This window comes from Zingiber officinale, chromosome 9B (assembly GCF_018446385.1).
Source record: "Zingiber officinale cultivar Zhangliang chromosome 9B, Zo_v1.1, whole genome shotgun sequence".
NCBI lineage: Eukaryota > Viridiplantae > Streptophyta > Magnoliopsida > Zingiberales > Zingiberaceae > Zingiber > Zingiber officinale.
The window spans coordinates 6,597,323-6,669,411 of record NC_056003.1 but is presented as its reverse complement, the minus strand read 5'-3'; the positions used below and the strand labels follow the sequence as shown (position 1 = coordinate 6,669,411).

General features: G+C 38.2%; 5 protein-coding genes and 1 long non-coding RNA gene across 6 annotated transcripts in view; 4 read left to right on the top strand and 2 right to left on the bottom strand.

Moving 5' to 3' along the window:
- Positions 1-3,125: 3,125 nt before the first annotated feature.
- On the bottom strand, positions 3,126-3,779 carry LOC122022782 (RING-H2 finger protein ATL74-like). The gene has a single exon (XM_042580901.1). It carries the CDS (start codon positions 3,777-3,779, stop codon positions 3,126-3,128), a length of 654 nt encoding a protein of 217 aa, XP_042436835.1.
- Positions 3,780-28,052: 24,273 nt separating this feature from the next.
- LOC122024743 lies at positions 28,053-30,053 on the top strand. Its single transcript, XR_006123502.1, has 3 exons — positions 28,053-28,581; positions 29,277-29,355; positions 29,880-30,053. It is a non-coding gene; the product is annotated as an uncharacterized LOC122024743 (long non-coding RNA).
- A 3,966-nt stretch (positions 30,054-34,019) lies between these two features.
- LOC122025520 (integrin-linked protein kinase 1-like) lies at positions 34,020-43,000 on the top strand. The gene is made up of 11 exons (XM_042584331.1): positions 34,020-34,443; positions 37,273-37,347; positions 38,979-39,095; positions 40,039-40,133; positions 40,481-40,601; positions 40,674-40,753; positions 41,295-41,354; positions 41,431-41,552; positions 41,630-41,715; positions 41,799-41,914; positions 42,209-43,000. The coding sequence occupies exons 1-11, from the start codon at positions 34,120-34,122 to the stop codon at positions 42,333-42,335; spliced, it is 1,323 nt and encodes a 440-aa protein (XP_042440265.1). The 5' UTR covers positions 34,020-34,119; the 3' UTR covers positions 42,336-43,000.
- A 137-nt stretch (positions 43,001-43,137) lies between these two features.
- On the bottom strand, positions 43,138-51,104 carry LOC122025521 (ribulose-phosphate 3-epimerase, chloroplastic-like). The gene is made up of 10 exons (XM_042584332.1): positions 50,933-51,104; positions 50,487-50,601; positions 46,338-46,478; positions 46,064-46,177; positions 45,574-45,652; positions 44,706-44,815; positions 44,564-44,620; positions 43,938-44,007; positions 43,681-43,768; positions 43,138-43,423 (listed from the first exon to the last, which is right to left on the bottom strand). Exons 1-9 carry the CDS (start codon positions 51,034-51,036, stop codon positions 43,719-43,721), a joined length of 840 nt encoding a protein of 279 aa, XP_042440266.1. The 5' UTR covers positions 51,037-51,104; the 3' UTR covers positions 43,138-43,423; positions 43,681-43,718.
- A 1,972-nt stretch (positions 51,105-53,076) lies between these two features.
- LOC122025522 (expansin-A10-like) lies at positions 53,077-54,449 on the top strand. The gene is made up of 3 exons (XM_042584333.1): positions 53,077-53,296; positions 53,379-53,691; positions 53,775-54,449. Exons 1-3 carry the CDS (start codon positions 53,158-53,160, stop codon positions 54,079-54,081), a joined length of 759 nt encoding a protein of 252 aa, XP_042440267.1. The 5' UTR covers positions 53,077-53,157; the 3' UTR covers positions 54,082-54,449.
- Positions 54,450-71,315: 16,866 nt separating this feature from the next.
- Positions 71,316-72,089, top strand: part of LOC122025736 (transcription factor MYB105-like) — an 820-nt gene continuing 46 nt past the window's right edge. Inside the window, exons 1-2 of the mRNA XM_042584603.1 lie at positions 71,316-71,529; positions 71,623-72,089. The exon at positions 71,623-72,089 is cut by the window's right edge and continues 46 nt beyond it. Of these exons, the coding sequence (XP_042440537.1) occupies positions 71,361-71,529; positions 71,623-72,020 (567 nt within the window). The 5' untranslated portion in view covers positions 71,316-71,360 and the 3' untranslated portion in view covers positions 72,021-72,089. The remainder of the gene's footprint in view (positions 71,530-71,622) is intronic.

Here is a 72,089-nt window from a genome sequence, read left to right as displayed (position 1 = left end):
AAACACATAAATAAAGTCCAATTCAATTGAAAGCTTACCACATATACACAACTATGCAAGTGTCTGTGATTGACTTCAATTCACAAAAGGGAAATATGTCATCGCAATTAACAAAGCATGTAATAAATATGAAATCTAGCTTCATATGGAGACGATCAATCCTAAGGCCTCCCGTTCAACTAAAATCAAATTCATCGTACCGCATCAGCACATATTTTAGCACCTAGTCCAAACCCATCCACTTCATTGTGCGCACACAGAAGTTTTCGTAACATGTCACTTCGTAAAAAAGAAGGCAGATCTCTTTGAAGCATATCATCAAACAGTTCATTCGCACAAAACTGCAAAGCGATCCTTGAACGAACAGGACAAATTGAGGAAGCCATGGAACTCGAGGAATTCCCTTCCAAACAACAACCTAACAGAAACCCATTTATTCACTCATGAAAATTGCGCTAGTCTCCCTCGTAAGCACCCAAGAACGAATTGAGATGGAACAGGGAAGAGCAGTACCTGGCAGAACAAGAGGTAGAAAAATATGCTTCTCAGCGACTACGTCTGTTGCCAAGCGCTGGAAGAGATCAGACAAAGTCAGCTGACGACTCGTCTTCTTCGCCGGCACTCGAAGAGATCCACCGGACGAAGCACCGGAGCGATGATGGTTGGGAAGAGAGCGGATTTTTCCAGATGAGAATGGACGGAAGAATCGCGATGGCGGATTGGTGGGTGGTGGAGGAGTTCACGGGAGGCCGAGGGGGAGGGATCGAGGTCGGAGAGGGCGGCGCGTGGCCGTGGAAGTTCGCCCTGTGAAGGCGGCACTTGAAGGAACCGGCGTGCGTAGTCGGAGCACACACGCACTTGGGGATCGCCGTCACGGCGCCGCAAGCAGAGGAGGAGTTGGTCGACAAAGTTCGCCTTGCGCCCCGCGGCAACGACCCTTGTTGATGGTGCCTGTAGTGGTGGTGGTGGTGCTCCTCCTCCTTCAAATCGTCGCCATTGGCGATGAAATTGGACGACCATCTCTCTTTTTGATTCTTTCAAATCGTCGCCATTGGCGATGAAATTGGACGCCATCTCTCTTTTAGATCCTAAAGTCAAAAATTACACACACAAACAACAAACAATAACAGTAGTTGGAAAAACTACTGGAATGCAAAGAAGGCTTCCTCTTCTCAACCAAAGAGAGGAGTTGGAGAAGATGCGGTGTGGTTGGACGGAGAAGCAAGGGCGTCGTGTCTTGATCCTGATCGGGAGAGGAAGGGGCGTCGATCTAGGAAGGAGGAAGAGGGAGATGAGGTTGAGAGAGATGGTCGGAGGTTTAGGTTTAGGTTTAGGCGAGAGATGGTCGCGCGGAGGAAGGGGCGCGATATAGATTTAGGTTTGGAGCGTGTTGCAAATTTTGGTTGGTGGGAAAATTAAAATATTTTATTTTGGTTCATTAACACCGGGTTTTAAAAATCGCTGTCTATTAACGAAAAAAAGGGCGCTCATAAACATCGCCTAAAAAATCGATGTCTATGAGCTAAAATCTGCGCTCATAGACACCGGTTTTTGGAAAAACCGGTGTAAAATACTCAAAGATATCGATTTTTGCTTAAAACCGTTGTTGTTCTACTGATGTCTATGAGGATTTTTGTTGTAGTGTCGACCATGATTATCAGGGATTTACGCAGTCTTTGAGAAATTCAGATGACATCAGCCAGGACCGCGCTCAACCGAGGGGCACGAGGAGCAAGCAAGAGAAAATTGTCACCAAGTATAACCGCCTGTTGTTCCGATCAGGCATGGACACGTGATCACCACATATTCGAACGACCTATGCGCATTTTCGCTTTGAAGGCTTGGGCCGAACAATAACCCTGCGAAAGAGGGCCGAGCGGCATAAGCTTGTCGCCGATCGGAAACCGGAGCATGAAGGCCGCTCGGGCCTTAGAGTCGTCAGCGACACATTTTGTCCAGTCAGTTGGACTTACAGCCTCCTTCAACTAGACTTGAAGGGGAGACTTGTGATGCGGCGGTAAGGAGGAGCCCACCTGGCACGGGTCAATGACCATGGTGGAGGTCAAAGTCAAGACAGTCAACGTGACTCAACCGCGTCGCCTGAGCGAGAGGCGGGGGATATATAGGCCAGAGGAACCGCTCTCTGATCGGCCATCTGGAGGAAATAGCGTCTGGTCAGTCCGATAACACTAGAGCAGGCTGAGCGGGCCATTCGTTCGGCTTGGGGTATGCCATTGACAGTGAATAATGAATCGATATAATAAAAGAGGAAAAAATAGATATTTAATAAGGGGAAGAAAAAATGAAAGAGAACACTCCATCTATCATTGAATACAGAGAAATCAAGACAAAGATGCCTTCTATCTATAATTAATATTATTAAATAGAAAAATATTAAAGATAACTAAGACAGGTATAAAAGAATTGATTGGTATGGAGAAAAATAGGATTAATGTTTATCCCTAATATTTTCACTTTCTCTTATTCTTCTGTTTCTAAGTTGAGGCCAACGTGAAGGACTTTTCGATTTGATTTTATTTTATAGAGAAAAATGAGATTTACATCCAATTAATAGAGTCGTCGTATCCTGAACTTTTTAACTTCACGCTCTAGGACAAGAACACTTATATATATATTTTTGTTCACTTTATATGTATTAAATAAGATTTGAACGTAAATTTGTATTCGCGTGGATTTGTATTCTTCCAGTGGAAACTGTTGTTCAACTTTTTCAAAGGTCCTCCATTTTTTTATCGCGTTCATACGCTTTTACCCACTTTCTTTTATGAATATTTTTAAAATATACCCTCAATTTAACTATTTAAATAACAAAAATAAAATCGACTTTGTTAACCTAATATATTTCTCGTACATATTCATTTTATATAAAAGATTACTTAAATAATTCAGTTAAGAGATTTTGATGGTATAAAATAATTTAAAGTTATTAAATATTGACTTATGGTATTTGTTGAGACCTAAAGCTATTAAATATTTGACTTTGCGAGGTTGCACTAGCTCTCATCCGTGTAGGAATGAAATAATCGCAGAAATTAATCAGGAGATTAGAGAATGATTTAATTAATTAGATTAAGCGAACTTTCTGCTCTGCATCGTGCTTTACGTTAACTGGTCGGCGTCGATTTGGGAAGAACGCATCCCTGCTCTACATCGCAGTCAATGGGGCCGTCGACGGATCGGCTTTCGGACCTCAGAATCATCCTTCGGAGCGACGTCAGCGCCTCCGCCGCTCTCTCCGATGACGGGAAGGAAGAGCTCGAACCGGCTCCCTGCGGTGCGCTCGGGATGGAGGGGTTCGCCGGCGGCGATTCAGGTGGCATGATAGTAGATTTGGGTCCCGCCTGAGTCCGGCAGAGTGGACAGGTGGTGTGGGCGACGAACCACCCGTCAATGCACTCTACGTGGAAGGAGTGGCGGCAGTTGGGCAACACCCGCGCCCCCTGCCCCGGCGAGAACTCGCTGAGGCAGACGGCGCAGTGATCCGCGCCGCCAACGAAGTCGTCGGGGCGGAGCACTGTCCAAGGTAGCGCCTTCATGGATTCAGCGTCGAGGCCGGACGTCTGCGGAAGGGGATCTTCGGCGGCGGCGACTGGGTCGCCGCCCCAGCGGCGCTTGGCGCGGAGGCAGAGGATGAAAGAGAAGATGAATAGGATTAAGAGAAGCATCGCAGCCGCGACAATGAACCCGTTGGTAGTCGCAAAAGACAGCACGACGCCGTCGTCTCCGCCGCCGGTCGTGGGTTGCTCTGCTCCAGACATCCTTGATACTTGAAATTAAAGCAAATTACGAAGTGGTGAGAATGAGAGTGAGAATCTTTGAGTTTTCTGTTCACGTTAAATGAATTCAAGCTGATATTTTTATGCGAGTTTTCTCACACGTTTATCAAATTTTTTTCTCCTTGTCAAAAGCTGCTAAACTGTTGATTGTTCTCACGTCTTCTCATTTTTTTTATTCTATTTACATTGTTCACATGGTATTAAAGCATGGTCCCGTCAAGCCGAAAAGTTTGAATTCGGGAGGACTTTTAACGTCGTCGTCGTCAAGATTTTTGTTTTGAAGGTGTGTGAAGGCCTATGATTGTGAGGTTCTTCGGTGATTCCTATGTTGTGGACTCGTGGTTAGTTTAATGGAAAAATTGACCCATTGTAGTTATAGAAAAATTGTATTTTTTTTTTAAATTTCAATCGTTGGATCACCTTAAAATTTTGAGAAGACGTTTTTTACATCCAAAGCTACATTTTAAACTATAAAGATCAGATTTTAAATTTTTTCAGTCTACCTGATGATTGAAAATGTTATTATTAATTTTGTCTTCTAAAATTTGATAATCAATCACAACAATGATTCCTTAAACATGGAACACCCAATATGACAATAGTAATTCCTCCTATAAATTATGAAATGACTCAATCATCCAATGTCACAATCGCTACTTTTACCGAATAGTTTTAGAAGTTCCTCGTATCCCAACCACATATCATGTTTGTCTTTTCTCACATAGGTTTACCCTTTAGTGGTATCTCAGGTATACCTTCCCCTATCTGGAAGGACTTCAATGTCGTCATCGAGATTTATGATTTCAAGGTGTATGAAGGTCGATTGTTGTGAGGCTTCCTTGGTGATTCCTATGTCGTGGACTCGCGGTTGGGTTGCTGGGAAAATTAACCTATTGCAATTGTAGAAGAATTATATTTTCTTGAGTTTCAACCATTGGATCGTCTTGAAACTTTGAGAGAATATTCTTTGCATCCAGGGCTACATTTTGAACGATGGAGATCAAATTTTGAGTTCTTTAAGTCCACTTGATGATTGAAAATGTGACTGTTGATTCTGTCTTCTCCTTTGAAATTTGGTAGTCAACCATGTTGGGACACTCTGGAGCTAGGAGGTGAATAGCTCGTCTCGCTTCATTGAAGATGATTGTAGTGGAAAACTCGAAGCGAACTCTTCCAATGCTAACACAAAGGATTTACTTAGTATCCATTTTAAGATGAGGTGACTAATCCAAGGATCCACATATGAGCACACTCTCCACTATTAAGAACGCTCATTCTCGGAACAATCCGGAAGTGGAGAAACTTCATACAAATTCACACAAGAGTATAACTCGAAACAAGAAGTAAATGTACAATAACACAATGAAGAACTTCTCTTGTTTGATCTCTTGTAGCTTGAAGACACCTCTGAACTAGTTAGAAAGTGCAGCAACACTTGTCTTCCAAGCTCAAATTCCAACGAACAATAGTGGAGAAGAATCGTGTAAGTGTTGTTGTGTTTGAACCTCGTCGTTGCCTTTATACTCCGCGATTTAGGGTTTCCAATCAATTGGGCTTACTCCCCAATTGATTGTCACGTCAGATCCAGGCGATCCCAGCTATCTAAAGTTCACAACATGCACAACGGTCATATCTCAATTGATCGACTGATCGATTGGGGTAGTTGGATCGATCAACTGATTGATTCAGATGTTTTATGTGCTCTCGCAGAAGACCCCGGACTCTATTGACCAATCAATTCTGGCCACCTCGCGTCATTGCGAGAAAACCAGCTCCAATCGATCGACTGATCAATTAGAGTAACCTAATCCATCAACTGATCGATTGGGAGACCTTCTATGCTCATGCGATTTCCTCTCAATCGATCACCTTATCGATTGAGCTCCTTGCGTCAAAAGCATTGCCCAATCGATCCACTAATTGATTGAGCTCTGGATCAATCGATTGATTAATCCAAACTTGCTTAAATCAAGTCTAAGGTTCCTAATCCCAACATCCGGTGAACCGTGAACTATTAATGTTGGATTAAGAGGCACGTGAGAGGAGGGTGAATCACGTAGTGTTTTTAAACTTTTCTTTTATTTTTAAAAGATAAAGTAAATGCAGTGGAAACAAGAATAGAAAACAGAAAAGTAAAAGACACGGTTCAATTTTACTTGGTTCAGAGCCTTTAGTAACTCTTACTCCAAGACCCGGGTCCCGTGGATCTATCAGTAGGTAATTCACTAATAGCCTTTTACGGAACCGTTAGAAGTGGGAATCGAATACATAACGTATGAAGGGAAAGTCTAACAACTCTATACTTTCCCTTGAAACAATAACAAAAGAAATGACTATAAATAAAGGTTACACGACACTTGTAATTTCTAGGATCGAGCTCGGTGTTGGGTGAAGCAGCTTCTCAGCAAAGTAGCAGAGTGTTAGAGCGTAGACGGAGCAGCAGGAATAACGAAAGATTGAATTTTTTTGTTCATAACTTCTTGCTGCTCGAACCGACCTTTTGTAGGCTGTTGGAGGCGCCTCCAATGCCCATGGAGGCGCCTTCAATCCCAAGGCTTATCCTCGAAAAAGCGGCTTCTTATCCACGATGAAGCAACATTCTCGTCTGATTTAAGCCACCTTATATCAGCTCCAAGGCACCTTCAGCCCAGGTACGAGGGCGCTTTCCTTTAGTTCCAAGGTGCCTCTAGCCAACTTGGAGGCACTTTCACCACTGTTCATCTGAGATGAATTTGTGTCATTCGATTCTGCAAGTCCATGTTAGCTCAAAATAAATAGTAACCTGTAAAATAAAGTTAGCATAATAAACATAGTATTAATTAGATTCCGTCTTCCAGATCAAAATCTAGTCAGAATTTCAATTTAGATTTTTGAAATGGACCTAAATTAGACCGATACCTACTGTCCCCCCAACGGGGACGTGTCCTCACTTAGTCACTCTTTTCCAGTGACTTACCTTCACTTGCCCGTCAAACATCTAGTCCTCCAGACCTATTTGGACTTTCTTTGGTCATGCTTGGTATCTGACCAAGCTGATCTACTAAAGCTTTTCTGCAATATTGAGTTAGCACAATAGATAAACTAGTAAGGTAAAACAGTGTTAACATATTTCAGGATTCGCTGGTTACATATAACTTAGGGTTACTTCCCCGTAAGGTTGTCCAACTTTACTTACTAGGACTTCCATTGCCTGACTTCACTCAGTAGGACTTCCACCACTTAGTTTCACTCACAAGGGCTCGACTTCACTCAACAAGACTTCCACCACCTAACTTCATTCACTAGGGCCCGACTTCACTCATCAGGACTTTCACCACCTACCTTCACTCACTAGGGTCCGACTTCACTCACTAGGACTTCCATTACCTAGCTTCACTCAGTACAGTCTAACTTCACTTATCAGGACTTTTCCTTGTCTAACCTCCAGTTAGTACTAGTTACTTAGTAGACTTCTCACATGCCTATCCTTTAGTTAGGACTTACCCTTGCAAGTCATCTAGTCCTGACTAAACTTCTCTTTTCCAAACATCAAGTCCTGTTTGGATCAACCCTTGGTCAAACTGACCAGACTTAAGTATATTGTCAAATATCAAAATCTTAGAGGTCGATTGCACCAACAATTAGGATTCCCTCATGCCTAGCATCTAGTCAATCTTGACCTGCTAGGACTTCGTCACCAAGAGCTCGGTCCATCCTTTGACTCACTTAGATTTTTCTTCCCGTGCCAAGTATCTAATCAACCTTAACCCACTTGGACTTACAAACATCAGGCGTCTAGTCAACCTTGACACACCTAGATTTTCACATGCCTTGCTTCACTCACCAGGGCTTTTCACCACCTGTCTTCACTCACCAAGGCTTTTCACCACTTGGCTTCACTCACCAAGATTTCCCTCTGCCTAGCTTCACTCACTAGGGTTTTTCACCTGGCTTCACTCACTGAGACCTTTTTCACCACCTAACTTCACTCACTAGGGCATTCCAATTGTCTGGCTTCAGTCACCTAGACTTTCCATATCAAGTGTCCGATCAACACTGACCCACTTGAATTTTCTTCTTCTTCCAACCTTCTCGTTGGTCTTGCACTTGCCTAACCTCCATTTCAGACTTACCAGTCAAGCATCGAGTTAATCTTGACTTACTTAACTCTTTTGATCAACCTTTGACCATTAATATCCTATATGGACAATTACACCTGCAATATTTATATATTGTAAAACATCAAAACTCAAACATCATGACTTAACCTTAAACCAACTCAAACTTAATCAATCTGGTCAACTTTAACCCAGGGAAAATTGCACCTCCAATCTCTATTCATTGTCAAACATCAAGACTCAAGCTTGAACCAACTCAAGCTTAGTCAATCTGGCCGACCTTGACCCAAGGGAAATTACACCAACAATCTCTCCTTTTTGATGTTTGATAATACGTTTAAATTAGGATAATCCCATAGCTTCAACTTCTTCATGGCAAATCATGAATGAGGGTTTCCTTCATTCTCCCTCGTTGGATAAATGAAGATTTCCTAACTTAAACCCTACATTATCCTCCTTTAGCACACATAAAAAAACTCTCCCTCTGAAGAGTTATTCACACACAGTTTATAACCTCACTTGTTGTTCACAACATCATAATAAAAGTCTCATACCCTTCATTGTCTCCAAATGGTCATCCTAGAGCATACATCCATCACAATGAAAATTTTCAATTTTCCATTGTTCTCAAATGCTCAACCTTGAGCATTCACAATAATAAAAGTTTAGAACATTGTTTCGTTGGAAAAAAAATCTAATTCATATCTTTAAGGAGTATGTCCCCCTCAAAACATGCTTAAATCTTCTGTCATTGCACCAACAATAACTTGAAATTCCTAGAACTTTAAAAAACCTAAAATTTAAAGTTTTGAGGTTCAACATTCAACTTTGAAAATAAACCTCTTCCTAAACTACAACTTAGTCTTCTTTAACTAATCCTTTCTTGTTTCATCAAGAAAAATACCCTTAATTACATATAAATGCATTTCTAAGAGTTAATGATGGTTAACAAGACTAAAAGTGGCTTAATGGATTGAAATCAGACTAACACAGCCAAAATCAATTTTTTTAATCGATTGAAGTTGGGATTCAATTGATCAAAGCTATTCAATCGATCAACTGATCAATTCCATGAGCTTCTGTTCTCGAAAAAACACTTGAATCGATCAACTGATCATCAAGTCAGGACCAATTGATCAACTGATCGATTTTGTAAGCTTCTGTTTACAGAAAACCCAATTCAATCGATCAATTGAACATCTCTAATCGATCAATTCAATTGGATTTCTGATTTCCTAAAATTAAATTTCAACTGAATTTTAGAAAATTCTAAATAATTCTATGATTTTCTAAAAAAATATGAAATTTTATGTAGACATTATTTATGTCATATACTATCATGGAAAAAATAGTTTTATAAGAAAATAATTCCTATTTTCAAACATTGACACATAACTTGAAACTATTAAAAACTTCAATCTTTTACTCTAGTTTATGTCTAACTATACAATGATCATTCCCATCAAAAGATAGCATTCACCATAGTTTTTCAAAAGTATTTTGAAATAATTTTTAAAACTAATTTCTAACCATGTTCCTTGGGCTAAATGCACATGATTTGTACCCTAGCTTTCTCAATGATTGGATTACACATAACTATGTGTTTTGATGAAATTAAAACTTAAAAAGATATACTAAATCAACATCTTGAGTTTTGTTCATCCTCCTAACTGTAGGGTTTAAGTTAGACCTTCATTACCTAAGAGGGAGGTTGCCCTCCAGGAAAGGGGAAGAATGAAGGAAACCATCATTTATATATTGGCATGAAGGGAGTTGAGGCTATGGGATTAGCCTAACTTAAAGGAGGTATTGACTTAAAGGAGGTATTGTCAAACATCAAAAAGGGGGAGATTGTTGGTGCAATATTCCCTAGGTCAAGGTTGACCTGGTTGACTGAGCTTGAATTGGTTCAAGTTCGAGTCTTGATGTTTGGGTTTCGATATTTGACAATACATGTAGACAACACATGAAGATTGTAGGTGCAATTGTTCATGTGGAGAGATTGTGAAGGAAACTCAAATAGGTCAAGGCTGACTGGATACTTGACTGGAAATCCTAGTGAGTGAAGCTAGGTGAAAGTCCTGGTGAGTGAAGCCAGGCAGTTGGAAGTCCTAGTGAGTGAAGCCAGGCAGTTGGGAAATCCTAGTGAGTGAAGCTAGGTGAAAATCCTGGTGAGTGAAGCCAGGCAGATGGGAAGTCCTAGTGAGTGAAGCTAGGTAATGGAAATACCTGGTGAGTGAAGCCAGACATGAGGAAATCTAGATGGGTCAAGGTTGACCAGACATCTGGTGGAAAGTCCAAGTAGGTCACAGGGATTGACCGGATACTTGGCGCGAGGAGAAAAGTCCAAGTGGGTCAAAAGGATTGACCGGACACTTGGTGAGAGAGACCTGGCAGGTCAAGGGTGACCGGATGCTAGGTATGATGTACCAACAGGTCATGGTTGACCGGATGTTGGTTTGGGGGGCGTTGGACTTTGTTTTGGGCAAAAACCATGAGCTAGATCGATCAGCCGATCGATTGGCTCATGCCTAATCGATCGGCTGATCGATTGGGCCTGGTGAGTGAAGCCAGGCAGATGGGAAGTCCTAGTGAGTGAAGCTAGGCAATGGAAAGACCTGGTGAGTGAAGCTAGGCACGAGGAAATCCAGATGGGTCAAGGTTGACCAGACATCTGATGGAAAGTCCAAGTATGTCACAGGGATTGACCGGATATTTGGCGCGAGGAGAGAAGTCCAAGTGGATCAAAAGGATTGACCGGACACTTGGTGAGGGAGACCTGGCAGGTCAAGGGTGACCGGATGCTAGGTATGATGTACCAACAGGTCATGGTTGACCGGATGTTGGTTTGGGGGACGTTGGACTTTGTTTTAGGCAAAAACCATGAGCTGGATCGATCAGCCGATCGATTGGCTCATGCCCAATCGATCGGCTGATTGATTGGGTAAGTCCCCCCGATAAGCTTCCTCCCAATCGATCAGTGGATCGATTGGGAAAATCGCCAATCGCACAGAAAGCCTCCCAATCGATCAGCCGATCGATTGGGAGCCTCCAATCGATCAGCCGATTGATTGGGAGCCTCCAATCGATCAGCCGATCGATTGGGAGCTGTGACTTTTCACGATAAGCCCTGGATCGATCAGCTCTAGATCAATCGGTCGATTGATCCAAAACCTCACCAATTGATTGGGAGCAATCCAATTGATTGGAATTTGACCATTGGCGCAGGATATAGCTGTTGGCGAGCATTCCTCTCGATAGAACTTCCACGGCTTCGATCCTTCTCTTCAGCGATCTTCACAGCGACTCCACAAAGTTCTCACCGCCAGTTCTTAAAAATTCTTGGAGGCTTGTGCTGGTGCACGTCTAAGTCAAGAGGCGAGGAAGAAGTTAGGGTTAGGGTTTCGTGTACAAACTTGTAAGATCTTATTGTATTTTGTTTCCCTTTCCTTTCTTCTTGTACTGAGAGCTTGTAAGGCTTCTCTGCCTTTGGTAGTTACCAAGAAGGAGTGTTTTTCATAGTGGAGGGTGCGTGAGTGTGTGGATCCTTGGATTAGTCACCTCTTCTTGAGGTGAATACCAAGTAAATCCCTAGTGTTAGCGTTGAGTGTTGTTTCTTTGTATTTTCCGCTGCACATCATCTCAAGAAACAAGCAATGACGAGCACGAGATCGCGCCGAGCTATTCACCCCCCCCCCCCCTCTAGCTCCATTTTCGGTCCCAACACTAATATCTCACTTGTATCTGATGTACATTAAGACACATATAAGTTAACTTATAATTTTTATGAGATGTAGATATTGGTTTTTCCTAATCTAAGGGTTCATGCATATCTATCTAAACATTTAAATTATGATCATCCACTAGGATGTCATTTGATAGATAATACCATTGTCCTTAATTACAAAGAATTAAACTAATGCATGATGATTTATGGCATACATCACAATGAATAATTTTTAAAAGAAAACATACTATAGTTATATGATGCATGTATGATATAACATGTGATATTTTTCATAATGATATAAATGCAAAATATGATGTTATGGCATATGATGTGCAAACAAGTATGACAATTTAGCATAAATAATATACCTAGACTATCTATCTAAGTATTCCTATTAATTTCTAAATTTAAAAATAGACCTAAGTTTGCCCTTATTTCCCAAGAGAATGTCAAAATCCCAACTTGACATTTCTTTGACTCTTCCTATTTGTGTCAATTTTAATTAAGTCTAAATCTTTAAATTTTTAGCATATTTTACTCTTACAAAAAAGTAAACACTTAAACCTACATTTTCATAGGTTAACAAAACCTTTAAAATGTCTCCAAGTGTCAAACTTCATTAAGGTTGAGTTAAATATCCTTCAAATTAGAGTTGTCACTCTCTAAATCTATCTAGGGTATAGAGAACACACTCTTAGGAACACAAAACCTATTGGTGTTCCTTGGTTGTGCTAGGTACTCACTAGAGATAATATCCCTAGTTACATTCCTAATGACCTTCTTAGGTTTCTTAGAAGCTTTGACCATGCTAGACTCCTCTAGGTCAACTTTAGCGATAACTTCCCTTGTAACCTTCTTAGTGACTTTCTTAGGCTTCTTAAAAGCCTTAGTAACATTCATGTTTTCAGGGTTAACTCTAGAGATGACTTCCCTTGTAACCTTGACTTGACCCCTAGTCCCAGCGTTAGTTTCGTAACTATTCCAATTTATCAAGCCTTGACCTCAAGACTTGATTTTCCATCCTTAAATCCTTGGATGTGGATTTTTCTAGACTGCCTTTGACATTTTATCTTTAGGCTTATATCTAGAATCCTTAGAATTTTTGCCTAATTTGTCATCTACCTTCCTAGCCTTAGGCACGATAGTTTTAGCATGATATAATACATATTTTTCTTTAATTCTATCATGCTTCCTATTTTCATGATAAATAGTATTAAAATGATAAAGATTAAACCTAGCATGCTTTTTATCATGGCTTAAAGGAATTGCTTTAATAAATAATACCTTGAATTTTCTCTTGAAAGCTCCTCCTTGAGTTGAGTTTCTTCCTTTATTCTTGATTGGATTCCTTTACTTCGAACATTGACTCCGATAATGTCCCTTTTGATTGCAAGAAAAATACACAATGTACTCCTTGCCTTTCCACATAAGGGGACCAACCTCCTTGGGCTTCTCCTTACCCTTTGGTGCCAATTAACCCTTCTTCTTGGTCAGCTTCAGATACTTACTCTTGTAATATCCACTTTTCCAACACTCAAAGCAAATAATGTGATATTTATTATTTACAATTAAAATTGTTATACCTTGTTTGCTTGTAGGGGCGACACATGATCCTTCTTTTGATTTGGATGTAGAGTCTTCTTCTTGATCCAGTGCCAAGGATTGACGCTCCCCCTTAATCCTTGAGATGGATGCCTCTTCATCTTTATTTTTGGATGTTGAGTATCTATCAACCTCCGAATCCTCATCCATGTGAAATAAAGAGTATCTCCCTTTGCCTTTGTCCTTGTGCTCTCTCCTTTGGAATATGATCATCTCTAAATCTTCTTCTTCGTGATCCAATAAGCGTCCCTCTCTGGATTCTTCTTGAGTTGGTATAGTGAAGGGGATTTCATGAATCTTTGTCAATTTGCTCTAAAGATCCTTGGCATCTTCATATTCTCCTATCTTGTTCAAGATATTGCTAGACAATAAATTGACCAATAGTTTGGTCACTTTGTCATTGGCCTCACATCATTGAATTTGCTCCTTGCTCCATTTGCTTTTATTGGTGATTTTGCCTTTGCTATCCTTTGGAGCCTCAAATCCTTCCATTAGAGTAAACCATTGCTCTATCTCCATCACGAGAAAATTTTTGATCTTGGATCTCCAAATATCAAAACTTCTAAATTCGTATAGTGGAGGTGCTCGTGTATCAAGTCCAAGTCTATCTCGGAAATCTAGCTTATTGATGAGTCTTTGACTTTGTTGAAATTAGGACTTCAACTTCTACTTCCTCTAGCTAGTTGCCTTTTTCGGCAATGAGTCTGGTGAAGAGAAGTCTCATTTTGATACCACTTGTTGGGAGACTTTGGAGCTAGAGCAGGGGGTGAATATCTCGTCTCGCTTCATTTAAGATGATTTGCAGCAGAAAACTCGAAGCAAACTCTTCCAATGCTAATACAAAAAATTTATTTGGCATCCACCTCAAGATGAGGTGACTAATCCAAGGATCAACATATGAGCACACTTTTCACTATCAAAAACACTCATTCTTGGAACAATCCGGAGGTCGAGAAACCTCGTACAAACTCACACAAGAGTACAACTCAAAACAAGAAGTAAATGTACAATAATACAATGAAGAACCTCTCTTGTTTGATCTCTTATAGCTTGAAGATGCCTCTGGGCCAGTTGAAAAGTACAGCAGTACTTGTCTTCCAAACTCAAAGTCCGGTGAACAATAGTGGAGAAGAATCATGTAAGTGTTATTGCATTTAAACCTTGTCGTCGCCTTTATACTTCGCGATTTAGGGCTTCCAATCGATTGAGCTTACTCCCTAATCGATTGTTATGTCAGATCCATGTGATCCTATCCATCCAAAGCTCATAACCTGTGTAACGGTCATATCCCAATTGATCGACTGATCGATTGGGGTAATTGGATCGATCAACTAACCTATCCAGATGTCTTCTGTGCTCTGACAGAAGACCCCAGAATCGATTGACCAATCGATTCTGGTCACCTTACATCATCGTGAGAAAACTGTAGGACCATAAATACGCTAGAAGGGGGGAGGGGAGGGGTTAATAGCGTTAATAGAAAATCATGATTTAAAACAAGTCACGCAGTAAAAAAGAGAGAGAACAAAAGCATACGCTAACACAAGTAGTTTTACTTAGTTTGGAGCATTCGACGACTCCTACTCCAATGCCCGCGTGTGAGAGTGATTTCGATGGATAATCACTATTAATTCAAAATAGATTTACAAAGTTATGTACAATATCTGTAATGTTAACTTTACCGACAAACAGAAAGAAAGTTTGAAGAAATTTCCATTCTTCGAACTTAGGAGCAGGATTTTAGTATCGTCGGAGCCTTTTCGGAGTAGCGTGCAAATATGAAAGTCGTAGAAAATATTGTTATGAACATGCTGGCCAAACCTTGCTTTTATAGCCTCGTCTAGGTGCTTAGACTGTGCTGATGTGGTGAGCTCTTGTCGAAACTTCATCCACGAAGTTTATCCACCTCTGGCACTCGGACCCCCCTCCTGGTGCCTAGACCGTTGACATAAGTTCGATCAGTCATCGCTCTCTAATTCAGCTTTTGGATAAATTTTTTGGTCCAGGCGCTTGGACCAACTTCAGGTGCCCTATCACCCAAGTGCCTAGCCAGGAAGGCCCATGCGAAATCGGTCCAGGTGCTCGGATCAACTCCGGGCGGCCAAAGTCCGGGCACTCATATCCCTTTTGAGCACCCGGACAACTCTTTTTCAGCCTTTTCTTTTTTGAAAAAAGAGTTAATCCAGGCATAAAAATTACCCTGAAAAATAGAGTTAGCACATTAAAAACATGATCAAATTATGACTTAGATCCTATCCTCTATATCAGAATCTAGTCAGGGTCTCAATTTAGGTTATTAAAATAGACCTAAATTGGACCGACGCCTACTGTCCCTTCAATCGAGATGTGTCCTCACTTAGCTACTCTCCTCCAGTGACTTACCTCCACTTACTTGCCAAACATTTGTTCCTTCAGATCTATTCAAAATTTCTCTAGCCTTTCTTAGTATCTAACAAAGTTGATCTACTAAGACTTGCCTGCAACATTGAGCTAGCACAGTAGATATAAAATGGTAATGAAAAATAGTGTTAGCATTATTAATAATTTGTTAGTTCGATCAACCATGCATGGTCCATCGGAAACCAGTCGGTCACATATTACCCAGGGTTATCTCCCCCTAGGGTTGCCCAACTTCACTTACTAGGACTTCCATTGCCTGGCTTCACTCACTAAGACTTTCACCACCTAACTTCACTTAATAAGGCCCGACTTCACTCACTAGGACTTCCACTATCTAGCTTCACTCACTAGGGCTTGACTTCACTGACCAGGACTTTCACTACTTAGTTTCACTCACTAGGACCTTACTTCACTCACCAGGACTTCCACTACCTAGCTTCACTCAGTAGAGCCTACCTTCACTCACTAGGGCTTTCCCTTGCCTAACCTCCTGTTAGGATTATATTAGTCACTCAGTAGACTTCTCATTTGCCTATCCTTCGATTAAGACTTACCCTTACTAGTCATCTAGTCCTAACTATGTATGACCCTTGGCGGCCGGCTAGAGGAAGGTGAATATCCCTATAAAACAAAGCGAACCTTCCTCTAACTTTATAGCTTTAACAAAATTAACACTTGCATATAAAGGAATAAAGACTAAATAATAAAAGGAAGAGACACAACAAATTACTTGGTTATAACCGGGGAGGTTGTTAATCTAAGGAAGTTAAAAGCGCACTAAACAAATTCTCCTTCAGGCGGAGAAGCCTCTTACAACATTGATGGCTCATAACAACAAGGCTAGAATCAAGTAGGCTGAATTACAAATGTTCTCAAGTGTTCTTTTTGTTGTGTCTAGACCTCTGGGACCAGGGTTATATTTATAGCCCTGATTGGGACGCCTGAAAGGGTTCCAGGCACATGGAGGGAGATAAAACTTTATCCTCGTCGTAATAGATCGTGTTTGACATGATCTGGATAAGTTTCATGGTCTAGGAGCCTAGACCGAAGTTAACAGCTTGTTAACTTGTTTGGTCCGGGTTCTTGCTTTAGCTCCTGCTTGCTTAGGTCCGGGTCTTCCACTCCTGCTCCGGCTTCGGCTCCACTTGGGTGATCTTTGTTAGGACCAAAAGTAGCTAGAGGGGGGGGTGAATAGCTCGTCGCGTGCTCGTTGTTTGGCGTTGCTTGTTTCTTCGAAGATGTGTAGCGGAAAATACAGAAACAACTCACACAACGCTAACACGGTTGGTTTACTTGGTATCCACCTCACAAGAGGTGACTAGTCCAAGGATCCACACCTACACACACACCCTCCACTAAATAAAACTCTCCTTTATGGTAACTACCAAGGGCGGAGAAGCCCTACAAGACTCAATACAAGAAGAAGAAAGGGTAGTAAAGAAATACAAACTTACAAGCTTACAATGAGTGTACAAACCCTAACCCTAGTTTCTTCTTCTTGCTTTGATCCGCCTCTTGACTTGGAAGAGCCTCCAAGAACCTTCAAGAACTGGCGATCTCGAGCTTGAGAAGAGCTGTGGAGGAGCTGGTGAAGATCTGAAATGAATCGGTGAAGAAGTGCCGAAGACAACGCTCGCCTGCGGCTCAAATACGACTCAACGGTCGGATCCCGATCGATTCGATTTTTCCCAATCGATCGGGGAGGCTTTGGATCGATCCACGGATCGATCCAGAGCGCCTCTGTGCTCTGGAAAAGCGCCTGGATCGATCCACGGATCGATCCAGCGCTTATCGCGCGAAGCAGCAGCGTCCCAATCGATCCACTGATCGATTGAGACCTCTGGATCGATCCACTGATCGATCTAGAAGCCTTCTGTTCGCTGGGAAAGGTCTGGATCGATCCACTGATCGATCCAGCACTTGGTTTTTGTCCAAAACCAAGTCCCAAACCTCCCAAACCAACATCCGGTCAACCTTAACCTGTTGGTACGTCATGCCTAGCATCTAGTCACTCCCTTGACCTGCTAGGACTCCCTCACCAAGTGTCCGGTCAATCCCTTTGACCCACTTGGACTTTTCTTTCATGCCAAGTATCCGGTCACTCTCTTGACCTACTTGGACTTTTCTTTCATGCCAAGTATCCGGTCACTCTCTTGACCTACTTGGACTTTTCTTTCAATCTGCCTAGCTTCACTCACTAGGACTTTCACCTGGCTTCACTCACCAGGATTTCCATACTGCCTAGCTTCACTCACTAGGACTTTCACCTGGCTTCACTCACCAGGATTTCCATCTGCCTAGCTTCACTCACTAGGACTTTCACCTGGCTTCACTCACCAGGGTTTCCTTCCAGTCAGGTATACCTACTTGACTCTTCTTCATTCACACTGATCAGTCCCTGATCAGAATCTCCCCATATGAACAACTGCACCTGCATTGTCCATGTGTCTACTTGTATTGTCAAACATCGAAACTATGACCAAGACTCAAGCTTGGTCAAACCAGTCAACCTTGACCTAAAGGATATTGCACCAACAATCTTGGTCTTCCGGAATATGGCTCACCCAAACCTAACTTCCGACCTTTAAGCAATCTTCCGCTCTGGCTTCTCGTCCCTCACAAATGTCATACACCTCCTTCTCGTCCGCCCGCGTACTTTTCTGCAGCACCTCATCCCTCAGACGCACCGAGCTTGTCAACTATCTTCCATGTCGTTCTTCTCGCTAGCTGCGTCTTTCACTCGACTTTCTGTGCTCCTAAGTTCCTATACACTTAGACATAGGGGTTAAAAACCAACAAGACATAACTTGACTTGATTGACTACATCAAAACTATCTTAGGGTACTAACAATCTCTCTCTTTTTTATGTGAGCAAACCCAAGTTAAATTAGGGTAAAAGCACAAAAAATAATTATAAAATAACAGTTATAAAATTTTGCAATTAAAAAAAAATTAAGTACAAAAATTAAAAAATTGTACTACTCTCCCCTTAGACTTAATCTTTACTACTCTCCCTTTTGATCACATTAACAATGGGGTACTTTTAAAATGACTTTCAAAAATTTAAAGCCTAAGGGAAAAATAAAAAAAACTCCTTTAATTGAAAAAATTATGCAAGGGTTAAATAGAAAATTTTCACAAAAAGTTAAATTTTTTGGCAAAATTTAAAGCATTTACATTTTGATAACTAATTAAAAAAATTTTAACGGAAAAGATTGTTTAGATTAACGTTTCACAAAAAAAATTGCTTAAACAAATTTTAATGATCAGATTTATTTTTTTAACAAAAATTTAAAGTACTAGTTAAATACTTCACAGTAAGTCAATTAAACATTCAATTCAGTAATTAGTCCAGGTTGTGGCGATGCACTAAGCCTTATTGGTTATTGGAGCATCAATCATTTCTAGACAAAGTCTCTTAAAGAATTTAAATATTTAAATTTCTTTCTAAAATCCCTAAGTCCAGAAAAATAGTTAACCTAAATATGATTTTGGAACCCAGTACAGGTTCCTACCTATTGGATTCATTAAAAATTTGGAAAGTACATAACTTCTGAGAACTTTTCTAATTTGTCCCTATGTTTTCTAATGTACCAGTTTAACCTTTCATACTTTTTAAATTTTAGTTTTTGAAAGTTATTCAGTTTCAAACATGCATGTTCATTTTTCAAACTTTCGATTTGTATTTTTAATTTATCGTTTTCTAATTTTAAATTATCAAACAAATCTAAGGGGCATATATTAGCTAATTGTCTTTTCAAGTTTATATTTTATTTTTCTAATTTTACTAAATCCTTGGAAAGAATCTTAATAAATTTAAACGACTTTTCAAGAGATAAGGCGCATACCTGACTTACCTCGTATTCTGATGCTCCCTCTTTATCGTAGCTTTCCTATGATGATCCTCCCCCTTCATCGATGCTTTTGTCCAAAGACTCTCCCCTTCATTGATGCTCATCTTGGATGAGCTTTTATTGTCTTCAGGTAGGTACTTGGCTATAAGAGCTATTGCGGCAAGTTCCTCAGTTTCAGATTCTTCTGATGACGATTCGGTGCCCATTGAAGAGTTGGATTCAACTTCTTTCGATTCTTCTTGGGGCTTAAAGAACTTTTCCTAAATTTTTTTTGCACTTTGGTAGTTGCCAATTCTGTCAACCGGTAGTATGCTTATAAGATAAAATTCAGCCTTACCATTTGACATAAAATCATCGCACTGCTTTTTGTTCCAAAGGTGTTCTTCGAGTTCTTCTCCGTTCGTGTTCTTTGTTGCTTCATAACCATATTTTATTATTAATAAAATATTAAAATCTATTTTAAGAAATACCTCCATTCGTCACTTCCAAAACACGAACTCCCCCTCGAATGTTGGTGGATAGATGCTAGCTCCGACCATTTTTTGTTTGCTTCAATCGGCGGTTAGTCCTTCTAAGACGTCCTGGCTCTGATACCAATTTTAGTACCCTTGGCGGCTGGCTAGAGGGAGGTGAATATCCTTGTAAAACAAAGCGAACCTTCCTCGAACTTTATAGCTTTAACAAAATTAACACTTTGTTACAACAGGGGAGGTTATTAATCTAAGGAAGTTGAAAGCACACTAAATAAATTCTCCTTTATTCGGAGAAGCCTCTTACAATGTTGATGACTCACAACAACAAGGCTGGAATCAAGTAGGATCAATTATAAGTGTTCTTCTTGTTGTGTCTAAGCTTCTGGGACCAGGGATGTATTTATAGCCCTGGTTGAGGCGCCTGGAAGGGTTTCAAGAGCTTGGAGGGGGATAAAATTTTATCCCCATCGCAACGGATAGCGTTTGACGCAATCCAGATAAGTTTCATGGTCCGGGTGCTCGGACCCAAGTTAACAGCTTCTTAACTTGTTTGGTCCGGGTTCTTGCTTTGGCTCATGCTCGCTTAGGTCCAGGTCTTCCGCTCAGACTCCGGCTCCACTTGGGTGATCTCTGCCTCCCAGAATAGGGCTCACATGAACCCAACTTTCAGCCTTTGAGCAATCTTCCGCTCTGGCTTCTCGTCCCTCGGAAACGTCGTGCACCTCATTCTCGTCCGCTCGCGCACTCTTCTGTAGCACATCGTCCCTTGGAGGCACCAAGCCCGTCGACTCTCTCCTGTGTCGTCCTTCTCGCTAACTACGTCTTTCGGTCGACTTCCTGTGCTCCTAAGTTCCTGTACACTTAGACATAGCAGTTAAAAACCAACATGACCTAACTTAATTTGGTTGATCACATCAAAACTACCTGAGGTACTAACATATTAATGACTTCTCTCTTCCAAATATCAAGTTCTGTTTAGATCAACCCTTGGTCAAATTGACTAGAATTAGGTACATTATCAAATATCAAAATCCTAGAGGTCGATTGCACCAAACAAAATCAGCTCCAATCGATTGGAGTGGCCCCACTGATCGATTAGGAGACCTTTTGTACTCAATTGGGCTCTGGTTTAATCGATCACTTGATCGATTGACCAACCCAAACTTGCTTAATTCAATTTTAGGGTTTCCAATCCCAACATCCGGTCAACTGTGACTTGTTGAGACTCCCTTATGCCTAGCATCTGGTCAACTTTGACTTGTTGTGACTTCATCACTAAGTGTCTGGTCAATCTTTTGCCCCGATCAATCTTGACCCACTTGGAATTACAAACATCAGGTGTCCGGTCAACCTTAACACGCCTAGATTTTTACATGCTTTACTTCACTCACCAGGTCATTTCACCACCTGGCTTCACTCACCAGGATTTCCCTCTGCATATCTTCACTCACTAGGACTTTTCACCTGACTTCACTCACTGAGACTTTTTCCACTGTCTAGCTTTACTCACTAGGACTTTCCAACTATCGGGCTTTACTCACCAGGACTTTCCACACAAAATGTTCAGTCAACACTGATCCACTTAGATTTTCTTCTTCTTCCAACTTTCCAGTTGGTCTTGCCCTTGCCTAACCTCTAGTAGGACTTTCTAGTCAAATATCCAGTCAACATTGACCTACATGACTCTTCTAGTTAACCTTTAACCATCAATATCTCATATGGACAATTGCACCTGCAATCTTCATACATTGTAAAACATCAAAACTCAAATATCAAGACTCAAGCTTGAGCCAACTTAAGCTTAGTCAACCTAGTCAACCTTGACCCAAGGAAAATTGTACCAACAAACCACAATAATGATTCCTTAAACCTAGAGCACCCAACATGGTAGCAATAATTCCTCCTATATGTTGGTTAGTCCTAGGAAAACGTACCGGTTCCACTGTACAAAAATTTTTGTACAAGTGTCGAACCTTTCCTTAAATAACCTATTGTGTTCTTCAGAAGTTAAATTAGGAATCGCAGACGGAACTTAACATCATTGATTCCAAATTTAACTTATCTATTCTTAATGGTTTAGATTTGAATCGCAAGCGGAACTTAACACTATTGATTCAAATCCACCTATGTTATTAATTCCATTAAATATTAATTTCTAAAATTGACTTCCAGGACTACATGGCTAGGCACATGACCTTCTTGGATATGGGAGCAACCACCACCGCCTAGATAAAGCATTTTAAGGAAAGCTAATATTTAATTTCCTTAAATAACTCTAGGTTAACCAAAAAGAACAATCGAATCACAAATTCGAAAAACAAAACAAAAGAAACACATCTTCGAAACAAATCCGAAAATCTAGAATCTAATGCCTCTTGTGTTTGGAATTCATACAAAAGAAATACAACTAGTATGATGCGGAAATTAATTACTAATTATACCTTCCTTTGTATGCAACAATAACCTCTTGATCTTCTACCGTATTCCTCTTCTAACCTCGGACGTTGTGTGGGCAACGATCTTCCGAGATGAGAACCACCAAGCACCTTCTTCTTCCTTCTAGGTTTCGGCCACCAAGAGCTCCTCCAAAGATGAAGAGGTTCGGCCACCACCAAGCTCCAAGGGATGCTAGAAATATCACCTCCTTTTCTCTCCTTCTTCTCCAAGCAAGATCCGGCCACCACAAGGACTCCAAGGATGAGATGAGGTTCGGCCACAAGATGGAGAAGAGAGAAAGAGGAGGGGATGACCACACCTAAAGAGAAAAAGAGAGGAGAAAAATAATAGAGTCGTTTTTCATGAAGACACCTCTACCCCCTCTTTTATAATCCTTGGTCTTGGCAAATAAGGAAATTTAATTAAAAACTTCCTTAATTCTTTTGCCATGAAAATGAAAATTTTATTTAATTAAAAACAATTTTCCTTTTCATTATTATATGGCCGACCACTTATTTCCCCAAAACAAGGAGAGTTTTAATTAAAACAAAAAATAAAACTTCCTAATTTGTTTCCGGAAATTTATAAAAAATTTCTCCAATAATTTTTCCCTTCATAGTGGATTATAAAAAGGAAATTTTATAAATTAAAATCTTTCTTTTAAACATGTGGATGATTTCCAAAAAGAAAAGTTATCTCTAAAAATTAAAATCTCCTTTCAATCTACAAATAGAGAAAGATATCAAATCTTTTCTTAATCTTTTGTAGAAACTAATAAAAGATAATATTTAATTTTTAAAACTCTCTTTTAAATGATCATGGTTAAAAAGGAAAGTTTTCTCAAAATTAAAATCTCCTTTCAATCTACAAATAAGGAAAGATTTCAAATCTTTTCTTAATCTTTTGTAGAAAGCTATAAAAGGAAAGATTTAAATTTTAAACTCTCTTTTAAAAACATGATATCCACATAAGAAATAATTTTAATAAAAATCCGTTTTAATATTCTAGTGGTCGGCCACCTAAGCTTGGGACCCAAGCTTTGGCCGACCACCTATAATTGGCTCCACCAATAGCTTTGGTCGGCCCTAGCTTGGGCTCCAAGCTAGCTTGGCCGGCCACCTTTAGGTGGGTAGAAAGGTGGGTATAGGTGAGTATAAATCTCTATATACAAGAGACTACGATAGGGACCGAGAGGAGGAATTGGTTTTAGTCTCCCGATGAAAATAAGCTTCCCGTGTTCGCTCCGAACACACAACTTAATTCCATCAATAATAATTCATTCCAGTAAAGAACTATTATTGAACTGTCGCACCAATCCCAAATTACATTTTGGGCTCCTTCTTATTATGAGTGTGTTAGTCTCCCTGTGTTTAAGATGTCGAATGTCCACTAATTAAATGAGTTACTGACAACTCACTTAATTAATATCTTAGTCCAAGAGTAGTACCACTCAACCTTATCGTCATGTCGGACTAAGTCCACCTGCAGGGTTTAACATGACAATCCTTATGAGCTCCTCTTGGGGACATTATCAACCTAGATCACTAGGACACAGTTTCCTTCTATAATCAACAACACACACTATAAGTGATATCATTTCCCAACTTATCAGGCTTATTAATTTATCGAACTAAATATCACCCATTGATAAATTAAAGAAATAAATATCAAATATATATGCTTGTTATTATATTAGGATTAAGAGCACACACTTCCATAATAACTGAGGTCTTTGTTCCTTTATAAAGTCAGTATAAAAAGAAACGACCTCTAATGGTCCTACTCAATACACTCTAAGTGTACTAGTGTAATTATATAGTTAAGATAAACTAATATCTAATTACACTACGACCTTCCAATGGTTTGTTCCTTTCCATCTTGGTCGTGAGCTACTGTTTATAATTTATAAGGTGCTGATAACATGATCCTCTGTGTGTGACACCACACACCATGTTATCTACAATATAAATTAATTGAACAACTACATTTATCATAAATGTAGACATTTGACCAATGTGATTCTTATGTTTAGATAAATATTTATACCAAAAGCTAGACTTTTAGTATACACTCTAACACTATAGATTCTGGAGTGACTCAATCATCCAATGCCACAATCACCGCTCTTACTAAACTGTTTCAGGAGTTCCTTGCATCTCAACCACATGTCATGTCTACCTCTTCTCACATATGTTTGCCCTCTAGTGGTACCTCATGTATATCTTCCCCTATTTGGATCTTTGATTCTCGAGCTTCGCATCATATATCACCTAATGTCAATTCTTTTGTATCTATAAATTCATCTCCTTTTGTGTTGGTCGTAAGTGCTGATGGTTCTCCCATGCCATTAGCTGGTGTTGACTCTATTTGTATGCATAATTTGTCTTTATTTAATATATATTATATTCCTAATCTTACTTTGAACTTTATCTCGGTTGATCAAACACCACGAGTCACCATACAAGCCATGTCCTCACTCGATGTGAGATGTATAAACACATAACCAGGTCAAAGGAACCGAATGTTGAAGAAATTAGAAAGACCAAGATTTTGAAAAGCTTGAAGAACCACCGCATAAGAAGGGAGAAATCTAGAGAGCCAACTTATTCCCTTGTTAGATCCTTCTTTAGATCGTACTTAGTTGGTAGTCTAATGTATCTCACCATCACTTGACATGACATTACTTATGCTGTACACATTGTCAGCCAATTTGTTACTTCTCCCACTTTAGTACATTGGAGAGTTATGCTTCACATCCTTTGATATCTTCAAGGTATCCAATTTCATAATCTTCTTCATCCTTCCATTTCTACCTTAGAGATGCGTGCCTATGCAGATGCAAATTGGAGTAGTGATTCTATATATCATAAGTCCATTACAAAGTTTGTGTTTTCTTGGGAGATTCTCTTATCTCTTGGAATAATAATAAAAATAAAATGTTATCTCTCGTTTTTCTATCGAAGCAGAATATCATGATATAACCCCTACTACTGCTGAAATTATTTGATTACATTGGATACTTGCTCATATGAATGTTTTGTTGGACCGTGAGATTCGATAGAGGGGGGGGTGAATATCGATAAACAAAATCGTTCGAGTATAAACGCAGCGGAAATAAAAAGGACAATGATAACACAAGCTGGTTTTACTTGGTTCGGAGCCTGTGTCGACTCCTATGTTGGTTGCTACTCGGAAAACCTAACGATTCCACTATACAAAAATTTTATACAAAGGTCTGAACTTTTTCCTAGCTACCATGTGTTCTTTTAAATTAAACTTGGATCGCCTGCGGAACTTAACACGTTTGATCCAAAGTTTAATTTATTTGTTCTTTTAGGTTTAGACTTGGATCTCCTGTGGAACTTAACACATTCAATCCAAATCACCTAGGTCACGAAGACAATTAAATATCTATTTCCAAAATTGGCTTCCAGTACTGCATGGCGAGGCACATGACCTTCTTGGATATGGGAGCAACCACCACCGACTAGACAAAGCCTTTTAAGGAAATTAAATACTTAACCTTCCCATAGTAACCCTAGGTTAACCTCTAAGAACAATCAAATCACAAGGAAAAGAAAAATAAAAGAACACAATATCGAAAACTAATTCAAAAAACTAGAATCGCATGCCTCTTGTATTTGGTATTTTTACAAAGAAATAAAACTAGTATGATGCGGAAATTAAATACTAGTATATCTTTTCTTTTGCAAGCAAAAACCTCTAGGTCTTCTACCGTATTCCTCTTCTAACCTCGGACGTTGTGTGGGCAACGATCTTCCGAGATGAGAAACCACCAAAGCACCTTCTTCTCCTCCTTGCAAGGTTCGGCCACAACAAGAGCACCTCCAAGGATGAAGAGATTCAATCACCACCAATGCTCCAAGGGATGCAAGCTTTCTCTCCTTCTTCTCCAAGCTAGAATCCGGCCACCACTTGATCTCCAAGAGAGAAGAGAGTTTCGGCCACAAGGATGGAGAGAAGAGAAAAGGAAGAGCCGGACACACCAAGGAAGAAAAGAGGGAGAAAAATAATAGAGGTTGTTCACCTTGAAGGCACCCAAAACCCCCTCTTTTATAATCCTTAGCTTTGGCAAATAAGGAAATTTAATTATAATAAAATTTCCTTAACTTTTCTTAACATGAATTAATTAAGAAAAAATAAACAAAATTTTCTAATTACCCATGTCATGGCCGGCCACCTCATGGAAGAACAAATAAGACAATTTTCAATCAACCAATTAAAAATTCCTTATTTGTCTTCGGAAATTTAAAAAAAAATAAAATTTCCTTTTAAAATCCCTTCATGGTAGATAAAAAGAAATTTCTATAATTTTAATTTTTCAACATGTGAATAATTTACAAAGAAGAAAAATAAAATATCCTTCCAATCTACAAATAAGGAAAAAGATTTAATCTCTTTCTTTAATCTTTTGTAGAAACTTATAAAAGAGATATTTTAATTTTTAATGTCTCCAATAAATTATATCTTCCACATAAGAAAATTTTAAAATTAAAATTCTTTTCTAATTTAATAGGGCCGGCCACCTAAGCTTGGGTTCAAGCTAGGGCCGGCCACCCATGGACCAAGGTTTGGCCGGCCTTAAATTAGCTCAGTTTTCCGCACAGGTAGTACAGTAGTTACATAAGATAGGCCTCGAGCTAGTCAGTAGGAGTTGGGTCGATTACATCCCGTGTTCGCCCCGAACACACAACTTAATTTTATCAATAATAATTCATTCCACTAAAGAACTATTATTGAACTATCGCACTAATCCCAAATTACATTTTTGGGCTCCTTCTTATTATGAGTGTGTTAGTCTCCCTGTGTTTAAGATGTCGAATGCCACTAATTAAGTGAGTTACTGACAACTCATTTAATTAATATCTTAGTCCAAGAATAGTTCCACTCAACCTTATCGTCATGTCCACTACTAGAAAATTAGGCTTTTGAGACAAAAATTTTAAGACAATGACAAAATTCGTCTCAAATACTAAGTAATTAAGATAGTAATAATAAATGTCTCACAATTTTATATTGAGACATTAAATTTAAGACAGTATTTAAGATTTTGTCTCAAATTCAACTAATAAGACACCTAATAAAGACGGTTAAAAATATAGTCTTAAATTATCTTGAATATGATTCATCGAAACGATCGCAATAACTGTCACAGATTCTACCGTTCCACTTCCAATATTATTTCACAGAACGATCGTGACTATTGATAATTTACAGTAATGAATTTTTTTAATTTTTAATTTGTGTTTAGACTATTGATAATTTAAGAATTATAAACATAAAGCATATTAAATATTTAATGATGTACTAACTTTTTAGGATATGCCTAAATCATTAAATAACATAATAATAAAAGTAAATAATAAATTTATTATATATATATATATATATAGAGGGTGATAATATTAATTAAAACTAATTAAAATTTAATCTAATTATATTTATTTAAGAAAATAATAATAATATAATTAATAGTTAATAAGAAAATAAATTTATACGATTATATAGATTTTTTATTTTTTTTTTTAAATTTAAAATGATTATTTATTTTATTTTATTATATTATATTTTTAAATGATATATTTTAGAAAATAAATTTTGTTATCAAAACTAAGTCCTAAATTTCTATTAACATCATCGTCTTCTCATTTTCTCACGCTTTGAAACCTAAAAGCCGCCGTTGTCGCCGCTTCAGCCGTCGCTGCTGCCTCCAGCTTCGTCTTCTTCTTCTCACCCTGTCGTGCCCGCCCACTGATACATCCGCCGCTTTAGCCGCCGCGGCCATTTCCATTGCCGCCGCCACTGCTTCCTCCGCCGCCGCCGCCGCTTCCTCCCCTCGCCGCTGCTTCCGCTGTCGCCTTCTTCTTCTTCTTCTTCTTTTCGTCCTGTCATGCCCGCCCGCCGTTGCTGCCATGTTCTTCTTGATGGAGCCATTGATTTTGGACAGGATGAAGAAGTTGCAGAGAATGATGAAACATATTAGGATTATTTTTTGTATTGTTATTCTTTAACGTTGATGAGAATAATGCATTTGAAGAACCTACTTTAAGCTCAGCTTTCTCGAACCTAGTGAGCTTGGAAATCATTGTCTCAAGGCTTTTTTCTTACACATGGAAGTGGAGAGTTGGAAGCAGATAATGTTTTGATTTGAGAACTGATAGTCCTTGGTTGGTATGCACATTTGCTTTTTGTTTCCGACATTGTTCCTTGTCTTCTTTTTTCTTCCTAATTTATCATGCTCTAACTGATCAACAATTCCAGTAACAGTAGTTGGTGGAGTTCTTACATCAGTTGCATCTTTAGCATTGTTGTTTAAGTCGATATATGAATACACACTACTCTTCACCATTTCCTTCTCCTGCGACAAGTCAACTTTTTTTGTTCCATTTGCATTGCTATTTTCTTGGACAAATGTAGTTTCAGAACCAACTTCACCATGCCTCATATCCCTTCTCTTTTGAACTTTACCTGGTTCAATAGGAATACTTCAATACCTTTGTCGATAGGAGCTTCATTACTAACCAAATTGGCTTTCTTAGTCCTCTTCAACATAGAGATTTCTTCGGTTGTGTTACTATCCATGGAGTTCTCCACAAATTGCTCATCCATTCTGCCTAATCCTGGTAATAGAACAACTTTGCATCGTCCAAGCAAAATGAGCTTCTGAACTTTTTAAAGAGGTCGCTAATTGCAATGGTCATCAATTTTTATTCTTCTTCATTTATGTTTGATGTATAATCGATTTTTGAGTATTAGTCTGATTTATTTATAATTTAGTAATTGGTCATCGTTGTTTTCTTTTTTAAGTTTAGCTTCAAATGTGTAATTGACATCTTGACTAATATGTTGATTTTTTTTCATGATAGGTCATCATGGTTAGACAAAAAAAGAAAGAGACAACCATGCTAGAAAAATTGAATGGTGATCAAGCAAATGTGGTAAGAGGTAATTTATCTTAAATGCATACTCCCACACGTGTAAAAGAGAAACTACAACAAGAAAAACTAAATAACATATTACGTCCAATAGTTCATCCACAAACAAGATCCAAGCATCAATAACAAGTTCAGCATGCATCAATATTGAAAGCTCAAACTTTAGAGCTCATTGATGAACAACAAAATTCATAATCAATTGATGTTGGTGATGTAGTAGTGTACATATTAACAATTTTGATGATGTAGTAGTGTACATATTTTTAAGTTATAGATAAATTTATTTTACAAGTGCAACAACTTGAAAGTCACAAAGATATTGACAAGCACATGAACCATCATTTCTTATTACGAGATGAAGAGGTTTGTTTAACTTGGGGTTGTTTGTGTTGTATATATACATAATTGTAAGAAAGAGGACTATGTGTTAAATGATGATATTTTTTATTGAAAAGTTCTATTTATTGATTTTTTAACAATATATATTATAAATCATCTTTACCTCTAATAAGAGTTTTTTTTTAAAATGTTCAGGATTCTGACAAAGAAGGATTATAGAAGTTATCTCAAGATCATGAGGAGTTGATCTTTAGACTTTCTATTGTGTAACTTTTATGGGAATAATAGTTATTTTTCTTATCCAATTAATGATGGATGTGTAGATATTTCTATTATTGCATGAATGTTGGATGCACTTCAATTAATGATTGTAGAATTTTATATTATGTATATCATTTTTAATTTATAGACAGAATTTTTCCTTTTGTTTTGAAATGATAATTCAATAAATCTGATCTAGATTAATTTGTATAGTAAATATTCTTTTAAGATTATTAATTTTAATTACAAATGTTGCATCTAACAAGTTAAAACATTAGGGACAATAATTTATTGTCTTCACTTCTATTTGAGACAGCACATTACCATCTCAATTTAGTGTCTCTAGTTTTTTCACAGGATAAGACATAACATTTGAGACAAAACAATAGCTGTCTTAAATACTTTTGAGACAATTGAACAACTGTCTCATCACCGTCTTAAATAACATTTGAGACGGTACAACTGTCTCAATATTTTTTTGAGACACTTGTATTGGGGACGACTACATTACCGTCTCATCACTGTCTCAAAAACATTTTGAGACACTAAATTTATAATTTAAGACATATTTTGTTGTGTCTCAAAAGCCTAGTTTTCTAGTAGTGGTCGGACTAAGTCCACCTGCAGGGTTTAACATGACAATCCTTATGAGCTCCTCTTGGGAACATTATCAACCTAGATCACTAGGACACAGTTTCCTTCCATAATCAACAACACACACTATAAGTGATATCATTTCCCAACTTATCGGGCTTATTGATTTATCGAACTAAATCTCACCTATTGATAAATTAAAGAAATAAATATCAAATATATGTGCTTGTTATTATATTAGGATTAAGAGCACACACTTCCATAATAACTGAGGTCTTGTTCCTTTATAAAGTCAGTATAAAAGAAACGACCTCTGATGGTCCTACTCAATACACTCTAAGTGTACTAGTGTAATTATATAGTTAAGATAAACTAATACCTAATTACACTACGACCTTCCAATGGTTTGTTCCTTTCCATTTTGGTCGTGAGCTACTGTTTATAATTTATAAGGTACTGATAACATTATCTTCTATATGTGACACCACATACTATGTTATCTACAATATAAATTAATTGAACAACTACAAACAAATGTAGATAATTTGACCAAATGTGATTCTTTATTCAAAATAAATGTTTACAAAAGCTTAGACTTTCAATATACACCCTAACATCTTACTCCAAGGCCCGCACACAAGGGTGCTTTCGGTGGGCAATCACTAGCAGTTCGAAAATTGTTACAAATTAAAGTACAGGAATGCTAATAGAAATAAAGCAAATACCGACAAGAATTTAATAAAAAAGGGAAGGAGCGTGTTGTCGGAGCTTTGTTAGCGTCGTAAGAGCGCAGAGCAGCAGAGCAATCAGTAGAAGACTTTCTTTCAGTTGTTGTTCTTGAAGCTCCCCTCTGACCCTCCTTTTATATGAGGCTCGGGGCACCCCGGATCCCTTCCGGGCGCCCTGGTGAGACGTGGTAGGTCCAACCAACGAGCTCCACGTGGCGACGCGCGACCTGGATAAAATTTACCTCCCGGGCGCCCGGATCCCTTCCGGGTGCACGGACCTCCGGGCGCCCGGACCACCTTTCTCCAGAAGACGGTTTTCCTGCAAGACAAGGTTAGTCCGAGGCAAATAGATAAGGTATATTCTGCAAAATAAAGTGTTAGCACAGTTTATAGGTTTAATATAAAAAGTATGACTTAGATTCCGTCTTTCCGAGACCGGAATCTAGTCACGATCTCGACTTAGATATCCGAAATGGATCTAAGCCGGATCGACGCCTAATGTTCCCTTCCCGGGAACGCGTCCTCACAGTCACTCCCCTCCAGTGACTTACCTTACTTACCTGCTAGACGTCCGGTCAGCCCTTCGACCTGTCTGGACTTCTCGCCAAGCGTCCGGTCAGCTCGTCGACCCGCTTGGACTTCTCGCTAGCTATCCGATCAATCCGTCGACCTAGCTGGACTTCTCGCCAAGCGTCTGGTCAGCCCGTCGACCCGCTTGGACTTCGTGCCAGACATCCGGTCAGCCCGTCGACCTGTTTGGACTTCGTCTGCACACTCGGTCAGAGTGTTAGATCACAACAAACCTAACTTAACCTGATTTGTCATTCATCAAAACCTGAGTTAGACCGTTAGTGCTAACCGCACCAACATATTTTTCTCTTGAACCTTACCCCAATGCATTGTGACAACTTCAGTGTCATTTAAATTATTCACAATTTTATCTTTCGTTAGTGCATTAAGCATATCAAAATTGATTGTCATCTCACTCGTCATCACTATTAGAATGACACAATTATTTTGTCATTTGTCTCATCTTTCATGTAAATTACAAACTTACTCACTAAGACATATTCTATCGTACATTTTTAATTTTTGATTAACAAACTCTTGATATTTTTTGTTAGTACATCGTAAATTTGAATGGATATTAGTATAGGTTAAATTATTATTATCTAAAGTTAGATTAATCTTCTATTATTTTTTTTATTTTCTATTTATTTCTTATTTTTCTCTGTAAACCTTAAGTTTTGCTCTCTTTGTTTTTTTTCTCACATCGCTCACTCCTCTTTGCATCCTCTTTTTCACACCAGGAAAGTAATTAATTACATCATTTGAGTGATCGAATGCACGCTTTCAACAAGAACACAAAGAGGTAAGAAACAGAGTAGTAGAAGTAAGGGCCGTTTGATTATTTTCTAGAAATAAGAATAGGAATGAGAATTATTGTATTATAGAATGGGAATGAGTATGAGTATGGATATCGCTTTTAAAAATAATATTTGGTTAGTTACATATTTTCTATCGGAATAAATTAAAATTTTCTTTTTTACCCTTAAAGGAAAATAAGAGAAAAAATTAGATGTGAGAGAAAAATATGATAAAAGAGAATGATGAGAGAGAAAGTATGATGAAAGAGAAAGTATGATGAGAAAGAATGAAGAGAGAGAAAGTGTGATGAGAGAAAATGAGAAAAGAGAGTGTGATAGGAGAGAGCATGATGAGAGAGAAAAGTATGATAGGAGAGGATGAAGAGAGAAAATATAATGAGAACAAATGAGGAGAGAGATTATGGAGAGAAAAAGTATGGTGAGAGAGAAAATATGATGAGAGAGAAAGTGTGATGAGAAAAAAAAGAGAACAATGAGTGTGATGGGAGAGATTGAGGAGAAAGAAAGTATGATGAGAGAGAAAATATATTGAGGAAAAAAATGAGGGAGTGTGACAAGAGAGATTGAGGAGAGAGAAAGTGTGATGATAGCGAAAATGTGATGAGAAAAAAAGAGAAAAAGGGAGTGTGATGGGAGAGATTGAGGAAAGAGAAAGTATGATGAGAGAGAAAGTATAATGAGAAAAAAAAAAGAATGAAGAGAGTGCGATGGAAGAGATTAAGGAGAGAGAAAGTATGATAAGAGAGAAAGTGTAATGAGAAAAAAAAGAAAAAAGAGAGTGTGATAGGAGAGATTAAGGAGAGAAAAAGTGTGTGATAAAATGATGAGAGAAAAAATATGATGAGAGAGAACAAGGAGAGAGAAGTAATATGAAAGAAAAAAATAAATATATATATTTTGATATTTGATATTAAGGGAGAAAATTTTAGTTTTAGGTCAAGAATATTTTTGGAATAAGGAAATATTTTGATTGATGAAAATAGGGTAATGACTCATTGAAGGAGAGGTATATGGGAATGAGTTATTACCCAATTTCAAGGATTCATTCCCTTATTTATATTCCTATTCCTATAACCTAAACATTAATAATGATAATCAATAATTCTCATTCTCATTCTCCACTCCTATTCCCTTAAACTAAAGATCCCTCGAAATATAATAAAAGAGCCCGTGAAAATGAGCGAAATGCTCTCTTCATGTTTTTCAACGGTGCCGGGCCCCAGTGGGTCCCGTGGTGCCAGCCCATTTGCACTTCCAGCACAAGCGTGGACGAAAAGAAAATTCTGTCTCCATCATTATGAATCGTCAGAATTAAATTGATTAATAAAATTGGGGGGAAAAGAAAAAAGGAAAAGTGAAGTGGCCATTAATTGTTGATTTGCGATCCTTAATGTTGTTTAGCAATTAATTCCTTTCTCAATTTGGATCCGGACGGCGACGGAGGGCCCTCTTCTTCGCGAGCCCATGAACAGCATCCGCACCGACGGTAACAATGGCGCCGGCGAGGCATGCGACTCGTCAGCGGGTTCCTCGTCCGCTGCGGGCAAGCAGAAGGAGAAGGAGAAGGCGCGGGTCAGCCGGACGTCGCTCATCCTCTGGCACACCCACCAAAACGACGTCGCCGCCGTGCGTAAGCTCCTCGAGGAGGACCCTGACCTCGTCAATGCCCACGACTACGACAAACGAACCCCTCTCCACGTCGCGGCGCTCCACGGTTGGGTCGGGATAGCCAAGTGCCTCATCGAGTTTGGCGCCGACGTCAATTCCCAAGACCGGTGGAAGAACACGGTGAGGCGGAACATGTCTACTCCCCCGTATCCTCGTCTTTTCGTTCGATTTCGTACTCTCCGAGAGTATTTTGTGTGATCCTTTTTGAGGGACGGCGTTCTAGTATTATGGATGTAGTTAATTAGGGGGTTGAACTATTAATTCCTCTACCACATCAAATGGACACAAAACTGAAAATAAAGTAAATAATTAGAAAATTGAATGTGATATAATGCTGAGGAGATTGCGGAAACAAGCATGGTAACCTTTTATGATTTATTATAAAAAGTAGCATTCATAACTCGGGAGAGTTTTTTTTTAGGGTCAAAACTCGGGAAAGGCTTTGAAATTGGCTTGTGATTATGGTTATTTTTTTTCTTATCTAGGCAACAGCATTAGAGGCAGGCCTAAATTTTGCTTGGAAATTTTGCTTGTTTTTATGTTTGTATCCACTAAATTGAGGACTGTAATGATTATGACAGCATTAATTTTTTGTTCTAGAATTGACTCAAGGAGAAAAATAGGGCTTCATACTTGTTTACATAATATTCTTGCCTGTACTTATTCTATATCTTGCAAGGATGAAATTCAGGTTAAATAAATTGGACCTTCACCAATGACTCTCACGTTATGTCGAAGGAATTTTAACAAAGCAGGAGTTGAAAGTGGGTACAACTGATATATTACTAGTTGTCGAGAAGCTTATAAAATCTGAAATACGTATGAAGTTTATTATTAACCTTCATTACCAACTTTTAATTCAATTCACCACTTTGAATAAGATTGAAGAAAAGCCAAAAAAATGATAATGATCATGGTCAAACAATTATGCTGACCTGAGATTGATAGATTCTACTTGGCCATTTAACTTGTTCTTTGCTGGGCTTTACCTTTTAAATTTTAGAGCAGGATTGGGTCAATTACAAGTCAAACCTAGTCAAACTAGCAAATTCATTTCAACTTTAAGACCGAAGGCTTTTGGCTATTAGAAATCTATTAACTTGAAAACTCAAAATGTTAGAATTTATAACCACAACAGTCAGCAAATGTGACCTTGAATAACTCTATTTCAGATTCATGCTATTTTGCTTGCCTATCCTAGGTTTAGTGACTTCAATGAATTTGGGTTGTGGAAAACATGATAATGAATCAGATTGGTTTGAAAATCAGATTTGAATCAACTATGAAATTATTTGTCAAAACAAAAAATATATAAACATCAAATAGAATAGTATTAGACAATTATAAGATATCATCTGGTCAGTCCGCTCAGTTCAGCTTACAAAATTTGTAGTTAAAATTATCAATTTAGAACTACTGATTGTTTTTAGTGACACGGTAGCATATGAGATTAGAGCGACTTTCAGAAGGTAAAGCAAGAAACTCTAGCTTTAAAGATAATAAGCTCATAGGATTAGATCATAAAATGCAGATTAGCTGGAGTAAACACACTTTTGTGCATTCACTTGTCCTACATGATCTGTCTGTGCACAGGATTATGATTTATCACAGAAATCCTAGACTGGCAGGAGTAAGCTCACTTATGTGTATTCACTTTTCAAAAATGGGTTGTTTGCTTCATATGGATATCAATGTAGTTTTTCCTACTTTTATTGGTATATGAAAATAATTATCTTATCTAAGAGTTGGTACGTTTCATGGACATAACCAGCTCCCACATGTTATCCTGGACACTCTTTGTGGAGATGTTAGTCAGATGGATAGCAGTGGCTAAGCTAGGGAGACACGATCGGTGTTCGGTCAAGGTTCCATGCCAGGCAAAACTGATATTATATAGTCCAATTTTTACACCTCAAACCTCTTTACTAGGTACAACTCAATCAAGTGAAAATATTACTAACATTTTAAACAACTATTACTAAAATCTTTCATAATAAGAAACAAAACTGAAAACTTATTAAAAGATCAATGGACAAAAATCAAAGGGACACTCCAAATTTTTAGAATATCAAAGGGGCTCCCCTGTTTGATTTTTCATCAAAAAGATGTCCTTGTTCTTTAATTACCCTTGTTGGCACTTGTCTCCATTAGCTTCAGGATGAAGCCCACTTCTCTCCATGCTGTTGATGCTCCACACAGAATGCACAAGCCGGTTGGACCAGCTTGCTGATAGCCTGATACTTGTCTCGTGTCAGTAGATGCCAAGGAGCATTGACATGCCACCATGTGTTGACACCAACCACATGTTCTCAAAGTTTGTTGTCAGTGGTTGAGGTTGTGTGCACTAAGGTCAGTGCTGTTGTGCATGTGAGATCATGGCTGCTACGTGGAATGACGAAGGAGGGGGTGATGGTGAAGCCAATGCAGTAGAAGGGGGTTGGCAAGTGGCAACTGTGGGCATACACCAATGGAGATGATGAGGGAGGTGGCGAGGGTGAAGCTGAGACAGAGGACGGGCCCAACTGATGGGGGATGCAGGTGTTTACGCCAGCAGGGATACAAGTGGACAAGTTATAATTTGGGAATGGGGGTAGTCTTGGTGAATATTCAAAAACTGGTGCCTCTATGATTTTGTAAGTTTGGGGCACCCTGTTTGTTTTCACCCAAGATTGATACAATTTAATTTACTTAACAATATACTAAACAGATCTAACCCATATTAGTATGGTATATTTACCAATTAAATGTTTAAAAGCACAGTCGTAATCAGTTTTCTGCAACAATTGACTGAGCAGTGATACTACTAGTTTTAAAGAGCAAATACTGTGTTTTATTTGAGATATCTGACGATGTTGTTGCTATGATTAAAAAGTAGAATAAATTACTTTTATCATACATGAAAGAGCTCAACTATGGTGGACTTGCCCTCACTATTATGGTTCTTGACAGCCACTAGCTGATGCAGAAGGCGCTAAGAAGCGTAGCATGATTGAGCTTCTAAGTTCAAATGGTGGATTATCTTTTGTAAGTTTCTGTGCTGACTAACATTTGCATTCTTGTACTGCTAGGTATAAACACTAACAATTTTTCCGAGAAGCATTTTCATCCATTACATGAGTTCCTGGAATGCAAAATTTCATCTTCCCTGGCACTTATACCTATCTTGCAGTTATGCTTATCTTCAGGATTTGGAATTTTAACAATGACCTGAACTTGATGTTTGAAAAAACAATGTTTGCCTTTACTTTTCAAATTCAAGTTCTTTTGTATGAGAAATTTGTCCTTGTAAAATCTCCAGCTAACCTATAAATTTCAAATGATTGAACTTTGCAATAGTTTGCCATATTGCATGTGGCTCAATACTCCTATAACTTATTCTCCCTTTAAGATAATTAAGATGACGTTATTTTTGTGGTAATATGGCGTCAATCAGTTTCCTAAATTCCTTCTGTTTTACTGCCATCTAATCTTGATCCTATGTCATTTTTCTGTTGTATGTGGGCACAAAAAAATATTTGCTGATTCTCTTTCCACATGATATCAGCTAACCATGTCTATTAAGGCTTTATTAGTGAAGTATCATTAAGATTTCTTCTTGGCAAAAAAAGTTACACCTAGGAGTTTTTTTAAAAATTTAACTTGTATTTATTAATCTGCTAGTGAGATTTTTTGTTTTGTTTTTTAATTATTACTATTGACATGATTCATTTTTTACATATGCAATTGTCTTTAAATAGTTTTGTTTAAGTGGTCACCTATAGGAATGAAGAGTTCTTTTAGAGAAGATTTGTAAACCTCAGATTCCTCGCTTCCTAACTCATCAAATTTGTCATTTTACTTGCTTTATTTTTGGAATTTAACCTCTTTAAGAAATTTTAAATTTAATAAACATTTGTTTTCTCTTTTCTTTATTCCGAGGAAGAATTGGTGGGCTCTAGGAAGGGTTTGTTAATACATGGCTTGGTTTCATTGTTAAGCTTCAGTATGACGTAGCAGATCATGCTTTCTGGTCAAAATTCCATTTTTCATATGTACAGATAGGAACAATGTGGATATGCCCAGTCTGAAGTGTTGTCACTGCTTATGTTGATTCATCTGCCAAACTGGCAAATACAGATTGAGTTCAGAGTAATTGATTCCTTCTGGCACTAGGAGCCTACCCTACCTTAGTGCAGCTGGTTAAATGAATGATTCAAATAGAGCCTTTGCCACTACTATTAATTATTCGTATATCTTAGTTCCTTATTCCTGTTCTTTTCTACTCTGCCTTCCCTTAGTCATAAATATGAAGAACAACACCTGGGAAGAACATAACTGGTATATGCCATTCTCTTTGTTAACTCTTCTGTTCATGCTATCTCTATTTCAACCTTTATTTTTTAATTAGCATGGCAGCTACCACTGCCAAATGCTGATTGCAAAGGCAATGTGTATTACTAGTACATGAGATTTAAGATTTTCTATACCATGTTCAGTATATTAAATTTATAAATGTTTGTTCTATGTCTTCTATCCTATTTTGAATAATGCATATTGAGTTATGACATGTCAAACTTTTAGGAGGTCATTGTTGTAGTGCCTACTTTAAGATCACCTGGATCGCTTGTCCTTTTATTGACTACCTCTAACTTTAATAATCTCTGTTCGCATTGCAGGGACAAAATGGAAGCCATTTTGAACCAAAGCCAGTGCCACCTCCTCTTCCTAGCAAGTGTGACTGGGAAATTGACCCATCTGAGCTGGATTTTTCTGTTGCAACAATCATCGGAAAGGTCTGCGCTACTAGATTTTAGCTGACTTCATGTGTGCATCAATCACATGATGAATAAATAAACTTATACATTTGAAAATTTCAGTCATGAAAAATCTTCAATATGACATCTCTACATGAACCTAGGAGGTTTGAGAATTGAATTCAACTATTTCTTTGGTTTCTGAAAGCTTTTGTCTGTATAAGGTTGAATGTTCATTTCTACTCTTGGTAGACTACTTCTGATATCTACCGGTGTCTGGTTTTTTATAATTAAATAACTGGATTTGGACAATCATGATGAAACTTTGCAGATCATTTACCATGCTGTTTCTGCCTTTTTCTCAAATACAATCTGCAGTAACAGTGGCAAAGGATGATTCTAAGATCTAATTTGATCTTGTGCTATTGAAGATGGAAAAGTTGGCCTTTCATCCTTGATATGTAAAATGCTAGATGTAATTCTTGGATGCCTCCAAGGAAGACTGATTGTGATTTGTAAGATTCCAGAAAATTTGAACAATGACAACCAAGAAAATGATGTTTGCATAGAGGTTTATTTTTTATGGTACGAAAAACATGTATTTAATTAACATGGAAACCTATGAGCATTTTTATATTCTGAGAAAGTTGTTGACTAATTTTATTTTATTTAAATATCATGAAAAAAAGTTCTTGCTGGTGTTCTGTCAATTTATCATTGCTGCTTGTACTACATGCCGGTAATTGCTTAGTTATAATAGCTAAAAAGAAGGGATTCATTTTTTTGTTGATTCCATTTGCCAAACATCTCAATATGGATTTATGTTACCTTTTGTCTTCTCTCGCAATTAGGTTAATTATTTTTCTGGCACAGCAACTGTTATCTTCAATACGAATGATTCTCGTAGTCTCTAGTTGACTGAGCATTTGTTCTCTTATTTCTTGACTACTTTCCTCTTTAGTGATGTAGCTTGCAACTGTAGGGTTCATTTGGCGAAATTATAAAAGCTTATTGGCGTGGAACACCTGTTGCTATCAAACGTATTCTTCCATCTTTATCAGATGACAGATTGGTTATGTAAGACCATACTTTGTTGACTTTCATCTTCTTTTATCTTTTGGAAATTTTACGACTATTATTTTAAACTTTTATTAACAGGTGTTCCTATTTTTACAACTATTGGTTATGTAAGCCTTTTAGTACAAAATTCAATTTTGACATAGATAAGAAATAAATTTACTTAGTTCATATGTTCCTATTGACGCTTTATGCAGAACTCTCATTACTGCCTTCATATTCTATGTAACAATTAGTACATCACTGCGTCTTACAACAATCTGAATAATTGTTTACTAGAGAACATTGAATGATCCATTGTAAACAACAAATGATGACACCTTACGAGCTATCATGTTATTATTCAGCCAAGACTTCCGCCACGAGGTAAATGTATTGGTAAAACTGAGGCATCCCAACGTCGTCCAATTCCTTGGAGCTGTAACCGACAAAAAGCCCTTGATGCTAGTTACTGAGTATTTAAGAGGGGTATAAGAATCATATATTTTTCTGTTTTTTAAAAGGGAAATTAACTTGATAACGTCTAACATCTTCTATCAGGGTGATCTTCATCAGTATCTCAAGGAAAAGAGTTCACTTAGTCCACAAGTAGCGATCAACTTTGCACTAGATATTGCCAGGTATCTATGTATTTCATTTATAACCATTTACATCTTTACATATATGGTTCCAGTTTTATTTGTTAATTGTAATGAGAAATTACTATTTGGATGGTAACTGTCAGCAAGGTACACAATCTTCCGAATAAAAAATGGGATATTACCTTTTTGGGCAACTTGCCTTACCTTTGGTATCAATTGAGTTGGTTCTAAACCTTTGTGCCTTGCTGCTTAAGTTATAGATGCTCTGTTTGAATAACCTAGTTAGATGTTAACATGATGTATAGGAAAAAGATAAGCAACCATAAACCTACTTATGAGCAAAAAGAATTTTGTATTAACAATTAACATTCCTAATTATAGTTATCATACAAAATTGGTCAAGGAACTAGATATGAAAAGTGATATGTGAATGTCCCAGTTTATGGGTGGTAATAGCCCAAATGATGCTGTTATGAGACACTTTCTGACAATTCAATGACAAATACCATGTTCTGTATACGTCATCTCTCTACATTGCATGTGGTAGTTGTTGACGATGACTATGGTTATTGTGAGACAGGGGCATGGCTTACCTTCATAACGAACCAAATGTGATAATACATAGAGATCTAAAACCAAGGTGAATTCAATTTGCATTTGTATACTTTCTTAGTATAGGGTTGTCTGTAGTACTTACTCAAGTAAGCCACTCTCAGAAATGTTCTTTTGGTCAATGCAAATGCGGATCATTTGAAAGTTGGAGACTTTGGACTCAGCAAGCTCCTCAGTACCCAAAATGCACACGATGTATACAAAATGACAGGAGAAACTGGAAGCTGTGAGTTGATAAATTTCTGAAATCCAGAATAATGTTTTTACACCATCTGATTTTCAATACTCTTTTTTGAGAGCCAGACCGGTATATGGCTCCTGAAGTATTCAAACATCGCAAATATGATAAGAAAGTTGATGTGTTCTCTTTTGCTATGATATTGTATGAGGTAAGTGTTCTTTGACTAACCATTCAGTTTTCAACGAGCAGCAATTAGTCAATCTATCGACATCCTTTATGTTGTCTGCTTAGATGCTTGAAGGTGAGGCACCATTTTTAAGCCATGAACCATATGAAGCTGCCAAGATTGTCGCAGAAGGCAACCGTCCAAAGATTCGTGCTAAAGGATATACACCAGAACTGAGAGAGTAAGAAATAAAATTGTAGTGCAAATTCACTTGTGCAATTCCAGTTGCTTTTATTTTCCTGCAATCTATTTTTGCTGAACAATTACATGGTTTAAATTTTCATTATATATTCATTTTTAATTTATTCATCAGCAGAAATTAGAAATAGATGAAAGGGAATAGGAAGCCGTTAATTCATTTTGTCCATTTGTATCCCGGTCGCCGGTTTGTTCAGGCTCAATTAGTTAAGCATGCTATGCAATTGTTTCATAAAACAGGAAATGATATCCTGTATTTGTTGTCTAACTTTTGCAGCTTGATAGAGCTTTGTTGGGCTGCTGAAATTAATAAGAGGCCCTCGTTTCTTGATATTCTCAAGAGGCTCGAAAGGATCAAGGACAGCCTTTCCTCAGATCACTCCTGGAACATCTTCATCCAGTAGATTAATTCTTTGTATCTTTACTCATCATTTTGGTGGTTAAAAAAATCAATGAAAATCATAATTTGGCAAATAATGAGATAATTAAAAAACTACAATTGTGTATAATCTCTTTGAATGATCAATTTTGCTTTTTGAACCATGATTATCAAAGGCTGTCTGTATGTAGCATTCAAACTCTTCATTCTATCCAAAATAAATAAGTAATTAAATAACAATAACACTGTTGTGTTTCAAATTTTTAAGTCCATTCCAAGTTCAACCTAGCGTATTTGCTGTCCACATATTATTGTTGCGACCTACCTTGTATATTTGATTCTGCTTAAAAGCTAGGAAAACCAGTTAATAAATGTTTCTATTTGCTTACTGCTCTTTTGCTTCATTAAACGTATGAAAGACAGAGAACTAAAGCCAAGTAAAATATTTTGTATTACGCAGAAAAAAGTGCACTGATCTAGATAAGTTCATTTTGGAGAACTTGAATTGCAAACCATTTTATTAGACATGTTCACCTCGTAGATCATAAACAAACAAATTCAATTCAACTTTGATTCAGCCAAGTCAAATATCATCTCTAATATCATAATACTCGAGTCCATCCAATTGATGTGACAAGCTGATAGTATAATTTTTGATTGGATTACTACTTAGTGGGAGTTGCGTTAGATGCAAAAATATTGTTAATAGGAGTGTTGTACCTCATGAAAGAAAAGCCTTATATCATCAGAATCATTGTTTGGTTTGAGTTTGATAACTAAGGTCGCAATATAATGTCCCAAAGAAACATGGGCATGTTGACAGGGAATTGAATTAATCTTTTTGATACTCAGTATCTTTCTCCACTTCTTTATTATCATCAAAATTTACAAAAAAAAAATAGGTAATAAAGCAAGTATGGCATGCTTTGTTTACGCATCAAGCCAACTCTAATTCAATATGTCAGGAAACAACCTTGCAACAACCTTTTAGCTAGATCCCTGTAAATGCTACATTTCACGAACCATAAACATTGAACATCACCGAACAATAGAGGCATATAACCAAATCGAAGCCTGGTTGACTAGAGCTCCATGTCTTTTACTTTCCTTTAGCTGCCAAAGCAAAACAAGTTATCTGTACCGACAATAACTAGAAAGGAACTGATCAACTTGTATCGAAGAACAGGTTCTTTACCACCAGATAATTGAAGGGAGATTAGAAAGTATAGTTTGAAATGTCAGAAATCACAAATAAACTTAACTTTTGCGCAAATATGAAAAGTTTTATACATATAATATCACATCTTGGAAATGCCAATTTATATGGTTCAGTGAGATAAACTAACACTTGCTGACTATCACTGTGTTACCTCAGTGCAGTGAGCTTCAAGAATAGCACCGATGAACTTTAAACCGCAACTGGAGTGGGCCTTTTGCTGGTCTTTATGCCTCTAATTGCTGCAAGATCAAAAACATCATTATAGAAAAGAAAAAACAAATCAAATGTTACTGTGCTTTTGTAAACAAGTGTTTTTTTCCTGTCCTTTAAAACATATAATTAATGTTATAATATCTTTTACAGAACACAAAAAAATACAAGGTTCTGAAAATAAAGTGACGTCCATGCCTTCTGCATAATCTTTAGCACCAAAAACTGCTGATCCTGCAACTATTGCATTAGCCCCAGCTTCAATCACCTGCATTCATTGAACAATCAAAATACGATTTCCTAGATCTGTGAAACTGAAACAGGTTGGATTAGGCATTGAAGCTCTGGGCATGCAAGTGAATACAAAGTAATCAAGTTCAATCATCCTTCCACAGACCTACCCTCTCTCTCTCAACACAGAGGGAAAAGGCTGCTCACAATTTTCATAGATTTAGGTTCACCAGGACGAAAGAAAGTAGTGACTATGTTTTTCATAGTTCTTCGTTCATCAGGATAGAAGAAAATTGTAATAAATTTTCTTCACTAAAGATTTCCTCAGGTTCACTCTTTGCTTCACTACTGTTAGGCTACGTGTGAATTATCTATACTGTATTCTTTAAATCTAGGACAAGATAGTAAAAACCATTCAAAATAATATCTGAGTAGCATTATTGAATTGCTTCTAGAAACCTCACAAAATCCCAAAAATCAGAATTATAAAAAAAATTAATAACATGAATTTTCTATCCCATCTGCTGCTAAAAAAAGAATCCTGGTATTGTAAGATTTAGGAAGAAAACAAAGACATGAAACTAGAAAAATACCTTGTATGCATTGTTAGGACCAACTCCACCATCTACTTCAATCCACGGGTTCACCCCCTGTTTACCAAGGTTACAACTATGAAATGCACAATTCTTTGGTCATAAAAGTTGATTATGAATAAATAAATGTGTTGATCTTCACCTTTTCAGCACATAACCTCCTTAACTCAGAAATTTTCTTCACCTGACTTTCAATAAAACTCTGCCCACCAAAGCCAGGATTTACAGACATAATCAAGACCAGATCAACAACTGTCCAAGCAAAAAGGTGACATGCTCATTTACTGTCAACATAATCAAGATATCTTAAGAATAATGGCTATAGATGAAACCCAAAACCTTCTAACTGCAGGAAAAAAAAGACTTAGGAGTAAAAACTCACATGAACTTTGCAGATAAGCTAACAAAATATTTAGTAATCAAATATACTGCTCATAGGTACATCCATCAGGTGCTTATATAGCTCCTCCATTACATCTAAAGTAGCAAAACAAATTGGGGCGTTGATCATAAGACCCATTATCCTCATTCCAAGACTTCTCCTTCCACTTATATGTTGAAATTAAGGTCATATTTTCATATTAATAATTTGCTTATGCAAAATGTTCATTTTGAAAGTGCAAATGGAACCTATAATTTGCCTTGTCATTCACACCAGGAGCCTTGGCAAGAAAAATATCTCTTCAAGAAGCCCAAACCCCTTTGCCCTCTCGACACATCAACTCTACTGTCTTGAAAAAAATAAACCAGACGAGACCTTTCTATATAAGCATATGCTAGCCCTTAATTAGGTTGTGTGCTTCTCTTCTTTCTACTTTCACTGCATTCATAATATAGTTCGAAATTGAATATTGTTCTTGAACTAACCTAAGCAAATAAAACAACACTAGAATAAACGTTAGCACTCAATTATCCAACAAACTAAATAACCAGTAGGATCAATTCAGTAATATTTCACAAAGGAGTTATCTTGAAGAATCATGAAAATATCAAGTAAGAAAAAGTCTCACCATCTAGGACATAGTCTATGGCACTTAATGGGGTTGCAGGGTTCAGCACAACTCCAGCTTTTGCTCCTAGACTCTTTACCTGAAATCAAGTCTTATATACATAATTGTCTTTCAAAAAATTTCATCAATAATATTCATGGCACCAGACTGAACTGTATAAGAACAGCAAGATGAGATCAAGGAAAGAACAAAATTTGATGATCCATGATTAGGATCACATTTTAAAGGTTGTAATTTTATTAAAAAAAAAGAAACACTCAAAAGTGCTGTGAGTTACGCCACATTGACAATTTCTCTTGTCTCAAGTTCCAAAGATGAGTTGAAATTTGAAACATTATTTCTTTAGGCAAGCCTAAACAGTTGATAGAAATAATAGCTACTTGTAGAGGAAAATCAATTAGATTACAAGTATCCAATAAATGAACTATCAAAGTATTGATGTTTCATGGCATTCCAATGGAATTAGGAGATAGACTAATCTACTGATTACCTGATTAACTGTCCGGTGCAAGTGAATTGTAGATGATTGTTCACAATGAACACTCACAATGTCTGCACCAGCCTTGATAAAATCTGGAACTCGTTGGTCAGGTTCCACAATCATCTAAAATTTGGAAAACACAGTAATGAAAAGGTTTTTAAACAATTAAAACAGAAACAAAATACAGTGGCGACCAATTTTCAAATATAGAATTTACAAATAGGTGATGGTTATAACTTTGAATCTGAAGCTTATTAAAAATTGCAGCAGAGGAGGCAAATACCAAGTGCACATCCAACGGAAGATCTGTCACTGGGCGCAATGCATCAACCACTAGAGGTCCTATGGTAATATTTGGCACAAAACGCCCATCCATCACATCTACATGAATCCAATCGCATCCTGCCACTTCAACAGCCTTAACCTGTATGTTGAAACTAATTACAACTCCCTTATCAAGCAATAATCTTTGAGAACACCATATTATTATTGTCCAAAAGCTAAAACAGAAATCACTAATTCAGAAAATAATTTTCCAAAGAAAAAAAAAAACAAATAAGAATGTAACCAGAGAACAACACTTTGTGTAAGAAAGCCCATCTATTGGACCACCCCCATAGTTCCAAGTAAATAGATATGCATGAAGAAACTTATCAGTTAATTAGCATGTTCTGAAGTTCACCAGGAAATAAGTTACTGCATTTTCTATAGTAGTTTGGTAACATGCTCACAAGATATTAATTAGACAGGGAAAATAGATTAAAATAGGTTAAAGGGGAGATAAATATTAGTTACATTTGTTTTTGTTTCAAACTCTGGCCATGACAAACCAGTCATGGCAGGTCTCAAGCCCCGATAAAGGAAAAGGGTTGCGTTAGGTTGTCAGACAGCGTTAAAACTATGACAATTGTTCAATGAATAGATCCATTAAACTATTGTGTTAATTCTAGATTGTTCACCGGAAGGAATGCATTGCAGGGTCCGACTGTAACGTCTCGGCAAAGACTGCTACACCTTCAGAACACGGGTGTAGTGCTAAATACATAAGAGTTCGCGTTGCAGGATCCGACTGTAACATATCGGCAAGAACCACTACATCTCCATGAGAACTTGAGTGTAGTGTTAAATAGGTAAGAATTTTCACATCATAGGTTGGATAAGAACAAATATGATAGGAAAATTAATAGTCTAAGATTTGGAACATGGAACATAGGAACCCTTACTGGTAAATCAATGGAGGTAGTAGATACGATGATTAGGAGAAGAATTAGTATTTTGTATGTACAAGAGACAAAATGGGTAGGCGAGAAGACAAAGATGATAGAGAACTCGAGTTTTAAGTTATGGTACACAAGAAAGAGTAAAGCAAAAAATAGAGTGAGTATTGTTGTAGCTAGTTTGTTAAAGGATGAAGTTAAGGAGTAGTTAGAAAAGAGGATAGAATTACAACCCTTAAGATAATAGTGACGATAGAAACTATGAACATAATTAGCATATATGCACCGTGAGTAGAATTAGCTAAAACTATCAAATCAAGATTTTAGGACGACTTAGATAAAGTTTTACAAAACATTCTGTCAAATGAAATGATTTTAATAGGAGGTGATCTAAATGGGCATGTCGGAGTAAAAAATCTGGAATATGAGAGGGTGCATGGGGGTTATGGGTTTGGAACAAAAAATGAAGAAGGGAAAACTATATTAGATTTTGCGATAACATATGACCTTATATTTGCTAATACATTTTTTAAGAAAAAAGAACACTTAGTCACCTTCAAAAGTGAGAATAATAAATCACAAATTGACTTTCTTATGGTTAAAAAAAAGAATAGAAAAATTTGTAAAGATTGCAAATCATCCTTGGAGAAAGCTTAACTACCCAACATAGATTAATAGTGTTGGATATACACCTCAAACATAGCATCAATAGAAATAAAATATATACGACTCCTAGAATTAAGTTGTGGAAGTTAAAAGATGAGAAGCAAAATATATTTAAGGAGAAGGTAGGAGTACAAGTATTAGATGAAATATATGATAACTCTAATAAGACATGGGATAAGATTATATCAAAATTGAAAATAATAGCTAAGAGTGTATTTGATGAGTCAAAGGGGCATGCACTACTAAGTAAAGAATATTGGTGGTGGAATAAGAAAGTACAACAGCTTATAAGAAATTATATATTTTTAAGAACGAAAAAAATTTAAAAAAGAAATACAATAGCAAAAATAAGAGGCTAAGAAAGTAGTGAATGAAACAAAAAATAAAATTTTAGAACGATTATATTAAAAATTGGATATAAAAGAAGAGGAAAGAGACATCTATAGAATAACTAAAGTGAGAGAAAGGAAGACAAGAGATCTTATCCAAATAAAATGTAATCGATAAAGAAATAGAAGAGTAGTGGAAGAGGTATTTTCATTAACTTTTTAATGAAGGTTTAGGTGACCAATTTAACTTAGATAATTTAAGTAAGTCAAATGAGTACAGAAATTTAAATTTTTATCGTAGAATTCAAACTTCAAAAATAGAACAACCTTTAAATGTGATACACATTGAAGAAGTCGTTGGACCAGATGATATTCCGATAGAGGTATAGAAGTGCCTAGGGAAATAAGATATTAAATGACTTATAAAATTATTTAACATGATATTGAAAACGAAAAAAAGCCTGATCAATAGAGGGTAAGTATTCTAGTTCCCTTATATAAAAATAAGAGAGACGTACAAAATTGTGTAAACTAAAGAGGTATTAAACTAATGAGTCATACCATGAAACTATGAAAAAAAGTATTAAAAAAGATTAAGGAAAGAGACCACGGTGACTGAAAATCAATTTGAGTTTATCCCTGAATGGTCGACAATAGAAGTTATACATCACATTAGACAACTAATTGAAAAATATCAAAAGCAAAAACAAGATCTACACATGGTATTCATTGACTTAGAAAAAACTTATGATAGAGTTCCAAGAGAAATTATATGAAGAATTCTAGAAAAGGGTGATGTTAGTGTAACATATATTGAATTAATTAAGAATATGTATGAGGATGTAACAATCAAAGTAAATACTTCAGGCGGAGTAACTGAAATATTTCCAATAAAGATAGGGTTACATCAAGATTCAGCTCTAAGTTTTTGTCTTTTTATACTAATTATAGGCGAACTCACTATACACATTCAAGACACAGTACCATGGTGCATGTTGTTTGCAAATGATATTGTTTTGATAGATGAAACACGTGAAGGAGTAAATGCTAAACTAGAATCTTAGCGGAAAACACTATAATAGAAATGTTTTAGGCTTAGTAGAATAAAGAAAGAATATATGGAATTTAAGTTTAACAATATTAGATATAATAAGACAATTGTTAAGATACGAGATGATGAGTTGCCCGAAACCAAGAGTTTTAAATATTTAGGATCATTTTTATAAAATGAAGGAAGGATTGAGAGAGATGTCTTACATAGACTACAAGTATGATAGTTGAAATAAAGAAAAGCGTCGAGTGACCGTAAATTACTTCTAAAACTTGAAGGAAAATTCTACAAAATCACAGTTAAACCTGCTATGTTATATGGAGCTGAATGCTGAAATATGACTTGAGCACATGAGCAGAAGATGAAAGTTGCAGAGATGAGGATGTTAAGGTGGATGTGTGGACATACAAGGATAGACAGAATAAGAAATTTAAGTATTAGAGAGAAAGTCGGAGTTGCATCTATTGAGAGAAAACTTCGAGAGACATGTTTAATACTTAGACGACCAATAAATGCTCCAGTTAGGCGATGTGAAACTATGACAAACACACATATCAACAAGAAAGAGGAAGACCAAAAAAGACTTGGTTAATAACAATAAAACAAAATAAAATTTATTTAAGTATAGATGATATAGTAGGAGATAGAGCTCAATGGTGTAAAATGATCCATATAGCCGATCCGAACTAGTGGGATAAGACTTGGTTGTTGTTGTTGTTGTTTTTATTTCAAACTTTTCAAGAAAAAGGTTAATTCTAATGTGGATTGAAAAAGATAAACTAAGTTTTCCTTATGTTTTTTGATCAAATTATAGAAGCAAAAAATGGTCAATTGAGCAACCGATGGTCCAATACCAAAAGATAGTCTACTCGTATCATTTGTCCTCAAATCTACTAATGTATGCAAGAAAAGAAAATCTAGGAAGCTGAACTAATTGAATCATAGGTCTTAGCACACAATATCACAGCTTAATTATCTAATTTTATCGAGTAAAAGAAATACAAGAACATAAAAGTCTTCTTCAGTTGTAATAGAGAACTACTATTAGGAAAATTTAGAAGCATAATATTAAGAGCGGGTTGCCTACTTATGAAAGCAACAAAATAACGAATGTGGCGATCAACTAGGCAAAATTAATCATTTTCAGATAATCAAGAACAGGAGCTAACCTGCTCGCCCAGCTTAGAAAAGTTAGCAGATAGAATAGATGGCGAAACTATTATGTCAGTCTTTGAATATTTATCAACTCGCGCAGATGCTCTGATAGCAGTTTGGGACTTCCTCCTGAAAATTTGACAGATGCAACATAAGAAGGGAACCATAGCAGCTACCCAACCAAAAGTATCAGATTAACATCTATTAGCGGATTTCACAAAAGAAGGTTCGATCTTATGCGAGCTACAAAAAGTAACAAAGAGGGATAAATTAAGATGGAAAAGATGCAACGATCGTTCCAACTAGATTTGTTCAACCCACAGAAAATGCAAGTAACCAAACACAGTAACGCGGGGGGGAGGAGGGGGGAGAAGAACTAGGAACAATCTTTGGGCGGAAGAAACCAAGAAAATAAAAGGGGGGAAGAAGAAGAAGGAGAAGAAGAGATGGTAGGTGGGACCTGACGGATAGGCTGCTGGGCGGCGGCGCGAGGACGAGCTTGCGGAGGGTTCCGCCGTTAGGGACGGCGATGGCCACCGAGGACGAAGAGGCGGCGGCGATCATTTTTCCTACCTTACGCCGGTGGTTCTGCGATTCAACGCCCGTTCAAACTGAAACGGGAAGGGAATAAATAAACAAACACGGTATGTTTGTTTTTTTTTTGTGTGTTTTATTTTATTTTATTTTTGAGGAGGAGAAGAAGATGCACTCGTAATTCTCAGCCCCAAACGCGTAACGTTATCGACTCCGAAGTCCACATGGAAAATAATCGGATCGACCAAAAATTAAACAAAAGGTCGAGAAAAATAATAATTTAAAAAAAAAAAAGAGAGAGAAATTACAGAGCCGGATGGACCGGCCGGTTGAGCGTCTCGATTGATTTCCTGGACCTACGTAAACCGGCTGTTTAAGGCCGAGGCCCGGTCCGAACGGCCTATCTACGAGAATTGGCCTGTTGCTCTTCTTAGGATTTTTTTTTTAATAATTAAGGTATTTAAATTTCGCCTTACTTTTCAAACTTATAAGAAATGCAAATTAATTTCTTTAATCACCTGAGTTCTGCAAAATTAATTTTCAACTATTCTTGAAAAATTATTGAAAAATTTAGAATCAGATTTTTACAAACTGTTTTAGAATTTCCAATTTAATTACTTGAAAATTATTTTTAAAAAAAAAATGAAATATCACAATCTGAGATGGGCTTAAACTACCAGCAAATGCCCATAATCGAGCCCAAACTACACTACCTAATAAATTTTAATTTCTTTAATGGATCCGTAAACATTCTCACCCAATTTGTATTTACATTGCCCTTGTATTATTTTTAACACTGAGTTATAATAAAATATTATCTGTGATTTACTTATCGTGTATTATTTATACCTAACAATATTACACAAGGGGTGATGAAAGATATAAATTATATAAATATTTTTATTTTCAAATTTAATCATAGAGCTATTTACTATATTTCTACAGCACCTCTAATAGAGAAACAAATAGTTAATTTCTAAAAAAAATTCTCATATGACAAAAGTAAAAAAATAAAGTCTTCTAAAGAAGTACATTGAGAAAAGATAAGATATATAGAATCTTTCAATAAGATAATGCTCTTTTCTATTTCTCAAAATAGAATCTCTTTCAAATATATATGTTAAGATTTCATATTTTGACTGGGAAGAAATATCTAAATTTCACTGTCCTTTTCTATTTGTGAGAGATGTTATATATTTATTAGATATATCATGATCAATTTCTTATAAGATTCTTCCGCAATGAATCCAATAATATTAGATTGCTTAGAATAAATGATATCACTTTTTTTTACTTCAATTTATTCACCGAGCTCATAGCTGTGAACTCATTATTAGATCGGGGTATTTTCAGGATATAACCGAGTTGATCATCACATAATAAATTTATAGAAATAGATAATGATCGATTATCAGATGCTTCGATGGTACAATCAAGTTGGTCATGATCTGATAGATTTATAGAAATAGACCAGCATTGATTTTTGAAGTCAAAAAAAAATATCCTTCCATAGCAGGTTTGGTTAGGTTTTTGGATTTACTGTGGGATAGGTGAACGCATGACCATGTGCATAAATTATTAGATCCGGGCCAAACTACAGAATTGGTGGTGCCCTTAAAGTGCAGCAGCGCGGACATGAAGGCTCGTGCTTGCTTCGCTCATCGACAGAGCGGCATGCGTCCTTAGATGTTCTCTGCGATTGCTATCACACGGATTGCATTGTCTCCGACGTCATGTTCACTTGGACCATCAAAGTTGTTACTACCTTGTGAATTGACGAATTGTTCATCTATTTGCATGGAGAAACTAGAACAACACGGGGGAGCACGTCATGGTGAAGTAGTTGTCAAAGGAGTTTGAGTGCGTAGCAAGTGGAAAAGTTTATGGATCTCCTACTTAAGCCTTTCACCATGCATTTTACTCACTCACCTCAGTCACTCTGTCTATGCTGTAATTTGTTGGCAAATTTGCCTCTTAAAATTTTCAGAGGTCTCATTTTGCTCCATGGCGTCCTAACTTGCAGTCAAGAGCAGTAGCATTAAATAGGGGGGGTTAAAACAAAGGAGCCCCACCAGTTCAAACACCTATTTGAGCCTCTCCGACTGCCTCCATTTCCTCTCAACCCATTGCATTTGCTCCTCCTTCTAGGACATGGTTCCGAGAATGAGTTCTCTTGGAGTTGTTTTCCTCTCCCTAGTCTCACTGCTCCCAGCTGTGCATGGCTACGGAGGAGGATGGGTCACAGCCCATGCCACATTCTATGGAGGAAGTGATGCTTCAGGGACTATGGGTATGCTTAATTTCCTTCGTACTTACAAGTAGTTCTGCCTATTTCCAAAGAAATCAATCATAATTCAGACTTTGCGTCGCAGGAGGAGCTTGTGGGTACGGCAACTTGTACAGCCAAGGCTACGGCACCAACACCGCAGCCCTCAGCACTGCCCTCTTCAACAACGGCCTTAGCTGCGGGGCTTGCTACGAGTTGGCGTGCGTCAATGATCGCAGGAACTGCTTGCGGGGATCCATCGTCGTCACCGCCACCAACTTCTGCCCTCCGAACAGCGCTCTGCCGAACGATGCAGGGGGGTGGTGCAACCCCCCTCGCCAACACTTCGATCTCTCTCAGCCAGTCTTCCTCCGCATTGCTCAGTACAGAGCTGGGATTGTACCCGTTGCGTATCGCAGGTGGGTGACGAAGCCCTCAGCTTCTTAGAGATTTTGTAAATTTATCAAAAATAAGTAATTATTTGCTTATTCTGTTTTCGCAGGGTACCCTGCAGGAAGAGAGGTGGCATAAGGTTCACCATCAACGGCCACTCCTACTTCAACTTGGTTTTGGTCACCAACGTGGGAGGAGCCGGGGATGTTCATGCCGTCATGATCAAGGGGTCGAGGACGGGGTGGCAGCCCATGTCGAGGAACTGGGGCCAGAATTGGCAGAGCAACACCTTCCTCAATGGCCAAGCCCTCTCCTTCAAGGTCACCACAAGTGATGGCAGATCTGTGCTCTCTTACAATACGGCTCCTCCATCCTGGTCCTTCGGCCAAACCTTCAGTGGCGGACAATTCCGCTGAAGGTTTAAGATTCTACAGAGCAGTATGTATATCATATATATATTCGAGTGAGAAGGGCATATTTTACTTTGTCCCTTAAACAGTTATTCTATTGAACTGAACTAGACCTTGTGTCAGAGTCTAGATTAGTCACTGCTCTTGGAGAGAAGAAAGAACTGCTTCTCTGTACGAGCATATGGCAGTGGTGGTGAAACTGTCCACGCCTGCCTATATGGATAAGGTTTACTTTGCTTTTGTTTTTTGTCGTTTGACTCTATGTGAGGACACTCTGAAGAAAGAGTTCCCTCGTTGGCCATTGTTAACCATGCTTATGTAATGTAAGTGTTAATGGACTCGAATGGTTTGGGATTGCATAGTTTTTTATTTTACTTCATTTTGTAGCCATGAGGATTCAACAGAGCCAATTGGTTGTTGATATGGTGGTTGAAGACAATTAAAACAGGTAGGAGGTGATAATGGTCCAGTCTTTCTTATTTAATAGTTTATCAAAATGGTCGGGAGGGCGAGTCGTTGAGCAATTTCGATCTGTTAGAGAGGAAGAGGGTTGTCGTCGGCGAAAAGATTCTAGTTAGATGCTCGAACAAAGCCTTTTGTGACTTCAACCGAGGTGCAACCGGTTTGGATGAACCAGTTCATTCCATGGCAATCCACCATTTACATAGTAGGCAGCTATTGTGGATATTGAAATATTTTGTAATGCTTATAATCCACCACAATTCTTAGGTCTGATGTATAAATCTCATCTGACCAAATGCGAACGATGTTGATTTCCAGATCTACAGCACAAGAATTCTCTTCCTAGCTTGTCTATACAATTGATTGCTCATTGAGGAACAAGAGACACACTAGAAGGGTAAATAATCATGTGACTAAGATTACTATTGCTTAAGGTAACCCTACCCCTCATCGACAACAACTTTTAGTTACAAGTGTTCCAGTAGGATCTCTTCCTCGTAATCCTGCATTAAAGTGATACCAAGTTAACCCATCCAGAAGCTGAGTAAATGTGCAGTCGGTGAGAAGATAAGAATATTGACGGAGGAAGGATCATGAGTTGAAAGTCATGGACCTGCGCACACCACGAAGGGAGCAAATAGGAATGTTAGAGAGAGAATCAAAAAGGGGGTCCTTAGCATAGACAATTCTATGCTCAAGTCAGAATCGTAGCCCCGGTGAAAAATAGAGAAGAAGATAACATTAAAATAATAGTATGGATGCGTGTGGAGATGACACCAGGGTAAACAATCATGCACTTACCTGGCCAACGGAGATGATTCCTTTTTTATATCGCCTCTCATAACCTTCGCAATAAATAAACATTAGAGAATGTCTGGTGTCAGGATATGTCGGGTAGTGGAGGATGTGCATTAACCTTCCTCTATGTAGAGGAAGATTTCATTTCGTGTATATGTCAAAATAGTGAAATATTCTCTGGTGAGTAGCCATTATTTTATGACAGGTGATTGTGATTCTCTGATAATACTTTCTTCTAGAGGGAGTCTGATCGGCTTGGGGCCAACCGAGTTTAGGTTGGGAGTCATGCCTATGTGAGGTGGGGAGCCAAACCCTGTTGAAGTTTGATCGGCATAGGCCGGTCGGATTTATATTGGGAGTCATGCCTAAGAGAAGTGGAGAGCTGAACCCTAGAGGTCCGATTAACTCTGGGGCTAGTTGAATTTATATTGGGAGTCGTACCGATGAAAGTGGGGAGCTGAGCCCCAGAGGTCTGACCGGCTTTGGGGCCATCCGGTCGGATTTATGTTAGGGCCAATTCCCATGAGAAGTGGGGTGCTGAGCCCTAGAGGTTCGATCGACTCTGGGGCCGATCGGGTTTATACTACAAGTCATGCCCATGAGAAGTGGGGAGCTGAGCACCAAAGGTCCGACCGGTTCTGGCGTCGATCGAATTTATACTAGGAGTCATGCCCATGAGAAGTGGGTAGCTGAGCCCCGAAAGTCCAACTGTCTCTAGCGTCAGTTGAATTTATACTAGGAGTCATGTCCATGAGAAGTGGAGAGCTGAGCCCTAGAGAATTAATTGACTCTAGGGCCGATCATATTTATGTTAGAGGTCAAGCCCATGAGAAGTTGAGAATCGAGCCCCAGAAATCCAACCAACTCTAGAACTGGTCGGGTTTATGTTGGGGGCATGCCCATTAGAAGTGGAGAGTTGAGCTCTGGAGGTCCGATCGGCTCTGGCACTTGTCGAGTTTATGCTGGGAGGCATGCCCATGAGAAGTGGAGAGATGAGAATTGGAGGTCCGAACGACTTTGGAGCCGGTCGAATTTATGTTGGGAGTCATGCCTATGAAAAGTGGAGAGTTGAACCCTATTGAAAGTGGTATGTTCAAATACATACACCTTGACTTTGACTACTACCTTACCATGACTTTGACTGTCAACTCATATTGACTTTAACTATCACATCATCTTGACTATCAACCCCACATTACCTTTGGGTCCACTCACAATACTTCGTGTCACAAGCCTCCTATTCAAGTCTAGTCAAAGAAGGTTCGTGACCGATTTACTAGACCCGAGTCCTATTGTCGTCCGTTCATCCGATTTGTTAGCGACTCTAACTATCGCCCCTCAATATTATTGTTAACGTTATCTTTCTAAAAAAAAATGCATGTCAAGCGCTTGAAATGTAGGGTAAGGTGTCGGTGATACATGTGTGATCGTACTAACAAAATGATACGATTATCTTGTTCATCATAAATACTATTTTATGGGCAACCACCACGTGTACCACCAACTCCCCTTTCTTTGATGTGATAGCCAATGCATATCTTTTCATACGAATCAATGGTGATTCATCTCCTCCGATCCGACGATTGTAACCAATCAAGCCATTCTAATCGGACAGTTAGGCTTTAAAGATATCTCAGGGCTCTTGTCAAAACCCTAAGTGTTTTAGGAAGTAATTCATTTGTGCCTTGTCTTCTTCAGTTTTCTTCTCTGATGACTTCTAACCACTACGCTCTCTTTCCCACGATCTTCCTAGTAAGTGTTTTTTTCAATGTTCCTGCATCTCTCATTTGTTTATCCATGGCCTAAGAAACTTTTACCCCTTGGTACATGTTCACTCATTCTAATTTCGATAACTACGACCTTGAGATGGTCTATCTAGCTTTGGAGATCCCTAAAAACTTGTGCATTCTCATTCCCGACCCTCAAGCCAGTCCCCACCATCCTTCGCCGGGATACGTCGCCTTCTTCAAAGATCAGCTTTAGGCTAGTTTGTGCTTCCCTTGTTGGTTGCTACTCGGAAAACCTAATGGTTCCACTGTACAAAATTTTTGTACAAAGGTCTGAACTTTTTCCTAGCTACCATGTGTTCTTTTAAATTAAACTTGGATCGCCTGCGGAACTTAACACGTTTGATCCAAAATTTAATCTATTTGTTCTTTTAGGTTTAGACTTGGATCTCCTGCGGAACTTAACACGTTTGATCCAAATCACCTAGGTTATTAATTCTATTAAATATTAATTTCCAAAATTGGCTTCCAGAACTGCATGGCGAGGCACATGGCCTTCTTGGATATGGGAACAACCACCACCGCCTAGACAAAGTCTTTTAAGGAAAGCTAATATTTAATTTCCTTAAATAGATTTAGGTCAACCGAAAAGAACAATCAAATCACAAGGAAAAGAAAAACAAAGAACACAACATCGAAAACAAATTCGAAATACTAGAATCGCATGCCTCTTGTATTTGGTATTTTTACATGAAGATAAAACTAGTATGATGCGGAAATAAAATACTAGTATACCTTTTCTTTTGCAAGCAAAAACCTCTAGGTCTTCTACCGTATTCCTCTTCTAACCTCGGACGTTGTGTGGGCAACGGTCTTCCGAGATGAGAAACCACCAAAGCACCTTCTTCTCCTCCTTGCAAGGTTCGGCCAAATCAAGTGCACCTCCAAGGAAGAAGAGAAACAACCAACCAAACTCCAAGGGATGAAAACTTTCTCTCCTTCTTCTCCAAGCTAGAAATCGGCCACCACTTAATCTCCAAGAGCAAGGGGAATTTCATCCACAAAGATGGAGAGAAGAGAAAAGATGAGGCCAGCCACACCAAGGAAGAAAAGAGGGAGAAGAATAATAAAAGTTGTGTATCATGAAGGCACCCCAACCCCCTCTTTTATAATCCTTAGCTTTGGTAAATAAGGAAATTTAATTACAATAAAATTTCCTTAACTTTCCTTGACATGAATTAATTAAGAAAAATTAAACAAAAATTTCCTAAACCTTCATGTCATGGCCAGCCACATCAATAAGAGCAAATAAGGCAATTTCAATCAACAATTAAAATTCCTTATTTGTCTTCGGAAATTTTAAAAAATAAAATTTCCCTTTAAAATCCCTTCATGGTTGATAAAAAGAAATTTCTATAATTTTAATTTTCCACATGTGAATAATTTATAAAGAAGAAAAATAAAATATCTTTTCAATCTACAAATAAGGAAAGAGATCTAATCTCTTTCTTTAATCTTTTGTAGATCCTTTTAAAAGAGATATTTTAATTTTAAATCTCTCCAATAAATTATATTTTTCACATAAGAAAAATTTAAAATTAAAATTCTTTTAAATTTAACGGGGGCCGGCCACCCATGAACCAAGGCTTGGCCGGCCCTAGCTTGATCCACAAGCTAGCTTGGCCGGCCCCTACATCATGGGTATGAAGGTGGGTATAGGTGGGTATAGTACTCTATAAATAAGAGGCTACGATAGGGACCGAGAGGAGGAATTGATTTTGGTCTCCCGATAAAATTAAGCATCCCGTGTTCGCCCCGAACACACAACTTAATTTTATCAATAATAATTCATTCCACTAAAGAACTATTATTGAACTACCGCACCAATCCCAAATTATATTTTTGGGCTCCTTCTTATTATGAGTGTGTTAGTCTCCCTGTGTTTAAGATGTCGAATGTCCACTAATTAAGTGAGTTACTGACAACTCATTTAATTAATATCTTAATCCAATAATAGTACCATTCAACCTTATCGTCATGTTGGACTAAGTCCACCTGCAGGGTTTAACATGACAATCCTTATGAGCTCATCTTGGGGACATTATCAACCTAGATCTCTAGGACACAATTTCCTTCTATAATCAACAACACACACTATAAGTGATATCATTTCTCAACTTATCGGGCTTATTGATTTATCGAACTAAATCTCACCCATTGATAAATTAAAGAAATAAATATCAAATATATGTGCTTGTTATTATATTAGGATTAAAAGCACACATTTCCATAATAACTGAGGTCTTTGTTCCTTTATAAAGTCAGTATAAAAGAAACGACCTCTAATGGTCCTACTCAATACACTCTAATTGTACTAGTGTAATTATATAGTTAAGATAAACTAATTCCTAATTACACTACGACCTTCCAATGGTTTGTTCCTTTCCATTTTAGTCATGAGCTACTGTTTATAATTTATAAGGTACTGATAACATCATCTTCTGTATGTGGCACCACATACTATGTTATCTACAATATAAATTAATTGAACAACTACAACTAAATGTAGATAATTTGACCAAATGTGATTCTTTATTCAAAATAAATGTTTACAAAAGCTTAGGCTTTCAGTATACACTCTAACATCCCTATCCCCCACTTTCTATCTAAAATAAGTCAACACTTTCATATTTTGCTCTAGCAACTTGCTCCCAATGCCTTCCGATCGATGTGTGGAATGACGATCCTATTTCATTTATATGAAATTCCCTTAACCCCTCGTACTTTCCACTATTTTTATTATTTTAAAAAAATTAGAGCATATGATTTTCTTGTTTCAATTCTATCCTGAAGTAGTTTTCTTCAAGAAAATATCTTCGTCTAATAAAGGATGGAAATCATATTTCTTTTTTATCTAAAGTGTCTGATTCTGTGTCTTGACCGACCGGTTGGCAAGTGGACATTTCCCCCTCTCCTGAGTTAGGAGACCACCGCTACGAACCTACATTCATTTATGCTTCAAAGAAGCTGATCAACCTGCAATTCAACATTCCCTAGCTGTTGCAGGAGGACCTCCTCTATATGTTCAAATTGAGTCCAGTCTAAGCAACACTTCTCTTCTCTTTTGGTAAGAATTGGTAACTTAGTTTTTATGTTATCACTAACAGAGGTCTTTTCTACTTGATACAGCGAGAATCATGTTCAAGGCTCTGGTTTCCGAGTCTCTACGATTGGAAGAGGTTAAAATAGATCGGCGAGATCAAGCCCTTTTGGTAGAAAAAGAAGGTCAGTCATTCGACCTCTTTGGAGAGGCTTCCAGCAACCGAGTGGGTGGTACTGGTGCGACAGCTAGTGTGGAAGAAAGGTTACCTCCCAACCCTCTTATAACACTGAAGGAAGTTCCTTCCCTTGTATCTAAAACACAACTTAGGGCCAGACACAAGAGAAGTCATTCTGACACCACTAAACAACTATCTTCTGAGCGAACGCCTTTGGCTACAGTGCCTTCCCCATGATCCACACCAGATAGGAAAAGCACTCTGGTCCTGTCTTCCGAGCAGCTACCTTCAGCTCTACCCTCCTGCAGCTCGGTCCAAGGGGAAATTGTTTCCTAGCTGAGTGGATCTCCTATTGCCCCAACTCCTTGGGCGCCATCCCCTTGTCCGATTGTCCTACCTACGAGGACTTCCTCTTGTTAGGATGTATACTAAAAGTCTAGCTTTTGGTATAAATATTCATCTAGAAATAAGAATCACATTGGTCAAATGTCTACATTTATGATAAATGTAGTTGTTCAATTAATTTATATTGTAGATAACATGGTGTGTGGTGTCACACACAGAGGATCATGTTATCAGTACCTTATAAATTATAAACAGTAGCTCACGACCATGATGGAAAGGAACAAACCATTGGAAGGTCGTAGTGTAATTAGATATTAGTTTATCTTAACTATATAATTACACTAGTACACTTAGAGTGTATTGAGTAGGACCATTAGCGGTCGTTTCTTTTATACTGACTTTATAAAGGAACAAAGATCTCAGTTATTATGGAAGTGTGTGCTCTTAATCCTAATATAATAACAAGCACATATATTTGATATTTATTTCTTTAATTTATCAATGGGTGAGATTTAGTTCGATAAATCAATAAGCCCGATAAGTTGGGAAATGATATCACTTATATTGTGTGTTGTTGATTATAGAAGGAAAATGTATCCTAGTGATCTAGGTTGAGAATGTCCCCAAGAGGAGCTCATAAGGATTGTCATGTTAAACCCTGCAGGTGGACTTAGTCCGACATGACGATGAAGTTGAGTGGTACTACTCTTGGAGCTAGATATTAATTAAGTGAGTTGTCAGTAACTTACTTAATTAGTGGACATTTGCTATCTTAAACACAGGGAGACTAACACACTCATAATAAGAAGGAGCCCAAAAATGTAATTTGGGATTGGTGCGGTAATTCAATAATAATTCTTTAGTGGAATGAATTATTATTGATGAAATTAAGTTGTGTGTTCGGGGCGAACACGGGATGCTTAATTTCATCGGGAGACCAAAACCAATTCCTTCTCTCGGTCCCTATCGTAGCCTCTTAATTATAGAGTACTATACCCACCTATACCCACCTTCTTACCCATCTTATAGGGGCCGGCCAAGCTAGCTTGGAGACCAAGCTAGGGCCGACCATGGCTTGGTTCATGGGTGAATTCATGTGGCCGACCCTAGCTTGAACTCAAGCTTAGGTGGCCGGCCCTATTAAAATAAAAAGGAATTTTAATTTTAAAATTTTTTCTTATGTGGATAACATGATTTAAAAGAGAGTTTAAAAATTTAAATCTTTCCTTTTATAAGATTCTACAAAAAATTAAGAGAAGAGCTAAATCTCTTTCCTTATTTGTAGATAAAAAGGTTGGTTTTAATTTTGGTAAAAACTTTCCTTTTAATCATGTTCATGATTTAAAAGAAAGTTTAAAAATTAAAAATTCTCTTTTATTAGTTTCTACAAAAGATTAAGAAAAGATTTAATATCTTTCCTTATTTGTAGATTGAAAGGAGATTTTAATTTTTAGAGATAATTTTCCTTTTTGGAAATTATCCACATGTTTAAAAGAAAGTTTTTAATTTGTAAAATTTCCTTTTTATTAGCCAATCATGAAGGGATAAAAATTATTGGATAAATTTTTATAAATTTCCGGAAACAAATTAGCAAGTTTTAATTCTTGTTTTAATTAAAACTTTCCTTGTTTTGGGGAGAAAGTGGCCGGCCAAGAAAATTGGAAAAAGAAAATTGATTTTTAAATAATTAATTTTTATTTTTCATGACAAAAGAATTAAGGAAGTTTTTATTAAAATTTTCTTATTTGCCAAGACCAAGGATTATAAAAGAGGGAGTAGAGGTGCCTTAATAAAGAACGACTCTATTCTTTTTCTTCCTCTCTTTTCTTCCTTGGTGTGGCCGACCCCTAGAGGTTCCCCTTCCCCTTCTCTCTTCTCCTTCTTGTGGCCGAGACTTCATCACCTCTTGGAGACATAGAAGTGGCCGGATCTAACTTGGAGAAAAGGAGAGAAAGGAGGCTTGTTTCTTGCATCCCTTGGAGCTTGGTTGGTGGAAAAAGTTCTTCATCCTTTGGAAGTTTTTGCTTGGCTGAAACTTGAAGGAAGGAAGAAGAAGGTGCATTGGTGGTTCTCATCTCGGAAGACCATTGCCCACACAATGTCCGAGGTTAGAAGAGGAATACGGTAGAAGATCAAGAGGTCATTAAAAGTTCACAAAGGAAGGTATAACTAGTAATTTTTTCCGCATCATACTAGTTTTATTTCTTTGTAAAAATACCAAATACAAGAGGCATGTGATTTTATGTTTCGAATTAGTTTTCGATGTTGTGTTCTTTTATTTTCTTTTCGAACTTGTGCTTCGATTGTTCTTTTTGGTTAACCTAGAGTTATTTAAGGAAATTAAATATTAACTTTCCTTAAAAGGCTTTGTCTAGGCGGTAGTGGTTGTTCCCATATCCAAGAAGGTCATGTGCCTCGCCATGCAGTCCTGGAAGCCAAATTTAGAAATTAATATTTAATCAACTTTGTGACCTAGGTGATTTGGATCGAACGTGTTAAGTTCCGCAAGAGATCTAAATCTAAACCTAAAAGAACATATAAGTTAAACTTGGGATCAAACGTGTTAAGTTCCGCAGGCGATCCAAGTTTAATTTAAAAGAACACATGGTAGCTAGGAAAGGTTCAGATCTTGTATAAAATTTTTGTACAGAGGAACCATTAGGTTTTCCAAGTAGCAACCAACAATTGGTATCAGAGCTAAGGTTTTGCCTCTGTGTATTTGGTATTAGTTTAATTATGCACATGTCATACATAATTTAGGCAGGATAATAGTAGGATGTGCTAACTTTGTGGATGCAGGATCCAATTATTATGGCTTATAGATATTGTGTGTGTGATTGGACCCTTGGACATGTCAAGGGCATTTTATTGTATGTGTATGATTGTATTATAAAATACAGCAGGAGCTGTATTTAGTTTTATTAGAATTTTATTTTTGATCTAGTTACATGTACATTCCTTTTATGGAATATAGGATCGATGGATGTAAATTTTATTTTATGTTCAATCTAGTTTACATGTACATTCCTTCGAGGAATATAGGATCGAAAAATGTAAAATTCTATTTATGTCGCGGATCGAATCTTGCAAGGCGTGGAACCTTTTGAGGACCAGAGCGCAGCGGAACAAGGAGCAAGATGGATGCGACAACTAGACCCGGTGGCGGTGGCCAAAGATGGCAGCAGCTAGAGTTGGTGACACACGGAGGACAGTAATAGATAAAAGTCATAATAGTTGAAAATTAGTTTTTCTATTTATTGTTTTTTATGCTGTGTTGTGTGTGCTTGTTAGTATGCATGTTAAGTAGGCTAGCATAGTCAAAATTCCTCACTTTAAATAACTAAGTGGGAGAGAGATTTATTTTAAATAAATTCTACGGTCTCCATTACTGATTTATAAGTGATGCAACAAACTTGCGTGTTGGCTCTGAGTGCTTTCCTCCATATCAGATGAGCTTATTTGCGGATCACTAGATTAAACTTCTATTTTGGATGACTATAGGAAGTTAATTAAGAGTGTGTGATCTTCCCCATCGGAAGGGGCACAATTTTATTAATGGACTTAGTGTCAAGTAATGGTATACACTTAGGCACGTCTAATAGTATCATCCCCATCGGAGTCACTGCTATTATTTGTGTGACCGAAGAAAACCAACTATTAATTTGTCAAATAAATAGGTTGACAAGATAATAAAATTAAAAACCCCTCTTACAAATGTTTGATTTTGTATACGTCCACACTATCGTGGCATACAAAATTCACGGTGTTTGAGGTAATTTTATTTGTCATAAAGATTTATTGACAAGATAATTAATGGGTAAACCCCTCCTCTTACAAATGTTTAATTTTGTATACGTCCACATTATTGTGACATGCAAAATTCACGGTGTTTGAGGTGTTGGCTCCAAACACCTGAGCGAATTTGATAAGAATGTTGTCTATATAGACTTTAATATTTCTCTCGATATGCTTTCGTAAGATCCTATCCATCATCCTTTAATATGTTGTTCTTGCATTTTTTTAGTCCCAACGACATAACTATGTAACAGCAAGTACCGTCTGAGGTGATGAAACTGACCTTCTCTTGGTCCTCCCTGGCAAGAGGAATTTAGTGATATTCCTAATAAGCATCCAGCATATCAGCTCACTCTCCAAAGTAGAGCCAATTTTCTGGTCGATTCAGGGGAATGGATAACAGTCCTTGGGACTTGCCTTGTTAAGGTAACGAAAGTCAATGCAAATCTGCCACTTGTTATTGGATTTGGATACCAAGACTACATTAGCGAGCCAAGAGGGAAATTGCATCTCTTAGATGTATCCTGCTTCCAGTAACTTGTCGACTTTTGATCCAATAATTTTATTCTAGTTAGTCAGGAAATCTCTTTTCTTCTACTTGACTGGCTAGGAGTTGGGAACAAGGTGGAGTTTGTGCTCCATCACAATCGAGGCTACCCGTGTCAGTTCCTTGCAGAGACTAGGCAAAGATGTTTGGTTCCGAGTTAAACAATCTACCAGGTTCTTCTTAGTCTCTGGTGGGAGGTCAGTCGCTATCTTCGTAATACCCTCTGGTCGGTCATGATGTATTTGTACTTCCTCCTGTTTGACCAACTCATCAGCTAGAGGCAATGACTCTTCTTGGATGGTGTGCACCCTTCCATCCTGAATTTTCTGAGCCTTGCGCGCCTCTATTTTTATTATATCAACGTAGTATTTCCATGCAGTGAGTTGCTCCCCCCTTATCTCACCAACCTGGCCTTCCATTAAAAATTTTACTTTCTGATTGAAAGTAGAGATAGTCGTACAAAATTCGTGCAGCGCAGGCCTCTCTAGGATGACGTTGTAGGCGGATGGAATGTCCACCACTATATATGCTTCTTTGAGTTCTCACCAAGGGCTCAAAATCCAAAGAGATGGCCAATTTGATTTGACCGATTGACTGTACCTCGTTCTCTGTGAACCCGTATAGGATCATATGTCCATTAGCTGGAGCTCTCTTGCATTCGGTGTCAATGAAGACTCAACTGTTAATGATTATAGCTTTGATGGTGAGCTCGTCATCATGAGAGAGCTCCACTCCCTCAAGGTCTTGAGGCCTGAAGCTGATTTGGAGCCCGACTACTTGTTCTTGGCTATAGCCAACTGTATAAATCTCAAGTCGGTGACTATGAGCCTTCCTAGCTCTGGTTGAATCACTATTAGTGGAGCCTTCGGAGATCATACTGATGTCCCTTACCATGGCATTTCCCCGGATCTCTTCTTCCCGGGTCTGTCGCGGTTCCTTGCTTTGTTCATCCGAAACACTGCCTTGTCTTTCTATTACTTGAGGTGTTTTGCCTGAGTGACCGGAGGTGCTGGAGTTAGGAGCCAATTGCTTCAGGAGCTAAGGTACGATTTGAGGCGGTGACAGACCTAGCTCGATCGCTCGGTGCATTTTACGAGCGAGATGATAACAATCTCTTGTATTGTGGATCTTGGACTGATGGTAAATGCAAAATCAAGGTACCCACTGGAAGGGTTCGGTAAAAGAGGTCTGAATGGCCTTGATGTGTTGTACTGCTCTCGCTTCTCGAACCGACAGAGGATTCGGTGGAGGGTCTCTGGGGCATATTAGAGATAGTGGTGGTTTCTAATCGACTTGGCCAGCAGGAGCTAGGATAATCACCTCCTTCTTCTGAGCGGCTTAAGTCCTCCACATGAATGTATTTGACTGTTTTTCCCGGCAGGTTGTCAAAGTCCTTTGCAAACTTTCTGATGAGAGCTCGAAAGAATTCTCCTTCTAAAGGGTCTTGAGAGAAGATGTTTATTAATATTTTTGAAGTGGTGGACGGAACATCTAGCACCACTTGGTTGAATCACTTGATATATATTTGTAGAGATTCCTTGACCCCTTGCTTAAGCATGAATAGATTTAGGCTGGTCTTTTGATACCTCCTGCTACTAGCGAAGTGGTGCAGGAAGGTTTTCTGAATTCCTTAAAATAAGTAATAGACATGACCGGTAGTTGATCGAACTATCTGTATCGAGCCTGGGAGAGTGACCAGAAACACTCGACGTTTTATTATGTCACTATACTGGTGCAATAGAGCGACGTTCTCGAATCTTCAAAGGTGATCTTTAGGATTGGTGTTGCCTCCATACTTCCCAATCAATAAAGGTCAGAAATACTTTGGCAGTTTTTCATCTAGTACCTCTTGCAAGAAAGGTGCGCTGGGTTGTTCAAGTGACTCCCGAACGGCAGGAGCTTTTCCTCGCCTCAGGTCCTTTAGGGGTGAATTTTCAGCTCAAGATTCTTGTGACCGCTCAATTTTAACGTAGCCTTCCCCAGGCGCTCAGAAAAACGCTCAGAGAAACACAAACAACTGCTTCTGCTTGGATCTTCTCCCTAACACAGGAAACTCCTCTATCGAGGCTACAGATGCCCAACGCGTGAGAATTCACAGTTTGTTCTCGGGATAGTGCTTATGCCTTGGCATTCATAAATAGCTCATACTCCTCCAGTGTCATGGCAACGTTGATTTTGCCAGCCGCATTCATCCTTGAATTCTAAAACAAGTGAATGTGTTCCCACAGATGATACTAAATTTAATCCCTTCTAAAAGATGAGTAGATGAATGACCGATGAGAAGGCATAAATGTTAACGAAGGAAGGACCTTGAGTTAAGAGTCACGGACCTGCACACACATCATGAAGGGAGCAAATAAGAACGTTAGAGTGAGACCAGAGAGGGGGTCCTTGACGCAGACATTGCGACACTCAAGTCAGAACCATAGCCCCGACGAAAAATAAAGAAGAAGATGAACAGTAAAATAGTAGTATGGATATGTGTGCATGCGAGTTCGTGTACTTGGCTAATGGAGATGACCCCTTTTTATACTACCTCTCATAACTTCCACGATAATGAGACGTCAGAGAATGTCTGATATCAGAATATGTCAGACAGTGAAGGATGCACAACAGCCTTCCCCTAGGCAGAGGAATATTTTGTTGCGTGTATATGTCAAAGTAGTAGAATATTCTCTGGTGAATAGATATTATTTTCTGATAAGTAGTTACGATTTTTTGACAATTCTATCTCCTAGAGGGAGTCCAATCGGCTTGGAGCCGACCTGGTTTAGGTTGGGAGCCATGTTCATGTGAGGTAGGGAGCCAAGCCCCGTTGAAGTCTAATCGGTGTAGACTGGTTGGGTTTATGTTGGGGTCATGCTCATGAGAAGTGAGAACCTGAACACTAAAGGTCCAACCGGTTCTGGGGTCGTCGAGTTTATTTTGGGAGTCATGCCCATGAGAAGTGGAGAGTTGAGCCCCAAGGGTCCAATCGGCTTTAGGGTCGGTTGAGTTTATGTTGGGGGCTATGCCTATAAGAAGTGGGGAGTTGAATCCCTGAAGTACGACCGGCTCTAGGATCAGTTGGGTTTATGCTGAGAGTCATGTACATGAGAAGTGAAAAACTGACCCCCAGAGGTCCGATTGGCTCTGAGACCGGTCGAGTTTATGTTGGGAGCCATGTCCATCAGAAGTGGTGAGCTAAGCCCCGGAGGTTCGACTGGTTCTGGAGCTGGTCGGGTTTATGTTGGAGGTCATGTCCATGAGAAGTGGGGATCTGAGCTCTGGTGGTCCGACCGACTCTGACGTCGGATGGGTTTATGCTGGGGTCATGGCTATGATATATAAGTGGGAAGTTGAGCCCCGGAGGCCTGACCGAGTCTGGTGCCGATTGGGTATATACTGGGAGTCATACCTATAAAAAGTGGGAAGCTGAACTCCGGAGGTCATGCCAGTTCTAGGGCCGGTCGAGTTCGGAGGTCTGACCGACTCTAGCACCGGTGGGGTTTATGCTGATTGCTGAGAGTCATGCCCATGAAAAATGGGGAGCTGAGTCCCGAAGGTCCAACCGGCTCTGAGACCGACCTGGTTTATGTTTGAAGTCATACCTATGAAAAGTGGGAAGCTGAGCTCTATTGAAAGTGGTCCGTTAAGATACGTACACCTTGATTTTGACTGTTATTTCATATTGACTTTGATTGCCAAATTATCTTGACCATCGATCTCACATTATATTTGGGACCACTAACAATGCTATGTATCACCGGGGAATGACAACAAACAAATTTCTAGTTCAAGTGCATTTCCAGTGTCTTGATAAGCATAAAATTTCATCTGCAGGATGTTCTAGTGATTTCTGAAGTATCAAAACTAAGAGGAGTGATATAATTACAGCAGATTGAAAGTGGAATCCAATACTACGATTAATCACTGGTACAATCAGCTCGAGTTACTCAGACATATGGTCCTCACAAGCTCCAAAAAAAGTCAGAATCTTCAATTGGTTGCTGTCAAAGGACAGAATCAACACAAAGAGCAGGCTGGTTTTGAAAGGTTTCACCTTGAATAACACACAATGAATCGACAAAAAGGAGAATACATCATTGATATGTTTTTTTTTAAATGAGGATTGCGAATGAAAATCAAGGAAGAGCTTGCTGTTATGTGGCTAGGCATGGGCTCGGTGTGTTTGGTATTAAAGAAACAAGTCATCTTCGAAGAGAAACGTCGGCAAAGCCCTTGAATGGTGTCATCTTCCCAGCAGGTAAGGGCTAACATTTATATTAGTGCTACTCTATAGTTAAACTATAAGTTTTATCCTTTAATTATTGGTGTTTGATACAATATATTATGAGTGACCCCACAGGTAAGGTAAGATAAGGTAAGGTAAGGTGAGGTCGATAGTCAAGATGATGTTACAGTCAAAATCAAAATAAAGTGGTAATGAAAATCAAGTGTATGTATCTGAATGGACCACTTTCAACGGGGCTCAGCTCCACACATCTCATAGGCAAGGTTCCCATCATAAACTCAATCAGCTTGAGTGTCGGTCAGATCTACGGGACTCAGTTCCCCACTTTTCATAGGCATGACTCATAACATAAATCTCACCGGCTCTAGATCCGGTCAAATATCCGAGACTCAACTCTCCACTTCTGATGGGTATAACTCCTAACATAAACCCGACCGACTCACGCTGACCAGACTTCAGCGGGGCTTGGCTCCCCACTTTACATGAGCATGACTCCCAACATAAATCTGACCAGCCCTAGAGCCGGTCGGATCTTCGGGACTCAATTCCTCACTTCTCATAGACATGACTCCTAATATAAACTCGACCGACCCTAGAGTCGGTCTGATCCCCAGGGCTCAGCTCCCCACTCCTAATGGCCATAACTTTCAACATAAATTCAGCCGACCCTAAAGCCGATCGGATCTCTGGAGCTCAGTTCCCCACTTCTTATGGGCATGACTCCTAATATAAATCCGGTCGGCCCTAGCGGTCAGATATCCGGGGCTCAGTTCTCCATTTCTCATGAACATGACTCCCAATATAAATTTGACCGGCCCTATTGTCGGTCTGACTCCTGTTAGGAGATAGCCTTGTCAGGGAATCACACCCATCTGTCAGAGAATAACAGTTACTCATTAGGCAATATTCCTTTGCTCTGATATATACAGGTAGCACAACTTTTCTCTTCCTAGGAGAAGGTGGCTTTATATCCTCTACTACTCGACATATTTTGACATCTGATATTCTCAGACGTCTCACTATTACGGAAGTTATGAGAGTCAGTATAAAAAAGAGATCATTTCCGTTAGCCAACTACACGTGCACAGGTATACACATTCATATTATTATTTTACTGTTCATCTTTTTCTCTATTTTGTTTGGCTACGGTTCTAACTTAAATGTCGGACTACTTGTATTAAAGACCTTTTTCTAGATTCTCACTTTAATATTCCCATTAGCTCTGTCTATGATGTGTATAGATCCGCAACTTTCAATTCTAAGTCTTTCTTTCATTAATATCCCTGCCACCTTACCGATTGTCTATCTACTTAACTGTAACTTTCGGACAAGATGAGCGTTATTATTTTGTTACGATAGGTTCCATACTTCCATTATTTATTGTTTCTTATTAGATATATGTTACTTTTTAGTTGTAGCAGTAGATGCCACCTTTTAGTGCCTTGAGGTTCAAATACGACACACTTCACTCAAGGGAAGGGAGCTTTTGCACGAGTTACATACTCTGTAGAAACTACACAATCAGTGGGTCCTTTCTGTTCAAGAGTACCTCACAAGCATCAAATCTCTCGATAATTAATCGTCTTTTATCCCATAAAACTGTCGGCATAGTTCAAATATGTTCACCAGTGACTTCTCATCCAAGCTCTTCATGCAAACTCGATCCTTTTTACAGTAATTTGCAACTGAATGGGTCCATATGGTTACAATATATAAGCTTGCAAATTTTGTTTCCTTCGGCTTGTTGCAATGTTTCTTTCCATGCACATTGAAAAGTACTCCATTCATTGCTCAGTTCACTGTTGAGTTTTGGACAATAAAAGGGAAACTCAGTGCAAGGACAACTCATGTTGGCTTACTGAAACAGAGTGCCTGAGGTTCATAAAGCAGCAGAAGAACATGGGTCGTGAAGGCTTTGTCAAGTTAATGTCAGGCACACTGTTGAATGGACCATGCATGGCTTTAAAAAATGGATGGCATTTGCATGCATAAATAGATACTAGAGGCTTTATCTAATGACCAAAGACCTTTTCCTTGAGAGATTGCATGTGGAGTCTCATTTTACACAAGCAATTAAAACCCTGTGCAGTGTTATCAGAATGAGTCCTGTTTCCAGTAACAGGTCAGATGAATGTGGCCATGAGGCCAAGTTTTGTGCTAGTAGAGGTCATTGGAAGCTTCAGGAAGACTGCAGGCTAAGAGAACTGGTGGCAATCCATGGCCCTCAGAATTGGAATCTCATAGCTGCAGAGATGCAAGGAAGGTCTGGTAAGTGACGTTTAAACTACACAATACAAACTTTGTAGATTACATGAATCTTATTCTGCCATGTCATTGAATCACATTTCGTATTCAATTAAGGGAAGAGCTGCAGGTTGAGATGGTTCAATCAGCTCAATCCGAGCATCGACCGATCCACATTCAGCGAGAAGGAGGACGAGAAGCTACTGGCTGCTCAGAAACTGTACGGGAACAAATGGTCTATGATCGCCGGTCTCTTCCCCGGCCGGACCGACAACATGGTCAAGAACCACTGGCATGTGCTCATGGCGAAGAAGTGGAGAGAGGAGCAGGCTGATGGTTACAGGAAAAGGAGGCTCAGACAATTTGGTGTTCAGAGAAGGATTGGAGCAGCCACCATTAGAGGCTATGCTTCATGCACCGAGGCATCATCAGTCAAAGAAAATGGAGAGAGCAGCTGCTTTGAGACTAATGCATCACCTTCGTTCATAGATTTTCTTGGCGTAGGAGACACTTGAAAGATGAGAGAATTATGGAATTTGTACTCTGTAATATAATGGGTCTCATTGTGTCGGGGAAACAGTAAG

Bases quoted from the DNA above. Each gene is read 5' to 3' on its own strand.
- LOC122025520 (XM_042584331.1), top strand. From the start codon at position 34,120: ATGAACAGCATCCGCACCGACGGTAACAATGGCGCCGGCGAGGCATGC. The intron at 39,096-40,038 runs GTCTGCGCTACT...TTGCAACTGTAG, and splicing joins TTGCAACAATCATCGGAAAG to GGTTCATTTGGCGAAATTAT. The intron at 40,754-41,294 runs GTATCTATGTAT...ATTGTGAGACAG, and splicing joins TTTGCACTAGATATTGCCAG to GGGCATGGCTTACCTTCATA.
- LOC122022782 (XM_042580901.1), bottom strand. From the start codon at position 3,779: ATGTCTGGAGCAGAGCAACCCACGACCGGCGGCGGAGACGACGGCGTC.
- LOC122025521 (XM_042584332.1), bottom strand. From the start codon at position 51,036: ATGATCGCCGCCGCCTCTTCGTCCTCGGTGGCCATCGCCGTCCCTAAC. The intron at 45,653-46,063 runs GTAATCAGTAGA...ACTTGATTTCAG, and splicing joins TGCACCGGACAGTTAATCAG to GTAAAGAGTCTAGGAGCAAA. The intron at 44,621-44,705 runs GTGAAGATCAAC...CTTGGTAAACAG, and splicing joins GGAGGTTATGTGCTGAAAAG to GGGGTGAACCCGTGGATTGA.
- LOC122025522 (XM_042584333.1), top strand. From the start codon at position 53,158: ATGGTTCCGAGAATGAGTTCTCTTGGAGTTGTTTTCCTCTCCCTAGTC. The intron at 53,297-53,378 runs GTATGCTTAATT...TTTGCGTCGCAG, and splicing joins TGATGCTTCAGGGACTATGG to GAGGAGCTTGTGGGTACGGC. The intron at 53,692-53,774 runs GTGGGTGACGAA...CTGTTTTCGCAG, and splicing joins GTACCCGTTGCGTATCGCAG to GGTACCCTGCAGGAAGAGAG.